We start from the raw sequence: 72089 nt of genomic DNA, 5'->3' as shown, positions 1-72089 counted from the left end.
AGACACAGAGATGGTTAAACTGTTTCCTGCACCCAGCCCCTCAGTGCTGGAGCCATGCCTACTGTCCTTCCACAGGCCTATGTCTGAGCACCTGACCAAAGGACTACCCCTGGCACCCTTTTGTATAGTCATCCAAGACCCTCCCTTGCCCTTCAGCTACTCAGGGATCTGGGCCACTTTAATTGTGGGTCTGCCTCATTCCTCCTGCTGAGTGAGAGACAAAATCAAGAGACACCCAGTCCCAGGGAGTCAGTAGGAAGAAGAGTCCTTCTTGTTTTCCTTCACTCTGACTTAGTAGGCAAAACCATGCCTTACCACCAGGGTTTCACTTAATTACTGCCACTTTAATTGTGTAATGATCTAGTACTCAGCATGTTTATGGGATGGGAAAGAAATCGAGAGTCTGCTTGAGCCCCCTTTGTGAAGTTGGCTTTTCTTTTGACAACTTTTTGAGGAGTTTTGGAGAGGAGACCAACCCAAATGCCTTCTGACCTGGGAGGACAAATCACTTTAAAACTCCAAGCTCCTGCTGTCCAATGGAATGACTAAAGATAAATGGCCCAGGACTATCTTTTCATATAGATGTAGAGGAGAAGAAAGAAATTCTTCCATCCTTGAGCTTTTACCTGGGGATCAAACAGTTTAGTCTCAGCTAAATTCCATAAGATCCTATGCAAATATGTGTTGCAGTCACTGGCTCTTTCTTGGCATTTGAGCCAGTGTGGGATCCTTTCCTCTCCAGACCTCCTGGTTCTATGGTGTGACAATCTGGGCAAGGTTACAGAGGAGGCAGGTGAGAAGGACCAGCAGTGTAGTGAGTGCAGACAGCAGATGCATCCAGTCCTCCTGGCTGTGACCTCTCTGATGCAGCTCTTGGTCATATTCCCTAGGGGCTAAAATGACCGCTTTGTCAATTACCATGCCACCAAGACATAACTGGCTCCAGCCTAAGTATCACACTTAAGATGCCTGCAATCAACGTACAGTTATTCAAGGGCTGTTTTTGCAGGTTTGGTATGATAAGGTCTTGCTGGAAGACCTGTGGCCTGGAAGTCAGGATGCTTAGGTTTTAGTCATGGATCTGCCACTGTGAAAATGTGGGCAATCACTGACTTTCTGAATGTCAGTTTTCTTGTCTATAAAATAAGAGTTGTACTCATTGACTTCTATGATTATTTCCTGCCTTAACTTGCTTTTTAATTTCACAATTGCAGAGCCCTCCAAGCCTCTACCAGAAAGTGTGTATCTGGGAAAGGTGGAACTCAGAATAGCCAGCTGTATTAGTTTGCAGTAGCTACCATAACAAAGTTCTATGAACTGGGTGGCTTAAACAACAGAAATTTATCCTCATAAGTTCTGGAGGCCGAAGTCCAAGATCAAGCTGTCTGCAGAGTTGGTTCCTCCTGAGGCCTTTGAAGGAGAACCTGTTCTGCACCTGTCTCCTTGCTTCTGGTGGTTTCCTAGCAGTCACTGGCAATCCTTGGCTTGTAGATGCACCACCCTGACCTCCTACTTCATCTTCACATGATGGTCTATAACACCAGTCATAATGCTTGGTTAAAAATTTCTGCATGGAAGATGTGAAGAAGTGGACTAAAATAGGTTTTTGAATTTTTTTCAGTTAGGGGATACCTTTCTCTTACTTTAATGGAATATTTGGAGTTGAGTTTATCAGGTATTATCAGGTTTGAGATGTAGTGTCCCTTCAAATGGTTCTAAGGAAACATGACAGAACTACCTCAGACAAAAATTGGAAATTAAAAAAATCATTTCAGAAATGAAGATTAAACTATTTTGAATACAAAAACAAACACATATAGTTCATTTTTTAAAAGATTAAAAGGAAAAATTTACAAGTTAAAAGAAATGAAGAGATAGTATTTGAGAGAAAATAAAAAAGAAGATATATAAAGAAGATCAAACAAATGTATAATAGGAGTTCCTGAAAAAGGGAACCAATCAATGGAAAAGAACAAATGCTAAAAACTATAATTTGAGAAGATCTACTTTAGAAAATAAACCTCAAAACTACATCTTGAAAGGATAAATATGTATTGGGGGAAAATGACACAGAATAGACTTCACTGAGATATATTCTTATAAAATTATTGGAATTTAAAAACAAAATCTTTCAGATATTCATATAAAAGGACTAAGCCATTTCTTAGAGAAAGAATTAAATTACTTTCACTTTTAGACAATGGTTTATGTCAAGAAAAGACATGAACCAAAATCTGTATATCTAATCAAACTGACATTCAGTTGTGAAGACTTCATGCAAATTATTTTTAAAATGCAAGAATTCAGGAAATGTTACTTCAAAGACCTTTCCTGAAGAATGCACTAGAGAACAAGTTCCAGACAACAAAGTGATGGAGAGACATTGACATAAATATTAGTGGCAAGCATTAAATATCTGTCTGTCTTTGGAGCTAAATCTAAATAAAAATTATAAAGCTATGTGTGTTAAGTATGGCATGTGATGGCTATGTATTTAGATAGTTCAGCTTTCAGAAACTTGGGGAAGAATAGAGTGAGTATATGAAAAATAGATTAAGACCCAATTGCCTTATAGGTATTGCCTGGGAGTAAAACAATATTACTTCAAATTAGATGCTGAAAGAAGGAAGAGGACGAGAGAGAGAAACATTTACTAGGTAATTTCAGTATCGCTTATGGTAGAAACCAGTATACAATAGTAAAAAATGAGAGCTCTGAAAGTAATAAGGTATTAGTATAAAAGTAATGCTTAGGACAAAAATATAAACCTTCCTAAATATCAAAAGATATATCCATAAACATATTTTGTTATATTAATGAAAAAACATAACAATGCAGGAATAAACTATAACAATTTTTAAATGACTATGCTTGGAGGATGAACAAATAGGGTAGAGTGGATAAAGACAGTAATTATTCTTTGAATATACCTTGTTTTGTAAATTTTACTTTGGAACCACATAAATGTTTTACATAATTATAAAGTAAAATTAATTCATAAAAACGGATAGTAAAATTAAACCCCACTGATTGTCCACATGGAAGCAAACCCACTTTTGAGACTGACTCTAAGATATAGTAATTTGACTCTGCCCTCAGTGGGATAAACCCTAAGGACAGAAAGAACTGAAAAATATCATAAACTATTCCCAATAATCATATTGTGGGAAGTAATATTGGTATTCTGAGTGTGCTATGTGTGAAAGGTGGGATAAGGCAAAATAAAAATTTTGATGGTATTATTGAGAAACAGGACTTTTTGACAAGGGACAAAGGAGATTAAATAAAATCAGTGAAATTGGTGGCAATAAGGTGAAGTAAAAATGTGATATTTTAAGTATTAGTATGAATTCATGATTTATTTTTGCATTAAAAAAGTTCCTAGAGTCCCAACTCCTGGAACTGTGGAACAAGCTCTCTAAAATTCTGCTTCATCTATAAAAGCAGTGAGAACAAAAACTGTCAAAATAAACTTTATCAGAACTTTAGAAATTAAAGGCTTGTAACAATTTGAGGAGTGTTTATTCAAGAAAAATGACTGAATTTTGGTAAGACACTGTGAGTTTTATGACATTTAACTTGCCCTAATCCCATTCCCTAACCCCTGCTCCATGAGTTGCAACATGATCTCTCAACTGTGATAAAAGTGAAGACTAGCAGCTTTGCAGGTACTAGAGGAGGCAGAATACATTTGGAACTCCCCCAAAACCCACTTCCAGAGAATTGTCATTATTTGATCTGTCTGGAAACTTGCTGGAAAGTGCCATTCTCAGACCATGTCTTCATTTGACTTGACTCAGCTCACTCTGTGTGAATAACCCTATCTTCAGGGTATTTGTTGGAAATGATCAATGACAATTATTTAACAATCCGGTTGCCCTCAGTAGCATTGCTAGTTAGCACTAATAAAAAGCTGGTCAAAACATAAAAGAAAAAAACTGGCGAATGAGATCTCCATAGGGGCTTTGAAAAAGCTCTGGAATATTCCATGGAATATAGAAAGCGATGTGCTTTTGCAGGCTATTATAGGTATAATGGCCTGCAAGATCAGAGAAGGCCCTACTATCACCTCTTGAGGCTTCTCACTGGAAGGAATGAAGGCAAAGGTAGAGCTGGAGAATGTCTGCTGGAGCATTGAGATGTGTCCCAACACACACAGAGTTTTAGGAAAAGAATAGGAGACCTATTGTCTCAGGTATGAATAAATTTCTGTTGTCTCAGGTATGAATAAATTTCTATCCAATTGGAAGACTACTAAGTGAATAAGAGACTTCAGTGGCCACACATGACAAAGAATACAAATCTTACAGAATTAGTCCAGAAAAATCACTGAATAGGCACATATCACCAACAATGACAATAAACAGCAACAACAAAAAAGCCCTGGGTGGGATGGGAGGATCTAATTTCCAGAATTGCCACATTATATTATTTAAAATGTCTTTCAACAACAACAAAATTACAAGACATGCAAAGAAACAGAGTTCTTTAATTTGTTTACCTTTAAAAAGGCCTAAAACAATGGTAAGTAGCACTAGGCACCCATAGTGCCAAACTGTAAATACAACTTCTTGCATAAATAAATAGAAAAATAAAAATAAGACTTTTTGGAGAAATGGTTGATCCCAGGTTTGGGGAAGGAAATATACAAGATGAACGTGACTCATGTTATATACCAGAAAGAAAAAAAGCAGTGTCATGTCAAAAGGACTCAGAAGGTACTTGAAGAGACTCCAGCTGACCAACGATGGAACCATTTGAGCATTCTATAAAGGGTAATAATTACAATAGATCAAAAATCACTAAACATGCTTAAATCTATCTTAGTTTGGGTGTTCCCCCTAAGCAGCACATGAAACAAAGAATTGGTTACTGGTATTTTATTTCAGAAGTCATCTGGTTCTGAGCTTTTCTTTGTTGGGAGGTCTTTTTGATTACTGCTTCAATCTCTGTGCTGGTAATAGATCTATTCAGATTTTCTATTTCTTCATGATTCTTGATAGGTGTATGTTTCAGGAATATATCCATTTCTTCTTAGTTGTCCAATTTGTTGGTGTATAACTGTTCATAGTAGTCTCTTGTGATCCTTTGTATACCTGTGGTATCAGTTGTAATGCCTCTCCCATTGCTGAATTTGAGTCCTCTCTCCCTTGGTGAGTCTAAGGTGTGTCTATTTTGTGTATCTTTTCATAAAAACAGTTCTTGCTTTCATTGATCTTTTCTATTGTATTTTTAGTCTCTATTTTATTTCCATTCTGATCTTTGTTATTTCCTTCCTTGTATTTTGTTCTTTTTCTTGTTCCCTAAGGTGTAAAGTTGTTTGAGATCTTGTTCTTAATGTACGCATTTATCACTATGAACTTCCCTCTTAGAACTGCTTTTGCTGCATCCTGTAAATTTTGATATGTTGCATTTCCATTTTCTTTGGTCTCAAGATATTTTTTGATTTCTCTTTATTTTTTGACTCACTGGTTGTTCAGCAGCATGTTGCTTAATCTCCAAAGTATTTGTGGATAGTCCAGTTTTCTTCTTGTAACTGATTTCTAGTTTCATACTATTGTAGTTTTGGAAAAAATGCTTGGTAGGATTTCAGTCTTCTTGAATGTATTAGGGTTTGTTTTATGCCCTAACATATGATCTGTCCTAGAGAATGTTCCATGTACACTTCCAATAGACTTTCAAGAATTAGTAGAGAATTGAGGAAATTTGTACACTAACTAGATAATTGATATTAAAAATATATTTTTAGGCATGAGGAAATTTACTGTAAATAATGAAATTTGAGTTTCATTTAGAATGGAGAGTGAAAATGAATCCCTTCTCATTTTCGATATTTTATCATAGGAATCAGTTCATTGACAATGTTAAAAATGTTTGGAATAGATGCTACTGCCCCTTATGAAGAAATCTGCTTACGGATAGATCAATTACTTATACGTCAAAAATTTTTGAAAAGGAGCTAGCTATGAATACAGACATATCAATCTTTAGATCTGTGATAAGCTGAGAAAACATAAAAGGAACCAATGATTGAACTATAAAATGGTATTTTTTCCCCATTACTGTGAAAAACAGAGAAAGGATGAAAAACTCATTCCTTTTAGTTTACTGAAAATCAAGACAAAAATACTGGTTCAAGTGATTTGAAAGGGCCTGATTTGTTCTTTTTGAAGGAAGTCAAGCAAGTGACACCTTTAAACAGGGGAAGCGAGGCAGTCTCTTCCCCCGTGGGACAGTTAATGTTATGCTAACTGTCCTTTGAGCAAAGGTGTGAATTCATATGAATAGAATAACTGAGATTTTTTTTCTAAAGTACTAACTACTTTTCTCAAAGTACTAATAAATTTCTTAGAGTTAAAGTGTCAAGTATACTCCATTATTTTATATATCCATATATATATTCTGTACATCTCTGTACTCTCTCCACATATCCTTAAACCAATGGCTATAGAAAAGTCTTAAAAGTGAGACTGGATCACGATGCATGCTGAAGTGCCACCTGGGCAGTTAGATGGCTTAGCATGTTACAGTCTAGGAAGAACACATTCTAATCAAAGGAATTTGCCTTGTATCAATTAGGCAGAGCCGCCTTTCCCAGGGGGTGAGTGCAGAATGCTCCAAATGCACAGCCTAGGCTAGTTGCTCCGTTTCCCATGATACCATGTACACCAGAAAACCTCTGATGACAGCTGAAGGGGGTCATGGAAGGGACCTAATCTCCAGTTTTCCTAATGGTTTGCTCTCAGGCTGGCTTGTTGCACATTTGTTAGGGTGCTCTTACCTCCCTCTTTGTATTCTTTGCTCTCATTCCTCCCACAGCCTCACTGGCTCAGGTGGCAGGTCTGGTTTGCTGGTGGGCAGTTTGGATTGCCTGCTCTTTTTCCCCGCACCTGAAAAGCTCTGCATATGTGATTTCTCAGCCCTTATCCCAAAGCTGCGGGCAGTCAGCTGCTTGAGACGTCATCTTGGTGAGGATGATACAGTCCTCCCTGGTGCATACTGCTTCCTAAGGTCAACAGCCTAAGTCAGTCGGAAGGAATTAAAAATAGCTGAAAATGCTGTAGCTAGTCATTCCCAAGTAGCTGGGCCATATGAGGAACCATGAGAGAATCATGAGACCTGATGTACAGCTCCAAGGATTGGAGCCTTGTGTGATTTTGGCAGCAGAAGAGCAATATATGGACACACAGTCACACACACTCATGCACACTAGATACTGCACGCATACTGTGTGTCGGTGACTGTGCACTGCAGAACCTCATGGAAAAATAAAGTGCTAGTTGTATATCTAGAGGATGACTGAATAGTGGTTTCGTGGAGGGACCTTGCAGGAGGAAGTCTTAATAATGCCAGGTCTGGAGAGAGATGCCGTCTGTGGACGGACACAAGGGAAAAGGGTAAGAGGGAAGGGCGCCTCTCCGGGGCTGGTGCTGTGTAGCTGGGAAGATGAGTGCGGTAGCCTCTGGAGTTGCACAGCCCTGGCAGATCTCACCTTCTTCCTTACTAGCTGTGTGACCGTAGGCATATTACTTTCTGTCTGTGCTCATTAGTTTTTTCACTTCTAAAGTGGGAATGATGCCTACTGTAGAGAGTTGTTGAAGGGGTGAAGGAAGGTCATTCGTGCAGAAAACCCAACATCCCTTGCAGAGCTGGCAAGCACAATGTTCCCATCTTTCCCATCCAGTCGGTCTGTCTTTACACAGGAAATGGCACAGTGAGAAGGTCAGTTGGCTCGTTACATTCCTGAAGCTCCTCTGGTTATGTGGTTAGAGCCCTTAAGTTTGGCTCCAGAGCCCACTTGCCGTTCAGCTCCCGGGAAAGCTGTGACCTTGTGAATACAAGACCAGGTGGAGGACGCTGTCTTGGGGTCAGTTTAGGTCAGTGTTTTTCAGCTGCAGGTCGTGACCACTAGTGGCTCAAGAATCAGCTCTGTGGGTTAGAAGCAACATTAAAAAAGAAAAGAGTAGACGAGAATAGAAGCAAACAGAACCGATGAGGCACTAAGTAGGTCTGTGACATGCGTGTGGGTGGCTGGGCTGCCGGGTGAAATGTGTTTCTTACTTAAGGTTGTGGTCAAGAAGTAAAAACAAGCAAGCAAAAATCATCATCTGGAGGATCAGAGATTTGTTTAGGATCTGAGTACCATGGGAGTTGAGGGCTTTTGAATGTGGAATTCCTGCTGAAGTCTTCATACCACTCACAGTAGTTTTGGGGGTCTGTTGGGGAAATTATTTAATGTGACCTTTCTGGATAAAGTGGATGGAAATGCTAGCCTGGAATTCCCCATAAGTACAGATGAATGAGGGCTACCTGTTGACCAGTTCCCTTTCTGTGCCTTAAAAAGTGCTAGTGTTGGTTCAGGGTAAGGAGGACCTGGGTGATATGGAGGCAGTGAGGCAGGTGGGGAGTGGGGTGTAGCTGGACCATGGGGGGGTTGTGTGAGGTACAAGTGAGAGTTGTAGGGTTATGAGGCTTCTTTCGCTTAACCTGTAATCCTTGAATGTCTGCTGGGGACCAGGCCCTCACTTAGGCCTTAGGAATGCAGTTCAGTAGGTCAGGCATTGTTCTTGCCCTCACAGAGCATCTGGTGGTGGAAACAGAGAAGGACCTGCCAAAGAAGTTTACCCAGTGAGTCACAGTTTTGGCTTATCAAGGTTTAAGGTGTCTCTGGGCATAATATAGGATTGAAATAGCTTACTACTTGTGGTACATATATTGGCTATTTTGTTCTTTGTTCCTAGTTTCAAAGCTAGCTGAGAGGTAGAGGAATGAGGCATTTGTGTGTGTATGTGTGTGCACACACATCCATATAGGTATACACACATATGTATCCATACACATACACAATGATGCTAACTTAAGTTGCTTTTTAAATTAACTTGGTCCTCAGTTTTTTCAATGAAAAAAGCTCACCCACCTCCAACAGTTGGAAAAACTCATTTCCAGAGGAGTCTTGGGCACCCCATTCTCTTAAGAGGCCAGCACTTGTAATTCCATTTACCAAAGATGCTTGTCATCTCTTTTTTTTTTAAGAATACAAATTATACTTTAATTGAATACAGTCCTTACTCTTGGGATTATACACATGTCCATATATACCAACCTATTTTGTGCTCTTGTCATTTCTTGCCCCTTGTAGAAAATACAGATAACAGAAAAGTATGTACCTGTAACTCTTATATACAGGGAAATTGTTGGTAAAAGCCTCCTTAGTTTATTTTTCCAAGTTATCGTGTGTGAGGAGAGGAACGGCCATGTTTTGACATGTTAATAGATTTGCAGAGCCCGGAAATGATATGAACTATGTCCTTTTCCCAGAGTTAAGTCATTCTCTGCTTCCTGTAAGAAAAATACCGTGACCTTTCTTTCCTCCCTCAGGCAGGCTAGGATGACGCCAAGCTGTATAAAGCTCACAGAACCATTCTGGCTTCACTTTGCCTTGCTCCTTAAGCAGAAGGGAGGCCACTGCTGACAAAAGTTTAGAATGGAGGTGATGTGGCTTATAAAGTACTTTGGCATGAGGTCCTGAACCAGTATTGTGAAGGGTTTTATATATAGTGGTTTCCCACCCGCAATGATGTGCGTTGAAGAATTCTCTGGTGGTTTATTCAGACAACACAGGCCCTTTCCGTTGCCATATCCTGGCATGTATCCGACATTCAGTAGTAAATGTATGTGGTTCAGAAAAGCCCCTCAGCTAGTTCTCATCCTGTTCCTCTCCTACCCCACCTACTGATACCAAGGGTAATGCCCAACACGCTGCTCAAAGGGACCAAGAACGCATGTGACAAACACACACGCCTTGTGTACTGGGAGCAAGAGCGTCCAGAAAAAGAATCGTCAGCAGGCAGTTTCTCAGAATGCATCTTTCCTGTCCTTCCCTGTCCTCTGGCATTCTTAAATGTGGTTTCCTGGACATCACCGCATCTGAGAGGAGGCAGAGAGCTCTTTGCCTGGGGAACACAGTATCCCAAAAGCTGGGTAAATAAAGCTACAAGCACAGGGCCGGAATGTTCTGTGCTCTTGTTGGCACTGTGCTGGAGCCCAGTGACACAATGTTGTCTCAGCCTGCTTGACCAGGAACCCTGAGCAAATGAATCATCTGATTTTAAGGAAAATGGCAATTTTCAGCAAATTGCTAATTTAAAAAGTATTTTCATCTCCTTTGCATGTTATATTTTAGATATGTCTCTTGTAAACAGCGAACAGTTGGATTAAAAACCCTAACCATTTCAACTGTTTCTAAGTATGTGTGTATTGGCTATGTGTATGTATTAGTCACTATGTTTTATATATAATGTATCTTTATTTTTTGCTATTTGTCCCTCTTGTTTTCTTCTCGGATTCTTGGCTTCACCTTGAAAAATTTTAACCTTTTCCTGTCAACTTGGTAGTAACATACTTTGTCCCTATTCCTATTAGTTCAACATACATACTTGCCAAAGCCTGAAATTAGTTAAGTTTAACCTCCTCTTGACAATTCAAGTGCCTTAGAACATGTTTCATTCTGTTTATCTTGCTCCTGACTTAGGCTATAGCTGTAGATTTTAAGATTTGTTTCGTTTAAATCCCTAAGACATCATTATTGTTTCATATAGTCAGTTTTGTTTGCTCATACACACACACATGTACTACTTTGATAGCTCTTTATTCTTTCATCTTTGAGAATTTCCTTTATGAAGGTATGTTAGAGCAAACTTTCTGTGTGTATACAGTGGTCTGAAAATATCTCTATATAACCCTCATTCTTGGAAAATACTTTTAGTGGAATAGGGTTCTTTGTTGGCAATTATTTTGTTTTAGGACATTGCATTGTTTTCTGGCTTCCAGCTTCCATTGTTGAGGTTCAGTTGTCAGTGTCTTTCCTTAGAATTCGATCCTTTTTTTTTCTGGCTACTTTTAAGATACTTTCATTGCTATTGTTGATTTGGAGTTTCACTGTATCTGGGTGTGGATTTTTAAATTTACCTTGCTTGGGATTCACCAAGCTCCTTAATCTTTAGGATGTTGCATCTTCAAGTTCAGGTAAGTCCTGAGCACTTTTATTTTGGAACACAGCCTCTACCCCATTTTCTCTTTCCTCTGCCTCTATGGCTCTGATTAGACACATAGGGTAGGTAGGCCCTTTCATGTTTCCATGTTGCTTTTGACTTTGTCCATGTTTTGTGCTGGATTCTGAAAAATTCCTTCTGACCTGTCTCCCCTTTGGTTCCTTCTACCCGTCTAATCTGATTGTGTCTGTATTTTTTATTTCTCTTAAGTATTTATCCCTTTTTCAAATCCATTAGGTCATTAAAAATTTTTCCTATTCCTTGCAGGTATTTTCAAGCCATTTTCTTTTCTAAAAACATGGTAAGTGTATTTTGTAATGTCTCACAATTTCCATACCTGAACCTTGTATGGGTCTTTTTTCCGCCACTCTCATTCCTGGTATCTTGTTTTCTTGTGTGATTAGTTATTTTGACTGTGAGTTGCTCATTTCCCTTAGAAAATTATTTGGGGAGTTCTTACAGGCTTAGGATGAAAGAACATCATTTTAGAAAGGATTTACATTCTGTTAGGCATTTAGGAACTCTACTGGTCTGGTTTACTCTAAATGTATAGCTTGAGGCTTTTGTAACATGTAAGGGGTGAGATTTGGACTGCAAATGTAGGTAGCTTGCAATGGCTTCTTAGAAGAGATTTTTCTGAACTCGGTCTGCCCAGAGCTTTCCTTGCAGTGCCCTAGCTGCATGTTGATGGGTTTACTACTGGTTCATCTTCAAACTGAGTTGTAGCTCTTTGCAGGGCTTGCTTTATAGTGGGAGTGTCTTTGATTTCATGTCCTGTCAGGTGCTAAAGACTGAAGTTCATAATCCCCAGGTTTGGTAAATGCAGGACAAAAGCTTGGTTCTATGTTTGGTTCTCCCCCAACGGTCCCATATTCACTTGGATTTTGGCCTAGTAAGTTATTACTGTCCTATTAGTTTAATACTTAAAATAAGTTACACAATTAGTTTTTGCCATTTTCAGTGGGAAGATGATCATGATAACAGCCTGCACTCACTGCTGGAAACAGAATCTTGTAGTTACAAAAATACAAATAATGGTTTTGTCAGATGTTTGGTGTTGCTGGTTCACACAGGAGATTCCTGATTTTCTTCTTGATGGCCCCATATCACATGGTCAGATTTCTGAATTTTATGTCCTAAGCTTGATTTCCATCTAAAAAAGGCATTTAAAATAACCACCCATTTTGGAATCTGCATCAGTGAAGTCTGTAGAAACATTACAAAGGAGACAGCAGGCCTAAGATGGAGTCCCTTGTGCTAAACCCCAACCCGCAAACCAAGAATGCCTAACGTAACTGCAGTTCCCATCCCCAGGAATGTAACCTTTAACCAGTCAACCTAGATTTTCCTGGTCAGCACTAGTGAGGCAATCTGCTCAATCTTCCATTTCTCTTAGAAGGATAACTTTGCCTGAAACAATGCATTCTTTGGTAATACTTTCCTCTCTGACTTTACACCTTTTCCCTTTCTACAGCTTGGCGGTACTCCTACTGCTAAATGGGACGTTGTCCAACTCATGAACCATTGAAAAAAGCCAACCTCATCTTTAAACACAGTTGAATTTTTATTTCACAATGCCTTGAGAGTTGAAATAAAATGGTATTTATTTACTTTTCATTGTTCCAAAGCAATTTAAGGTGATTAACATTAAAATCCCAAAGAGCACCACTCTAAGTTGAGAGAAAGAAGGGCATTTGGTAGAGCGAGCATCCTGAATTCTGATTTCTGCTCTGCATTTTATCTAGAGTACTCATGTGGAGTCTGTGGAATAGACTTGCTACATGCAAAATAAACTGTTTTATTTGCAAATGAGAACTTTTCTAGGAATAGTTTTCAGCAAATTCTCAGAAGTCTAAGACCCAAAGAGAATTATGAAGTAGTGAACTTTATACAAGGTAACCTTACACAAATAATTTATCCTCTTTGTACCTTATTTTCCTAATCTATATTTTGATGAAACACCTTACTTCAGTTTACTGTTGAGACTTTTCAAAGACAGTAATAAGTGAACATGCTTTGAAAAAGCTATCCATTAAAAAAAAAGTTTAGTAAATATGTTTAACACTTATAAAATGTTTAGGGTATTAGCATTACAGAGAATACCAAGATACTATTGAAGTGGTTATCTTAATGACATTCAATCAACAAACATGTGAATGTCTACTGTGTGTTGAATGCAGGAGATACAGATGAATAAAACACCATCCTCTACTGCCTTGTACAGGCTATAGATCCACGGGTTTTAAGCTATTTTAGAAATACACTCAATAATGGAGGCCAGAAGAATGGCATGTGGTGTGGGAATGGCAGAGAAGTGAGTCACTGAATGCTTCTTGGAGGTGTTATTGCCTAATCACCTAAAATGAGCTGGCTAAAGCTAGGCATTCCTGGCTAAGGAGTCAGCATAAGCAAAAGTGAAGAAACTGGAGAAAGTGGTGTAATGTGGGTATGTGTGCGTAAGTTGTAAGGTAGAGCAAGTTGGTACTGCGAGCATACGAAATAAAAAAGCAACACATGAGGCTATCTGCATAGCATGGGACAGATCAAGGAGGATTTAATGGATTAGGCTGGTTTCTGAGCATTAACCTATAGGCTAGAGAGAGCACCAAATGCTTTGAGCAGGGGACTGGAACTGAGGTAGGGCAGGGACATGTGACAAGCATCAATTAATTTTTCTTGCCTATGATGAAAATGCCAAGATATAAAAAGGCTAGTAGTAACAGCAGGGACTCCATCTTAAGACTAACATTCTATTTTAAAAACTAGGCAGTTAGGAGGTAAGATTCCTAATATATTTTATGGTAATCAGCCAATAACCTACCCTATCTTAAGGCAGGGCAGGCAGTCCTAAATGATATGTCTCCACTGCTTGAGGGTAACCACTGTCTCAAGGAACAGGACCAAGATATTCCTTGTGTGAAGTTTATCTGACAGATTACCTAGAGGGACAGACTATGTATGATGACATGTCTCTCACCAAAGACAAACATCATGAAACCACATGCCTAGCCTATGCCCCCCTGGCCCTTTCCCCATTCTTGAAAACCTTAAAAGACAAGAATCCTAAGCTTTAAGCGGCCTCCAGAAGGTTGCCTGCACTTCCCTTTCCTTGATCTTAGACTTCTTGCTGCTCAACTTAGTGCAGTAAGCGTCTTTGTTACTTTGCTATTTTATTGTTTTCTAGACTTAAGCACAAGTCTTTACTCTCTCTGTCCTACTTCAGACAAGTAGGGAAGGTCTACTGAGATCTCTGATTTGGGGTTGCAAGTTACCATCGCCTGGGGATGGGAACTGCAGCTATACGATCTTGCTCTTTAGTAGCCTGCCCAAAAATCTCTGAGTTGTCAGAACATAATCTCATTCCATCCAGTGCTCTACGGCCCCCCCAAACCCTCCGGTGGTAGGGGCTTAGTTCCCATGCCATGCAGATTCAAGGAGACACTGGACACCAGGTGACCCTGGCTTCAGTTGGCAAGGGATCTACCCTATGCTGAGCTGGGGTTCAATGAGCTTCTCTTTCCTCCCTCTTCTCCCTTGCTCTCTACTGCCAGCATGGCTGCTGCCATTCATCGCTACTCTCACTTCCTTACCAATACTCGTCTGACCTGTTCAAGAATTCTTTCTTGATCAGTCAAGAACCCTCCCCCATCCAGGTTGAGGTTTCACCTAGTGTGCAGGCAGAGACTTCCCCAGATGCAGTTGCTATCTGACAATAGAACTATTAGACTTTGTTAGAATCCTTGATAGCACAGTGGAAAGGAGAGGGGGCTGCGATAAACTAGTTATTGTATTGTTTCAGGAAGAGATTTACAAGTCTGAAATGGAAGTTGGAAAGTAGATACTATTTAGTAGATAATCAACAGGATTGTGGTTGATTATGTGTGTGGGATAATGGAGAAGGAAGTCTCACTTTGTAGGTTGGTTGAACCCCCCCCAAATGAGGTGGAGAATCAAGTATATGGTAAGTTTGGACTTGCTGCAATTGCATAGGTATCTAGTGGAAACACATCAAAGATGAGAGAGAAATTTATCAGTCTAGGCTGGAGATATAAGTGCCTGGAGCCTTTAGTAGGCAACAGCCAAGCCCATGTGAACTGCTGGGATCAGCCAATATGAATAGGGAGATAAATGGGACATGGTAACATTTTTAAAGGCACGTGTGTGAAGAAGAGCCTCAGAGGGAGGGGGGGGGGGACCCAAAATGTTACAACATGGAAGGTAAATACTTTTGAAGAATGAATTATGAGCAATGGCAAATACAGGGGAGATCCTCTGGTAAGATAGAATTAAATGTATTCATTTGGCAATTCATTGAGAGTTTCTGTTTTGTTTAAGAGGGCTGAGAACCACATGGGAGATGAACAGGAAGTGATGCAGTGAAAGGAGTGGAAAGGGACACAGCTTGATAAGTCTGTGTATAAATGGGAGGGAGATTAGAGCTGGTATTACCAAGGGATTTTTTTTTTAAGGATGGGAGAAACCAGAACTTGCTTGTTTATTGGCTGAGGAGTAAGGAATAGAAAGGAAGAGGTTGAAGATAAGAGCTTTTTTCCCCCCAGGCTGGAAATCTGGTAGAAATCTTCAGGCTGCACAGGAAAACCCAATCAGAAATAAATTTGTAGCCAATTCATCAGAAGAGCTCATAAACACCAGAACTAACCCAACTTAATCACAACTACACAGTGTCTTTCCATAAACAACTCATTAACCAATTATAGAATAAATTTTAAAAAATGAAGTGGGTCAGGCTAACTATTTTAGTTGAATTTTGTGGCCAAAGAGTGATGCTTCTCTCTGGGATGGATATAACCAGTGTAAAGCAAAATTGTATTTTTTTCTGCAGAGATTAGATGCAGATGCTATCAAATGGTAGAAAAGGCAATTGGCAGCTTACACTACTCACCAAAAGAGCAGCCATGAGCCCGCAAAATGATAGATGCCTCAGGTCTGCAGTGAATACCAATTAAGTCACCAAGAGCCCTGTATGTATACCAACCAAGTGAGCGGTCAAGTCAGCCCATGTGATAGCATGCAGGCAAAGCTCCTGATCATCAAAGATCCATTTCCATGTTAGTTAAAAAAATTTTGATGAAGTTGATAATTCTAATGATTCTAAAATTCCTTTCAAGAATGTAGTTTTCTTTGCTGGAATAACCTAAATAAATAGTTTAGTAAGTTTTAATGGAATGAAGACCCATGAACCAAATAAAGGTAGAGTCGTCTTGGGAACAGATAACAGAGAAACTTTTGACTGAAATAAAATGATAATTTAAAATGAAGCAGGAAAACCTGAATTCATTAGAGGTTGACTGTGATTTTAATTGGCTGCAGAATCCCTTTGCTGGTCTCTTCAAACAATAAACAAAATGTAAACTTTAAAACATTCAAAACAAACAATACTTCAAAAATGTATTTAAAGGTTTGAACATTTGGGCCTGTGTCAGTGAAAGGGATGTTTGCAGCAAGCTAATAAAACCAGTAAATTTGTGATCTAGATTATTCCTTTCCTCTGTCCATTCATTAAGTCAACAAATACCGTTTGAGTGCCTGGTAGTGGACATCAAACCCTTGGCAGTACACAAAAGCATTTCTGGTCAGTTTGTATGCATCCACGTGCTTGGTTTCTTCCAAGAGGCTGAGCTTGAGCTCCTCTTACAGGCTTGCCTAGGTCAGTGGTCTACACTGCTTGATCTCTTAGAGGCTCACACCCCTCCTTGTTGCTACCTCCTGGTCCTTTCCCTTCATTCACAAACACTTCAGCACCTGATTTAGCTTTCCTCTCCACTGTTACCTTGTCATCTTCCTGGATGATCTTAATGTCTACCTGTCCAACCCACTTGTCCTCTCAGGTTTCTTATTCTTGTTTTTGTCTACAATCATCTTCTTTACTCCATTTAGTCACTCAAGGTCACACCTTAGACTACACTGCATCACAGTGCTCAGATCACTAATCCAAGCATCCTTGCCTTGGACTAGCATTTTCTGTTCTTCCAAACCTGCTTGGTCAACAACTCCCCATACATCAGAGCTGTGATCAGACTGTCCATTCAGCTATCTTTCCAATGCTTTTTAAATTTGCATCCTTACCTAGCCAGTTTGGATACTGTAGGACCACTATTTTAGCAACTTAGTTATTACAATTATTATCCAATTAGCATCCCTTTATGAAACTTACCTGGCAAAACCTGGAGCAACTCCATTTTCTCTGTACCCAGGCATCAGTGTGCCATTGGGGATGGTGGGGGGACACAAAAGGCAGATTTTCCCTGTAAGTTATCAATCACCAAATTGATACAAGCTGGGTCCTCCACATTGTTCTACAGTCCTGCTTTACCTCTGGTCACTTTATTCTCCACAATAACTATTTTAAAGCCTCCATTTTCAAAACTCCAATCCCATATTGTCTCTGACTTCACAGAGAAAACCAAAGCCTGTGTATGTACCTACTCCTTCTTTTTGTAGAATAAAAGCATCCCTTCGATCTAAACTCCAGTCCCTTCACCAGCACTTTGGACCCCACCCTCTTCTGCCTTATTATGACCCAGCACCGTCACTGATCCCTTTTGGCTCTTCAACTTCTGCCTCTTTCCTGTATCCTTTACAGAGATAAAATGGCAGTTAAGAAGGGAAAGGAAGACACGTTATTGCCTCAACCTTTCTTAACATCTAAAATTCAGAGTTGTCCAAGGTAGCTTCTGACATCTGCCTCCTCCACACAACCTGGAGAGGAATGCCTCTAAAATACCAGTTATTTCCAGGTGATTAAATCCAATCAATGCTTTTAATCCCTCAGTTCTTGCTCTTTCAGCAGCCTTCCACACCTGGGCAGAAAAACTCCCTTTGGCTTTCACGACTTTACTCCTCATGGTTTACCTTCCATCTCTTCAGCTACTGCCAGTCTCCTTTGCTCACCTTTGGCCATGTTATGTAAGAGTTTCTGTGGCTTTGCCCTGGGTCCTCTTTTCTTTATACTCTATAGCAGAGATTGGCACATGTTTTTAAAGGACCAAATAGTAAATTATTTTAAGACTTTGAAGGCCGTACTGAATTCTGCCGTTGTAGCATGAAAGCAGCTATAGACAATAATCAAATAATTGGGCATGGCTGTATTCCAATAAAACTTCACTGACAGAAACATGGTGGGCTGAATTTGGCTTAGAGTTTACCAGGCCATATTCTACACTCTCCCTAAAGAGTACCCTCTTTTCTACCTCCAGCCATCATCTGCACAACAAATTCACCTCTTGAGACCCTTCTGTCCCCAAATCTGTATATCCAACTGCCTGATATCCACATGTAAATATCTCAAAGGCACCTCAGATCTTACCCTAGGAATTATGCCCTTCTCCCTGAATCTGCTCTCTCTCCAGTATTCTTAGTAAGAGGCACTGCCGTTCAGATAACTGCACAAGACAGAAAACAGAGGAGTTAACCTTGATGCCTCTTCCTCTCTCATTCTTTGGTTCATTGAACTGGAGAATGCTAAGTTTGGTAATGCCATTATTTGAAGCACACAGTCAAATTTAACATTTTGCTAATAGAGCTAAAGCTTTATTTCCATGTTTATTACATGTTTATCTTTGATGTATACATATTAGAATTGCATTAACATACAACTTGGGAGAAAAGCTGGACATTCTCCACTGAATGGGTTAAAAAGAATGTAGAACTATAAAATATTTGTTTAAGTGTGGATTCTAATTGTGGCAAACAGAACAATTAACTACCTTGCCATTTTTCTCTTTCTAGTTTTCCAAGATGGAGTTCATTATCTTTTTCATAACAGTTTATTTCAGGAAAGGAAATTAGGGATAATCATGAAAACCATTTTACTTTAACTATGGAGTACAAATAAAGAGTCTTAACACAGAACTCGTATCTCCTATTTAAAACACATATACTTCATGATATTATGAATTGAGAGATTAACTGAGGTCAGCTGTAAATCTAGTGACTTATGCAAACCCTGCATGCCATCTGCTTTTGTCTGGAAGACTTACGCTGATTTAAGGGTGACAGCAGAGTTCTATTTGACATGTGTTAACCATTTGCTACTCAGAAAGGGGATGGCCAAATACTAAGTGCTTAGTGATGGAAATTCAGGGTTAATGAGTTCCAAGTGGCTAAGAGCTAACAGAAAGCATCTTTCCACAACCCCCTTTCCCATTGTACAGCCATGTCCAAATTTACAGACTTTTAGCATTAATAAAGCTCCTCTAGATACTCTGAAACTGCTTAAATTCACAGTACACAAAGAATATTGTCTGTAGAATTCCAATGTTTAAACAAAATCAAAATTATGGATGCTTATCAAAGTTGTTATTAATATAGTTTCTTTTAATTCTTTATAAGCTCCTTAGCACATATTGTGAAGAGGCGTGTTCTTGTTAATACTAATAGTCTTTACTTAGATATATTTAAAAGAAAATCAATTACTTTTCACCAGGGATTACAGGATCAAAACGTACTAAAAGTGAATAACGCTTATGGTTTTCATGAAACAACTGTTTAGAATCTGCAAAAACATTTTTTAATGATGCTTATAAAAGATATTTAATAAAGGCAGCTCAACTCTAGATTATTCTACTGATAAATACTTTCTCGTGTAACTGTTTAGGACAGATGAGTTATGGCTTTTCAATTTTAAAAATTTCACATTTATTGTCATGTTAAACCTTTTCTAAATCAATCTTTCACTATCAGATTCTTAAATGAGAAAAGAACAGACAAAAGAGACAAACTCCCTATCAACTTAGCCTCCCCCTTCCCTGGAAATCAACATTTTTCTTAAAATTCAAGGCACACTCCTTTTCTTAGAACAGGGGCTGGCAAACTTTCTGTAAAGGGCCAGATAATAAACATTTCAGGCTGTGTGGGCCATACGGCCACTATCAGTACTCTGTTTCTATGGTTGTCCTGAGAAAGCAGCCATATACACAAAAAGTTTTTACAAAAAAAAGAAAAGACCAGTCTGAATTTGGCCTGTGGGCCACTGTTGGCCATCCCCCATCTTAGAATAACAGACCTAAATATAATAGAATCATCTAAAAACAAAAACTTAGTCTCTAGTCGTATGTGATGACTGACTCAGAATTTAGCAGTTAATCACTCCAGAATGTTTTGATGTTGAACACTCTGAACTCAGCTAACTTCTGCTTTTGGTTAAGATTCTCTACTCAAACTTGTATCATCATCCTTTTCACTGGGGATAATTTATCTTAATTTAAGAACTTGAGTATTTAGTGAGGGATTCAATTTAAAATTAATAAATAATGTCCATACAATTTAATATTCAATTTAATTTTTAAAAAACTTAATGAAAAATATAACAGAATCAAAACATTTAAAATAAGCACACTCACTACCCATTCCAGTAATTCATTTAAGTCATATCAACTATAGAATAGGAAAAATAAATTCAGAAGTGTAATTACTTTAAAATACGCTACTTCCACTTATGTCAGTATTTTACACTTATGTATACATTCTATAGTGGAAGCAGAAATTCTCTCTAAAAACATCTTCTCCTTAAAATCTTGAGGTGCATATTAGAGCCACCACAGGCAATATCTGACATACAAAAACTGCAGTTTCAGGCCTTTTAAATTTGGCTTTTCACTGGTACAATACAATGACCAATGTATATCATCACTGTACAGTGCCTAGACATTCCAGTAAGAACCATTATTTTCTTTAATGTAGAATGATTAATACATTTTCTACAAGGGGCAGTGAGGTTAGTAATTCTATAGGGTATGTCCCGACATAATTTCCAAATTGTACAATGACACAAACAACTTTAAGGCCATGTTTTATTTGCTGATTAATGGACACAAGGCAATGTAATTTATTTTCAAGTGTTTTCTTGAAAGTCTGTACTCATAAAAATCAGGAAAAGTTGGAAAGACTGTTAAATCACTTAAACTTTGTATCTTACACAATCTTATTTGTACAAAAATACAAGTTAAATATAAACATAAAGCAATGATAATTTTATGCAAATCTGTTTTATGTGATCTTCAGTTATATATAAAAGTTTCTTGGTTTGATTATTTGTGAAAATATCAATACCAGATTGAATTACTATCTATTGGCAAAGAGCCCTAAAAAGCTTACTTTACCATTAATCTTTTACATGGTTAACTGCATTTCCTATTTTGAGGTCACCTAAACACTGGAAAAAAAGAAAGAAAAGGGCAGTATGTCCATAAACCAACAAATAATTTGGCTGTCATGTATCATAAAACACAACTCCCACACACCTGTACAATAAACATTATGCATTACATACACACATGGGTGTATGTGTGTGCATGCATGTAAACGCATACACAAGCACGTACCCACAGCCAGTCATAAAACAAAGCCTAATGACGGGCTACTTCCAGTTCGATACTCAGCTTTGCATTTTTTCTTACTTCATCAAATGAATAATTTTTTGTCACCTTCCCATTCTTGAAAACAGTATGGAGAAGATCCTGTACAAATATAACAATACTAAAATTTAGTGGTTATATTAGATTATCAAGCAAAATTATGTAATGCTGTGATGAATTCGACTAATACAGAAGTGTTGATGGTATCCTAATTAGGAAATGATTTTGCATACAAAGAATGCTGGTGGAGCAAGAAGACAGCAAGGCACTATCTAAAGTGGCTCTGCAGGAATAGTAATGATCTAAATATTACATTATTAAAATAGTTTTCCTTAAAGGACAAACATAAACGCCTAGCTTACTCTTTTTTTCATGTGGGAGATGCCTGCTGTTTGGTCACTCAGGAGAACTGTGCTGTGGCTGATAATCATGACAGTGCAGCACAAAAGGCTGCCAGACTTCCTGGCTCCTAGCCAACAGACTCAGCACTGATTACACTTATCAACCCTGGAATTTAATAAATTTGCTAGTCACTGAGTTTTGGCCTTAAAAACAACCCCTAAAAAAATAAGAAATCAAACTCAAAACAGGAACAAAAACCAGTACTGATTTCTTGACTAATGAAGTGACCGACTTAAAAGATTGTATATTGAAGTCACTGACCAATGTAGTCCATTTGACCCATGCAAGGGTAACACGGATAAGCTGAGAATGAGGACTATTCTCTCTCAGGTCTGGAACTACCCATCTCACTAGGGATATTATCTGCCTCTAATTTCTCTCTGAAAAATCCACTGAAGTAGTAATTCACTGTGCCTAAATTTTCCATCTAGTCTGAAGATTAAGGTGTGTGACATTTTCTTTCATAAAGTTAAACATACTATATCAAGGAATGGTGGTTCCTATTCTTAATCAAAATGCCTAGGTAATTATAAATTCATTACTGCCTCAAAAATTCTTTAGTAGCATTCACATACTCATTAAATCAATGCCTTTTTCTTAGTCATAGTTAGGGCTATGTCTAAAGTGACTTTACTCTTTCTGGGATAAACTAATTGAGCAGTTTTGGTAGGTATTAAGAGTTAAATGAAGGCTACTCAAAGAACTCCCTAACAGGCTATATAAAGGGATCTAATTCCAAAGGTTTGCTTAAGAATTTGTTTATGTTTTCCTGTTAATGAAAACTATATTTCATTCTGGTTCAAAGTAACATAAGCAGAATATATGATATGGTATAAAGAATCTAAAGTAATGCATTCGTGTTTATGCTTAGTGTAAACTTTCTTCCTAGAATATTAACATTCACCAGTAGTTATCCCTCTACAAATGAGGGTTTTTCCCCCCCAATCCAGTGGCTTAAAAAAACAGGCATTTGTAATTTTTGAGTTTATAAATATGTGTACTTTGTAGTTAAAGACCATTAGATCATATGGATTACTTTAACAGTTTTGATAAATTTTTCAAGTTTGGTTGATTTAAACCAGAAAACTTGGTCAAGTCTAGGTTTCACCATTTCTAGGCTATGCAACCTGAATCAAGTCATGCTGTTTTCACATCTCACAGTAAGGGAACATAATTTGCCTTTGTTAGCCCATAGAGTTGCTACATCAACCAAATGAGACCAATGAAAATCATCTAACTGGATTATTAACTTTAAAAAACTGGAATTATTTTAAACAACATCTTAGAATTTGGATGGCCCTTCTTTTATCTATTATTGTAATTACCACAGTTTTACTCTAACATAAATAGCTACGAGAAGCCTAAGAGCAGCATCCTTTAGATATTCTTAGCCATTCTTCAGAGATCACTCCTCTGCTGCTGATCACTATGTGTAAAAACTTATTTTAAATATTTATAACATTAACAACAAGTAAATAACATAAAAGCATCCTTTCTTAATTTGGAGAGCAAACCTACTGTTAAAAAAAAAAATCAACATAGATACATACTGGACCATATTCCTCTAGGTCTCCTTTTCCTTCTTCAATTGTAACAAAATTCCCTGCTGGTGTCCTATGTAAAGATAATCGGCCTTTTTTGGACCTTTTGTTGGGATCAGCAACTGGGTCCTTAAAGACATTAACCTGGAATCCAAGTAAGAGAATCAGAGAAACAGAAGACTATCAAAAATGTTCACTCCCATTTTTTAAAAAAAGCTTATACATGATTTATATATAAATTTTAAATAAAGCACTTTATAGATATAACTAAACCAATTCACATCTGGCTCTTAGAAATGTTTAGCCTGTTTTGGAGGACAGAATTTCCTGTTATGTACAAAACCCAAATTTGGATATCCCTTCAGAATACCCAATACTCCATTTTAACATGTGACCCTTAAGGTATCTCCCTTTATGTTATGAATTGCCTTTAAACTGATCTAAGTATAGTACATACATCCAAATGGGGGGTAGGGGATCAATGCCAGTTTCTCTTATGTAATCCAAGGCAAGGGAACTAGGATTTTACTAAGATAAAGGCTTTTCCTTTTGTTAATTTTCACTATATTACCTGGTGCTGTCAGAAGCAAAGAAGACCTAGAGAACCTGAAGAGAGCAGAATGTTTGTTTCAGGATCAGAAAGCTGGGAGGCAAAACATAATAGAAGCAACTAGTGATGGTTATGGGAGGAGAAACAGATGAGTCAATCCCAGAACTCTCCAAAGACAGATGGAGGTGAAGTAAGCCAGGAACCAACCCAGGTGTTCTCAGGAGGCCTTAGTTATCTCCAATCCTGACCCTCCGATTCATAGACTCTCAAGAGCCTAAGAGCTGGGGGGATTGTTATTTAGCTGCCTACCAGCTTGGATTCCCCTGTTGTAAGGCTATTAATCAACTCCAAACTCATAACCCACCTTCCTAAAACACTGTTTGACAGTGTTTACAATACGTGCTTATCTTTAATATATGATGGTTAGGTTAGCTGACATCCCTGTTCAAGGATGGTCAACTGTTTAATTCAAAACATTTATATTTATGTATATTTAATATACTAATATATGCAGTAAACAATATAATAATATACAGTATATTTAATATACTAAAGCAGTGGGAAATGACTGGCCTATATTCTCCCCCCCCTAGATTATCTCTCATTTTTCCTTTTTTGAGTCTTCTTTTTACTGCAACATGTTATTACACCTAATATTTTTCTTTCCTTGTTTCTGAGTCAGTTAGTGATACCTGACAACATATTAGTAGCTCCATCAGGATCATATTATCTTTTGACTATTGCAGTAACTGCATTCTACCTAGATTCACAAAGAAGGTACCAAACAAGTTGAACGACATACCCCAAGGCCATTGGTTACAACATAACTACACTTGAAGGAACAATTCAAGAGATCTCTTGTGAACTTCTGTAGCAAACCACCACCAGAACCAAAGGCAATATTTTCAAGACTCCATTTGTTTTGCTTCATGCCTTCTACAATCTAGAAGATAAAAAAATAAGATGCAAAAACTAAGTAATCTGCAAAAAGAAGAAGGTAATTTTCTATGAGTTGTACTGATGAATAAACCATCCTAGAGTTGTTTAATAACAGTAAATAATGAGTTAAGAATAAGGCCTACACAAAGTTATAGTCCACATTTTCTCTTTTAAAAGATGTACCCAACCCCAAAAGGAGCTCGAGGTGTAAGTGTGGAAAGAGGGGATTTCAGTCAAAGTCCTGAATTTGTGGTGTTGTCATGATTGTGGTTAGGATTGGGGGAATGAAAGAAATGAGAGGAAGTGAGAAAAAACAGGCTATAAATAACTAAGGTTAGTTGAGTAAACTTCCCTCTCACTGACATTATTGCCCCAATGCCAGCAGCACAAGCAATGTGGCCTAGTAGTTGAGACCCAAACTACTAGCCTCCAGGATGGCTCTAATCATCACTAACTCTCAATATATGTCATTACATGTCATACGCAATGGCGCATTTAATAATCAAAAGATGTTGGTGGCACAACAATGTAAAATACTCTCTCCTATGTAATAGCTGAGCACTGGCAGAGTCATTTTACTCTGGGCTGGTGCTCCAGTGCCATAAGCAAAATTATGAACAGACAGGGTGTTAACATTTATCATTTAATCATTTTTGTGAGAGTGACTTTAAGCCAGCTAGAAAGACCTATATGAACATACAGTTCTGGTAGCTAAGATTTCAAGAGACACATAATTTGAAAGTTACATTAATTTATTAAGCTACATTGTTATCCATGTAATTTGTGTTTCTTTTCACTAAGTAGAATTCATTTACCTAGCTCATCTGTCTTCTTCTTTAACATATTCAATCATTTTTATGATAGATGGTGGCAAAAGAAATTTGGTAACCATTCCTTTAATTTCATGAGAATAGTCAAAAGGACTAATTGTAAACAGAACTTTCAGAAGTGATTAGAAAACCATAATCAGGTTTGGTAACTTTGTGATTCATTAACACAATTCACCATATACTCCCAAATACTAAGAGTCTCAAACTGACTTTCTATTTTCAACATTCCAAGGTAAAAATATACGAGCTCCAAGAACTTTCATCTTTAATAAACTCATGTTTAGAAATGCAGCTTGTTTTTTAAATCCCAACCATCTAATTCTCTTGCTGTGAGAAATCAAGATGGAAAGATACACAATTTAGTGCTCCCTTAGGCTGTACATAATAGTGTCTCATGTATTTATTATTATACTTGAACCCCAAAGTACCCAAGAGCCCTGAATGCAAATATACTTTTCATTGAAGTAACTGTGAACAAAGTATAACTTTAATAGTGACAAAAACCTTACAAAATACTATAAAATTAATGCATGTCCCAAAAGAGTGAATTTCAAAATGGAAGAAGTGCACAGCGAACAATAGAAAACTGAAGGAAAAGAAAGGGGAACAGATGGAGGGTGAGGTGGTTTGGATAAAATATAGAGAAAACAAGTGTCAGAACTTCACCTGATTTGAGTTAATTTTTCTGTTATTAAAATGACTTATACATATCAGAAGGAAATCTGACTAGACATACATTGACAAAATATCACTCTTAGACACCACTATTCATTTTCGTATTTTGTATCCTAGGGATGAGGGATGTACCTTAACTGAGAAGAGTCAAATTATGCTATTAATATTTAAGTATTTTTTTTCATCACAACCATACATTTGAATTATGTACTATAATCCACAAGTGCTTTCACAATGTATAGATCAAAAACATTTATTTGTTCCTATCATTAAGATTTAAATAAAACCAATGTCTTCTAACAAGTCTCAGAATCAAATTTTTGAGGATTGGGGAAAATTTTGTAGAAAGGTAGAGAAAAGGGTTCCAGGAAAAGAATAGTAGGACAGCTAAAGGGTAAGAAAAATGTTTAAGGTATGTGGGACTTAACTTGAAAAGAAATTTTCTTGCCAATTTTGAGAATTCGATACCATTTTAATGTCATTAACAAACAACTCAAAGGGGGAGGTTTCAATGATAATCAAGATGACTGAATCCCTAACTGAGATACAAACACAAAGATAGACACTTCTGTGTTTTGTCCAACACAAAGAGATTTTGCCTCTTTTCCTAGATAGGCATATTCATTTTGGTACACAAAAACCTAGAGTGGGGTTACACTATAAATTTCCTGATGTGTCACAGGAAAGACTTATTGTGAATAGCTGACAGTCCAAGAGTGAGAATGACAGTCCACGAGATAATTCAATTGTTTGAAAATGAACAGATTTCCCATTTTGTAAAATTAGGGCATCTAATTTAGTCTGTGTGTAAAGCAAAATTGCTATATGAATTCTTTCTTCTGCTTTTAAAAACTTCCTTGACCCACCTCTACTACGAATAATGTAGGTATTACCCTTTTGGTAAACTAACACATCTGCATTAACACAAACTTCATTCTCTGACCATTCTGTTTAAGGTTTCACCAATGCCAGTATCTATCTGTCTCAATATTGAACTTCTTGTTCACGGAGTTAAAAAAAAAAAAAACAACCCTCAAATTTTGGGCCGATTGTCAACTTTAAAAATGCACATACATCCTTAAAATTTATTTTAAAAAACAAAAAGAAAGTGGAACAGCTTTGGGTTTTAAAGGCAAGTTCAAATACCTGATTGAATAACCCAACTTCAAGAGCAACAAGCTGATGGATTTTCTGAAATTGGTACAGCACCCTGCCCTTGTTTCTTCATCTGAAAGGGGATTGATTAAGTTGTGTGAAGGTACCTGCTACACTTCCTAAAATGTAGGGGTGGGTAGTAGTTCTTAACTGATACCAAGGGAAAAAAAAAAACCTTTAATTCAGTCAAGCTAAGGAGATGATAGCAATTAAATATTCCAGCTGAATTTCTATACTCTGGTCCTCCTCCTCCTCACTGCAGACTTTTCTTCTATTCCTTCCTTCCTTTTCACATGAAAGCCCCTCATGTTCCAAAACCAAATGTCTTAGAAGAGTATGGGGGGAGTTTCCAATTTTTCTAGTAAGGCAGTTAGGAAGAGTTGACAGAAGAAACCTCATTTTGTTATTGCAAGCGATCTACTCAGACACCTCATTTTGGTTTCTAAATGTGTATCAACACAGAAATACTTTTTGTTATTCACAATAATTCTTACTTTTAAACACATCTTTAGAAAACAAACTTTTCTAATTTGGGTACTGACCCTTACTCTAACCACACCACAGTCTTTCAAACAGAAAAATCTTGGGCAACTTGTGTTATACAGTAGATACCATCTGAGACTGGTATACATTAAAATGTCAGTGGTTATAAGAGTAGACAGTCTACATTTATGTTATCAGTGATACCCTTAATTTTTATGGAATATATATATTAGTTAAAATGAAATTATAGCTCTTTAGAAGCTCATCTGGGAAACAAAAAAGGTTAAAGTTTTAAGAAAATATCATGTACTATTTGGCTAAATGTAACAATAACAGTGATGAGTCAATGCTTTAATTAGAAGAGGTGGCCAACCACTCTATAATCTTAGAAAAAGCACATATTAATACTATTCAAGTCTCACACTGTTAAAGCATAGCTATTCTAATAAAACTGAGACCTATTTGAGCAGTGTCAAGAGTTTTTGTTTCATATACAAGGAATATTCCTTCACTGGCATTTTTTTGTTTCATAGTGACACTTCTTCAGGCTCATCATTCAGGGTGGTCCACGAGAACCGGGAGCAGTAAGTGTGGTCTGCCTGGTGCTTCTACACTTTAAGTTACTATTGTTTATAAACTTTAGGCAATTAACAGAAAGGACATACATAATTTTAAACACGAAAAGAATCACAAATGTACTTAAATTATTAATGTGTTGTTTATCAAACTAGTAAAATGGAGCTTAATTATAAGGACTGCCTTACTGGAACTTTAAATATAAAACACATACCTCTTGTAAGGTATTAATATCTACTCCATCTCCTTGAATAATTCTAAGATAAGGAGGCAGCAACTTGTAGCCCTCTGAGTTCTCAGTAACAGGGAACTTCTTACCTAAAATATCCAAAACCTGTATGGAAAAATACATACCCAACACAAAATAACCAAAACAGAAAAAAGTGTAAAAGCTTTCCAAAGTTAAAAAAACATTAAAAATTAATCTTATTACTTAAAAACTTTATAACAAAAGAGGCAACCGTTTTAAGCCTTCTAAAATTTAGCCTCAATTGTTTGATTATGTTAGAAACAAGCATGCTATCTTCTATCAAGTCAATCAACAAGCTTTTCCCTTATATCTTTCAAATTACACAGATTTGGAAAAAATCTTTAACATTAATAGATTAAAAGAGTAAATATACTATTTTTAAGGATCATTTAACAAACTTATGAGTACACTTATGATTTAGATTTATTCTGCATGTGCCAATAATTTGTGGTTTTTTGGTTTTAATTATCTAACTCAAATATAACTCCATTTTAATTACAAGTTCAGAGTAATTATGATACGCAACGCTGGAAATGAAGCATATATAACTCATAGTTTTCCTGAAGTTCTCTTCACTTAAACATGACACACAAGTTTTAAAAGCCAAACTGCATAATATGCAAATCATCCCACTCATTATTAATAACTAAAAGTTTTACCTCAGCTGAAATACCTAAATCCTGATTTAAAATTTCTCAGAAAACTTGCTAAGAGATACAGGACCTACTGGACATATTTCCCCCCACAACAATCACTCGTTTTTCCTAAATAAATGTATTTAAAGATTTGAGTAATGAGAAAATTCCATACTGAGACTCAGTTTATTCAAAATTAGGTCTGTTCAATTTTATTAGGCAAGAGGAAAAACAAACCTATTAAGTTTGTTAAAACCAAATCTGTTAATATTTCAGGTTATGAAAAGAACTTCATATTGGCCTATTAGTTAATAGAACAGAAGACCTCCTTGATTCTATATCTCCCTTTCTTAAGGTGTAGTTTATTGCACTTATTAGTGTTTTTCAAAGAAAGCAAACTAAGTCCCAACCACTGAAAAAAGTAACCATGCTACACTGAGGATCAAAAAAAATCTCTGAAGAATCACTACTCGAATTATTTTTATTCCTCATCACATTGTACATACCTCTTTTACACTAAAAACTTCAAAGGTATAAAAATGATTTGTGATAAAACAAACCAACCACAAACTTGGAACCAAATCACAGAATTGGTTAAAATGGCAATGTTATTAATTTTGGAGGTAAGCAGAAAAAGTACCGGTACTTAACTGTCCATTTAACAGTTTTTAAATAACTGTAATTCTGGGTATCATTTCTCTGTTATTAATGTGTGACCTTGGGCAAATCTATTACTCTCTCTGGGCTGCAACTCCACAATAAGGGAAGTGGTCTAGACCATTCTGAAATAGGTGTGCATGAATGAAATTACAAGTAGCACTGATGCAGCTTGTCTACAGGTGTTTTAATAATCATGTTATGTATTAAAATTTACCTTTAATACAGTGTCAAGAGGATTTCCAGAATCAGGTCTGATTATTAGTGGTGCCGCTGTACTTCTTGATAGTATTAAATGTCTTAGATCTTCACCCCATATTTTCTCACAGGCATTAAAAATGTCGTAGCTATCGCTGACCACAGATACAGGCACTGATGAAAACTGTGTTACTACATGTTCAAAAGCATCTTTTTCATGGTCTTTCCCCCAAGCTGTTACGGTACTAGTAAACAAAATGAAAAAACAGATTTACTTAGGCTGACACATTAGCTGTTTCTAAATTGTATCTCATGTTTGCTGTCAACACTGCAGAGAAGGTGACTGATTTAGTTTAAAGAAAGCACACTATAAGGTTTGCTGAATGTTTGGACCAAACCTCCCCTTGGACAATTTTTTTAAAGACTAGAATAGAAGCAATCTTACTCCTCTTCAATAGTTATTTGAGCTCTAAAGTCATATTCAACCAACTATAAACCAGCTTTTTTTGGTGGGGGCGGGGGGTGGGTTATTTCTGCAGCTACCCACTTAAGTCAGTGAGCTAAAGAATGCCAGGGCATCAGAACACAGACATACTCCTCTATTTTGCTAGGCAATCCAAGAACTTGGATCCTTTCTGTGAATTTTTAAAACCATATACCAATAATGGCAGGGACATATACCTTCTCTTTTTTACCTTTTGAAATGTTACACATTAAGGCAATTAGGCAGTTATTTATATTATACCATACATACACATAGTCAACTCTTTACCTGATGAATCTTTAAATGGCCATTAATAGTCATTTATTTCATTTATAGATTATCCACTACTAATTAATATATGCCCATGGAATAAGAATTTTAATATTTAATTTTAGCAAAACATAATTAAGATGGGAAGCACAGTGTTGAGAGCTTCTATTAGGCAAGGATGGTTATAGTGATTTTTACAGTGTCCTCAATAATAGTTCATCTTAATAGATTAATAATATATAAAGAGTACTTTTTGGTTATATAAATCATTAAAAAAATTCTTCAATAGAATTTAATAATAAATTTGAAAATTGTTACTGTTTCCTCATGTCAAGCAACTTTCCTCCTCCCTATTTCTAGTCTTTGCCTTGACCCCATTTCCTATGTTAAATAATGGAAAAATAATCTAAACTCAGACTACCTAGTCATTAATTTTTTTTCAAATGAAATATATGTATGTTAATGACATGTAATAATAATTTTGAAATTAAATGTTCATCATTGACAGAGAAATTTAATTGGTGGTACTGTAAAATAAATAAAATCTATATAATTTTTCCTTTTTCATAGATCCTTCAATAATGATCACTGTTGTTTCTTGATATGACATACCATTTGATATTTGTTTAAATCATATTCACACACCAAGAACAGACACTCAAAATGCTTAAAGGTAAAACCTTAGACCTGGCACTCTAGTAGATGAAGTTTCCAGTATTTCTTTTTTCTATCTCAAGTGGATAGTTCCTATATGAATTTTCCCTCTCTTCCTTTCAATATGTCCCTCCTCACACACTTTTTTTTTATTAAGTATCACTGATATACAATCTTATGCTCAGAGTTCACATGAGCAACATTGTTTCTACACTCCCATTATCAAGTCACCACCATGTACCACATTACAGTCACTGTCCATCAGCATAGTAAGATGCTACAGTCACTTGTCTTCTCTGTGCGATACTGCCTTCCCTGTGCCCCCCCTCTACACTATGTGTACTAATCATAATGCCCCGTAATCCTCTTATCCCTCCCTTCCTAGCCACCCTCCCCAGTCCCTTTCCCTTTGGTAACTGTTAGTCCATTCTTGGGTTCTGTGAGTCTGCTGCTGTTTTGTTCCTTCAGTTTTTGCTTTGTTGTTATACACCACTTATGAGTGAAATCATTTGGTACTCGTCTTTCTCCGCTTGGCTTATTTCACTGAGCATAATACCCTTTAGTTCCATCCATGTTGTTGCACATGGTAAGATTTGTTTTCTTCGTATGGCTGAATAATATTCCATTGTGTATATGTACCACCTCTTCTTTATCCATTAATCTACTGATGGACACTTAGGTTCTTTCCATTTCTTGGCTATTGTAAATAGTGCTGTGATGAACATAGGGGTGCATCTGTCTTTTTCAAACTGGGCTGCTGCATTCTTAGGGTAAATTCCTAAAAGTGGAATTCCTGGGTCAAATGGAATTTCATTTTTAGTTTTTTGAGGAACCTCCATATTGCTTTCCACAATGGTTGAACTAGTTTACATTCCCACTAGCAGTGTAGGAGGGCTCCCCTTTCTCCACATCCTCGCCAGCATTTGCTGTTGTTTTCTTTTGGATGTTGGCCATCCTATCTGGTGTGAGGTGATATCTCATTGTGGTTATAATTTTCATTTTTCTCATGATTAGCATGTGAAGCATCTTTTCATGTGCCTGTTGGCCATATGAATTTCTTCTTTGGAGAAGTATTTATTCAGATCCTTTTCCCATTTTTTAATCAGGTTATTTGCTTTTTGGTTGTTGAGGTGCATGAGCTTTTGATATATTTTGGATGTCAACCCCTTATTGGATATGGCATTTATGAATATATTCCACTATACTGTAGATGCCTTTTTGTTCTATTGGTGTCCTTTGCTGTACAGAAGCTTTTTAGTTTGATATAGTCCTACTAGTTCATTTTTGCTTTTGTTTCCCTTGCCCAAGGAGATATGTTCATGAAAAAGTTGCTCATGTTTATATTCAAGAATTTTGCCTATGTTTTCTTCTGAGAGTTTTATGGTTTCATGACTTACATTCAGGCCTTTGATCCATTTTGAGTTTACTTTTGTGTATGGAGTCAGACAGTAAACCAGTTTTATTCTCTTACATGTAGCCGTCCAACTTTGCCAATACCAGCTGTAGGAGGCTATCATTTCCCCATTGTAAATCCATGGCTCCTTTAGCATATATTAATTGGCCATATATGTGTGGGTTCATATCTGGGCTCTCTATTTTGCTCCATTGATCTATGGGTCTGTTCTTGTGCCAGTACCAAATTGTCTTGATTACAGCGGCTTTGTAGTAGAGCTTGAAGTTGGGGACCATAATCCCCCCCGCTTTACTCTTCCTTCTCAGAATTGCTTTGGCTATTTGGGGTCTTTGGTGTTTCCATATGAATTTTTGAACTATTTGTTCCAGTTCATTGAAGAATGCTGTTGGTAATTTGATAGGGATTGCATCGAATCTGTATATTGCTTTGGGCATGATGGCCATTTTGATGATATTAATTCTTCCTAGCCAAGAGCATGGGATGAGTTTCCATTTGTTAGTGTACTCTTTAATTTCTCTTAAGAGTGTCTTATAGTTTTCAAGGTATAGGTCTTTCACTTCCTTTGTTAGGTTTTTTATTCTTTCTGATGCAATTGTGAATGGAATTGTTTTTCTGATTTCTCTGTTAGTTCATTGCTAGTGTATAGAAAAGCCACAGATTTCTGTGTGTTAATTTTGTATCCTGCAACTTTGCTGAATTCTGATATTAGTTCTAGTAGTTTTGGAGTGAAGTCTTTAGGGTTTTTTTATGTACAATATTATGTTATCTGCAAATAGTGACAGTTTAACTTCTTCTTTACCAATCTGGACTCCTTGTATTTCTGTTTTGTCTAATTGCCATGGCTAGGACCTCCAGTACTATGTTGAATAACAGTGGGAAGAGTGGGCATCCCTGTCTTGTTCCTGATCTCAGAGGAAAAGCTTTCAGCTTCTTGCTGTTCAGTATGATGTTGGTGTGGGTTTATCATATATGGCCTTTATTATGTTGAGGTACTTCCCCTCTATGCCCATTTTGTTGAGAGTTTTTATCATGAATGGATGTTGAATTTTGTCTAATACTTTTTCAGCATCTATGGAGATGATCTTGTGGTTTTTGTCCTTTTTGTTGATGTGGTGGATGATGTTGATGGATTTTCGAATGTTGTACCATCCTTGCGTCCCTGGGATGAATCCCACTTGGTCATGGTGTATGATCCTCTTGATGTATTTTTGTGTTCAGTTTGCTAATATTTTGTTGAGTATTTTTGCATCTACGTTCATCAGGGATACTGGTCTGTAGTTTTCTTTTTTTGTGGGGTCTTTGCCTGGTTTTGGTATTAGGGTGATGTTGGCTTCATAGAATGAGTTTGGGAGTATTCCCTCCTCTCCTATTTTTTGGAAAACTTAAAGGAGAATGGGTATTATGTCTTCCCTGTATGTATGGTAAAATTCCAAGGTAAATCTATCTGGTCCGGGGGTTTTGTTCTTTGGTAGTTTTTTGATTACCGCTTCAATTTCGTTGCTGGTAATTGGTCTGTTTAGATTTTCTGTTTCTTCCTTGATCAATCTTGTAAGGTTTTATTTTTCTAGGAAGTTGTCCATTTCTTCTAGGTTTCCCAGCTTGTTAGCATATAGGTTTTCATAGTATTCTCTAATAATTCTTTGTATTTCTGTGGGGTCCGTCATGATGTTTCCTTTCTCATTTCTGATTCTGTTGATGTGTGTTGACTCTCTTTTCCTCTTAATAAGTCTGGCTAGAGGCTTATCTATTTTGTTTATTTTCTCGAAGAACCAGCTCTTGGTTTCATTGATTTTTTTCTACTGTTTTATTCTGCTCAATTTTATTTATTTCTTCTTTGATCTTTATTATGTCCTTCCTTCTGCTGACTTTAGGCCTCATTGGTTCTTCTTTTTCCAGTTTCAATAATTGTGATGTTAGACTATTCATTTGGGATTGTTCTTCCTTCTTCAAGTGTGCCTGGATTGCTATATAGCTATATACTTTCCTCTTAAAACTGCTTTTGCTGCATACCACAGAAGTTGGAGCTTTGTGTTGTTGCTGTCATGTTTCCATATATTGTTTGATATCTATTTTAATTTGGTCGTTGGTCCACTGATTATTTAGGAGCATGTTGTTAAGCCTCCATGTGTTTGTGAGCCTTTTTGCTTTCTTTGTACAATTTATATCTAGTTTTACACCTTTGTGGTCTGAAAAGTTGGTTGGTAGTATTCAATCTTTTGGAATTTACTGAGGCTCTTTTTGTGGCCTAGTATGTGATCTATTCTGGAGAATGTTCCATGTGCACTTGAGAAGTATGTGTATCCTGTTGCTTTTGGATGTAGAGTTCTATAGATGTCTATTAGGTCCATCTGTTCTAGTGTGTTGTTCAGTGCCTCTGTGTCCTTACTTATTTTCTGTCTGGTGGATCTATCCATTGGAGTGAGTAGTGTGTTGAAGTCTCCCAAAATGAATGCATTGCATTCTATTTCCTCCTTTAATTCTGTTAGTATTTGTTTCATATATGCTGGTGCTCCTGTATTGGGTGCATATATATTTATAATGGTTATATCCTCTTGTTGGACTAAGCCCTTTATCATTATGTAGTGTCCTTCTTTATCTCTTGTTACTTTCTTTGTTTTGAAGTCTATTTTGTCTGATACAAGTACTGCAACACCTGCTTTTTTCTCCCTGTTGTTTGCATGAAATATCTTTTTCCATCTCTTGACTTTTAGTCTGTGCATGTCTTTGGGTTTGAGGTGAGTCTCTTGTAAGCAACATATAGATGGGTCTTGCTTTTTTATCCATTCTATTACTCTGTCTTTTGATTGGTGCATTCAAAATCATCTAGGGTGATTATTGAAAGATACGTACTTACTGCCATTGCAGGCTTAGGTTTGTGGTTATCAAAGGTTCAAGGTTAGCTTCTTTACTATCTTACTGTCTAACTTAACTTGCTTATTGAGCTATTATAATACTGTCTGTTTACCAAAGGTTCAAGGTTAGCTTCTTTACTATCTTACTGTCTAACTTAACTCGCTTATTGAGCTATTATAACACTATCTGATGTTTCTTTATCTCTCTCCCTTCTTATTCCTCCTCCTTCATTCTTTATATGTTGGTTGTTTTATTCTGTGCTCTTTTGTGTTTCCTTTGACTGCTTTTGTGAGTAGTTGATTTTATTTTTTGCCTTTAGTATTTGGTTAGTCTGCTTTCTTTGCTGTGATTTTATTTTCTCTGTTGACATCTATTTAGCTTTAGGAGTGCTCCCATTTAGTGCAGTCCCTCTAAAATACCCTGTAGAAGTGGTTTGTGGGAGGGAAATTCCCTCAACTTTTGCTTGTCTGGGAATTGTTTAATTCCTCCTTCATATTTAAATGATAATCGTGCTGGATACAGTATCCTTGGTTCAAGGTCCTTCTGTTTCATTGCATTGAATATATCATGCCATTCTCTTCTGGCCTGTAAGGTTTCTGTTGAGAAGTCCGATGATAGTCTGATGGGTTTTCCTTTGTAGGTGACCTTTTTCCTCTCTCTAGCTGCCTTTAAAACTGTCCTTGTCCTTGCTCTTTGCCATTTTAATGATTATGTGTCTTGATGTCCTCCTTGGGTCCCTTCTGTTAGGAGTTTTGTGTGCTTCTGTGGTCTGAGCGACTATTTCCTCCCCCAGTTTGGGGAAGTTTTCACCAATTATTTCTTCAAATACACTTTCTATCCCTTTTTCTCTCTCTTCTTCTTCTGGAACCCCTATATGCATTAGGTTTTTAAAAGATATATATACATCTAAGTCCAAAATAAAAATACAATACTTCTAGAACCTTTATCTGTGATGACACCCTTGTTTTCCCACTTTCACTATTCCTGAGTGTGAAAGTATTCAATAAGGCCCTTCCAGTAACAGCAATGCTCGTAAACATTAGCTGCTTCTACTCTTTTCAAAGCCCCAACTCAGATCATCAAAATCTAGCAATTTCGTCTCTCAAGCCATTGCTTGTGTTTATCTACTTCTTTCCATTCAGTCACTTAGTTCTGAACTTGGTAATATCTCAAAACTGTTCAGTAGCTTCCTATAAAGTCTAACTTGTTTCTTTTTTTTCAATTCATGATCTCCCATCAAAATAACCTTCCTAAAATACTTCTCTGATGACATCACTTCTTTGCTCAAAAACTTCAATGCCCACTTCCACTGAAAAATGGAATTAGGATAACCTAGCATGATGTGCAGTTAGAATTCAATGTCAAAATCAATTTGGGGGCCTTTACTAATCTGTCCACCCTATATTCTCTGTAAAATCTGTTTCAGCCTTTATTCCCTATACATATTCACACTCTCATTCTTGTTCTTTCAGGGAAATGCTTGACATATGGTAGGCATGCATTAAATATTTACTCAGAGAACGAATGATCCCCAATTGTCTGTCTTTACATTTTACCATTCATTCAAGAAGTCAAGACTTCACATACCACCTACATACGTCTTTCTTGGTCCTGCCAGTGGAATATCATCCTTCCTTTCCTTCCCTTGTACCACTAGAATACTTCATAGCTCTTTTAAAGTGCTTCATCAATAAAGCAAAATGTTACTAGTGTATTGTTTATACTGAAGATATAAGTTTTTCCATATCTTTATGTTCCTGTAGCGCCCAGTAGATTGCCTTGCATAAAAGCTCAGTTTTATACAACTCACCGATGGCTCTTGTACCCTGCAATATTCAAATATGAACCTAAACCTTCCCAAACTGATTATAGTAAATAATTTTTGGTATAAGAACCAGAAGTAAGGTTTGGCATTCATTTATGAAACTCCACTAACTTTTAAAGTTAACTCTAGGACCAGAGCAGCAGCAGCCTGGATTATAACTGTCTGCTAGTTTAACTTGAGATGGCTTAGTGTTATCAGATAAGGAAGCATAACAAGAAACTGAATTCTACTCCTTCCATCAAAGGGCTCATTCGCTCTTCTACACTTGAAAGTACTGGGTCCAGGTGACAATTTCCAAGGCAAAGACAGGTGAGGTCATGTAGAAGAGCAGGGAAAGGTAAAGTGACCAGGTTTTACAGTGAGTACTTCTAGACTTAACAAATAAAACCTATCTGCATATGGCAATAGAACAGTTAAAAAAGTCTTTAAAATAAAACCTATATGGCAATGTAAGAGCTGAAAAAAGCTCTTAATTTTTTTTTTTAGTATGGTTACAAGTTCTCTACTTTCCTGATATTTATTTTTTTTTTTTTTTTTTTTTTTTTTTTTTTTTTTTTTTTTTTAATAATTATTTTTTATTGAAGGGTAGTTGACACACAGTATTACATTACATGAGTTTCAAGTGTACAACACAGTGGTAGAACATTTATATACATAATTCTAGGTTCCAGCTATCACCCTACCAGGCTGTTACAATATCTTGACTATATTCCTTATGCTATACATTACATCCCGGTTACTAATTTATTTTACCATTGGAAGTCTGTCCTTTTTTTTTTTTTTTTTTTTTTTTTTTTTTTTTTTGTGAGGGCATCTCTCATATTTATTGATCAAATGGTTGTTAACGACAATAAAATTCTGTATGGGGGAGTCAATGCTCAATGCACAATCATTATTCCACCCCAAGCCTAATTTTTGTCAGTCTCCAATCTTCTGAAGCATAACAAACAAGTTTTTACATGTAGAACAAATTCTTACATAATGAATAAGTTACATAGTGAACAGTACAAGGGCAGTCATCACATAAACTTTCGGTTTTGCTCATGCATTATGAACTATAAACAGTCAGTTCAAATATGAATACTCATTTGGTTTTTATACTTGATTTATATGTGGATACCACATTTCTCTCTTTATTATTATTATTTTTAATAAAATGCTGAAGTGGTAGGTAGATACAAGATAAAGGTAGAAAACATAGTTTAGTGTTGTAAGAGAGCACATGTAGATGATCAGGTGTGTGCCTGTAGACTATGTGTTAATCCAAGCTAGACCAGGGCAATAAAACATCCACGTATGCAGAAGATTTCTCTCAGAACGGGGGGGTGAGGTTCTAAGCCTCACCTCTGTTGATCCCCAATTTCTCACCTGATGGCCCCCCTGCGACTGTGCCTGTCTTAGGTTGTTCCTCCCTTGAGGAATCTTACCCGTCTCTGGCTAACCAGTCATCTTCCGGGGCCATACAGGGAAATGTGAAGTTGGTAAGTGAGAGAGAAGCCTTATTGTTTGAAAAGGTTAGCTTTTTACTTCTTTGCATATTAATGCCCTGTGGCTTCTATGCCCAGCATTTGTCTTGAGGTATCTTTACCACTTGGAAGAATTATGATACTCGGTAAATTTGATATGAGGCACGAATTCTATTTAAGGGTTGTAATTAGGAAGGAAGAAGAAAAGCTATAGAAGTAGCAGGCGGAAGAAAACATGGGAAGATTGATTATTTCTTTGATATATCTTCTTGTAGAGTAACTTCAGCATGTATAGGTTTTAAGCTACTACTTAAATTGCACACACACATTAACATAATAGGAGTATAGTTACATAACCAAAGCATATCTGTAATTACCAGCCATCTGCAGTGAAACCAAGAAAACCAGTTAGGCACCTTAGGCATTTGTGAAAACTTATCTATGATATGGTGGATATTGTCCAAATGAACTTGAACAGTCTGAGAGAAATCAGACAAATTAAAACAACCCATTCCTGGGGACTGTTCACATGCCATATGTTCTTTTAACAATAAATAGTTTGTAGTTGTAAGACTTTGGAGCGCTACAATTTGCACTTCTCCAAATTCTTGGTTGAGTTCCAACAGTATAGATCCAGTCCAATTTTGTTGTTTTACTGTATGCACAGGCCAGCTTAGATATCTCCTTCCTCATTCCCATGGCAGGTCCAGGAACTGGTGGGATGAGTGCATCTACAGCTGTAGCAGTGCGTGGATCTTTGTTGGGGTTTTTTGATGATCATCTTCTGGCATGAGTCTTCCAGAGGGTGCAGATGTTGGAAGTTCTTTTTCATATCGTATCTTAGTTCATTTTCGGGGTAGCCCAATTAGGCTTTGATCCTCTGTATAAACACAAACAGACCCTTTGCCTACACTTTTATATGCCCTTTATACCCTTGTGTAGAACTCGTTGGAGGTTACCACACAGGAACTGCCCTTTTTTTTTTTTTTTTTTTTTTTTTTTTTTTTTTTTTGCTATCACTAATCTACACTTACATGACGAATATTATGTTTACTAGGCTCTCCTCTATACCAGGTCTCCCTATAAACCCCTTTACAGTCACTGTCCATCAGCATAGCAAAAAGTTGTAGAATCACTACTTGCCTTCTCTGTGTTGTACAGCCCTCCCTTTTCTCCTACCCCCCCATGCATGTTAATCTTAATAACCCCCTACTTCTCCCACCCTTATCCCTCCCTACCCACCCATCCTCCCCAGTCCCTTTCCCTTTGGTACCTGTTAGTCCATTCTTGAGTTCTGTGATTCTGCTGCTGTTTTGTTCCTTCAGTTTTTCCTTTGTTCTTATATTCCACAGATAAGTGAAATCATTTGGTATTTCTCTTTCTCCGCTTGGCTTGTTTCACTGAGCATAATACCCTCCAGCTCCATCCATGTTGCTGCAAATGATTGGATTTGCCCTTTTCTTATAGCTGAGTAGTATTCCATTGTGTATATGTACCACATCTTCTTTATCCATTCATCTATTGATGGACATTTAGGTTGCTTCCAATTCTTGGCTATTGTAAATAGTGCTGCAATAAACATAGGGGTGCATCTGTCTTTCTCAAACTTGATTGCTGCATTCTTAGGGTAAATTCCTAGGAGTGGAATTCCTGGGTCAAATGGTAAGTCTGTTTTGAGCATTTTGATGTACCTCCATACTGCTTTCCACAATGGTTGAACTAACTTACATTCCCACCAGCAGTGTAGGAGGGTTCCCCTTTCTCCACAGCCTCGCCAACATTTGTTGTTGTTTGTCTTTTGGATGGCAGCCATCCTTACTGGTGTGAGGTGATACCTCATTGTAGTTTTAATTTGCATTTCTCTGATAATTAGCGATGTGGAGCATCTTTTCATGTGTCTGTTGGCCATCTGTATTTCTTTTTTGGAGAACTGTCTGTTCAGTTCCTCTGCCCATTTTTTAATTGGGTTATTTGTTTTTTGTTTGTTGAGGCGTGAGAGCTCCTTATATATTCTGGACGTCAAGCCTTTATCGGATGTGTCATTTTCAAATATATTCTCCCATACTGTAGGGATCCTTCTTGTTCTATTGATGGTGTCTTTTGCTGTACAGAAGCTTTTCAGCTTAATATAGTCCCACTTACTCATTTTTGCTGTTGTTTTCCTTGCCCGGGGAGATATGTTCAAGAAGAGGTCACTCATGTTTATGTCTAAGAGGTTTTCGCCTATGTTTTCTTCCAAGAGTTTAATGGTTTCATGGCTTACATTCAGGTCTTTGATCCATTTTGAGTTTACTTTTGTATATGGGGTTAGACAATGGTCCAGTTTCATTCTCCTACATGTAGCTGTCCAGTTTTGCCAGCACCACCTGTTGAAGAGACTGTCATTTCGCCATTGTATGTCCATGGCTCCTTTATCAAATATTAATTGACCATATATGTCTGGGTTAATGTCTGGATTCTCTAGTCTGTTCCATTGGTCTGTGGCTCTGCTCTTGTGCCAGTACCAAATTGTCTTGATTACTATGGCTTTATAGTAGAGCTTGAAGTTGGGGAGTGAGATCCCCCCTACTTTATTCTTCTTTCTCAGGATTGCTTTGGCTATTCGGGGTCTTTGGTGTTTCCATATGAATTTTTGAATTATTTGTTCCAGTTCATTGAAGAATGTTGCTGGTAGTTTCATAGGGATTGCATCAAATCTGTATATTGCTTTGGGCAGGATGGCCATTTTAACGATATTAATTCTTCCTAGCCACGAGCATGGGATGAGTTTCCATCTGTTAGTGTCCCCTTTAATTTCTCTTAAGAGTGACTTGTAGTTTTCAGAGTATAAGTCTTTCACTTCTTTGGTTAGGTTTATTCCTAGGTATTTTATTTTTTTTGATGCAATTGTGAATGGAGTTGTTTTCCTGATTTCTCTCTCTGTTGGTTCATTGTTAGTATATAGGAAAGCCACAGATTTCTGTGTGTTGATTTTGTATCCTGCAACTTTGCTGTATTCCGATATCAGTTCTAGTAGTTTTGGGGTGGAGTCTTTAGGGTTTTTTATGTACAGTATCATGTCATCTGCAAATAGTGACAGTTTAACTTCTTCTTTACCAATCTGGATTCCTTGTATTTCTTTATTTTGTCTGATTGCCGTGGCTAGGACCTCCAGTACTATGTTAAATAACAGTGGAGAGAGTGGGCATCCCTGTCTAGTTCCCGATCTCAGAGGAAATGCTTTCAGCTTCTCGCTGTTCAATATAATGTTGGCTGTGGGTTTATCATAGATGGCCTTTATTATGTTGAGGTACTTGCCCTCTATTCCCATTTTGCTGAGAGTTTTTAACATGAATGGATGTTGAACTTTATCAAATGCTTTTTCAGCATCTATTGAGATGATCATGTGGTTTTTGTCTTTCTTTTTGTTGATGTGGTGGATGATGTTGATGGACTTTCGAATGTTGTACCATCCTTGCATCCCTGGGATGAATCCCACTTGGTCATGGTGTATGATCCTTTTGATGTATTTTTGAATTCGGTTTGCTAATATTTTGTTGAGTATTTTTGCATCTACGTTCATCAGGGATATTGGTCTGTAGTTTTCTTTTTTGGTGGGGTCTTTGCCTGGTTTTGGTATTAGGGTGATGTTAGCTTCATAGAATGAGTTTGGGAGTATCCCCTCCTCCTCTATTTTTTGGAAGACTTTAAGGAGAATGGGTATTATGTCTTCCCTGTATGTCTGATAAAATTCCGAGGTAAATCCATCTGGCCCGGGGGTTTTGTTCTTTGGTAGTTTTTTGATTACCTCTTCAATTTCGTTGCTGGTAATTGGTCTGTTTAGATTTTCTGTTTCTTCCTGGGTCAATCTTGGAAGGTTATATTTTTCTAGGAAGTTGTCCATTTCTCCTAGGTTTCCCAGCTTGTTAGCATATAGGTTTTCATAGTATTCTCCAATAATTCTTTGCATTTCCGTGGGGTCCGTCGTGATTTTTCCTTTCTCGTTTCTGATACTGTTGATTTGTGTTGACTCTCTTTTCTTCTTAATAAGTCTGGCTAGAGGCTTATCTATTTTGTTTATTTTCTCGAAGAACCAGCTCTTGGTTTCATTGATTTTTGCAATTGTTTTATTCTTCTCAATTTTATTTATTTCTTCTCTGATCTTTATTATGTCCCTCCTTCTGCTGACCTTAGGCCTCATCTGTTCTTCTTTTTCCAATTTTGATAATTGTGACATTAGACCATTCATTTGGGATTGCTCTTCCTTTTTTAAATATGCTTGGATTGCTATATACTTTCCTCTTAAGACTGCTTTTGCTGTGTCCCACAGAAGTTGGGGCTTAGTGTTGTTGTTGTCATTTGTTTCCATATATTGCTGGATCTCCATTTTGATTTGGTCATTGATCCATTGATTATTTAGGAGCGTGTTGTTAAGCCTCCATGTGTTCGTGAGCCTCTTTGCTTTCTTTGTACAGTTTATTTCTAGTTTTATGCCTTTGTGGTCTGAAAAGTTGGTTGGTAGGATTTCAATCTTTTGGAATTTTCTGAGGCTCTTTTTGTGGCCTAGTATGTGGTCTATTCTGGAGAATGTTCCATGTGCACTTGAGAAGAATGTATATCCCGCTGCTTTTGGATGTAGAGTTCTATAGATGTCTATTAGGTCCATCTGCTCTACTGTGTTGTTCAGTGCTTCCGTGTCCTTACTTATTTTCTGCCCAGTGGATCTATCCTTTGGGGTGAGTGGTGTGTTGAAGTCTCCTAGAATGAATGCATTGCAGTCTATATCCCCCTTTAGTTCTGTTAGTATTTGTTTCACATATGCTGGTGCTCCTGTGTTGGGTGCATATATATTTAGAATGGTTATATCCTCTTGTTTGACTGAGCCCTTTATCATTATGTAGTGTCCTTCTTTATCTCTTGTTACTTTCTTTGTTTTGAAGTCTATTTTGTCTGATATTAGTACTGCAACCCCTGCTTTCTTCTCACTGTTGTTTGCTTGAAGTATGTTTTTCCATCCCTTGACTTTTAGTCTGTACATGTCTTTGGGTTTGAGGTGAGTTTCTTGTAAGCAGCATATAGATGGGTCTTGCTTTTTTATCCATTCTGTTACTCTGTGTCTTTTGATTGGTGCATTCAACCCATTAACATTTAGGGTGACTATTGAAAGATATGTACTTATTGCCATTGCAGGCTTTAAATTCGTGGTTACCAAAGGTTCAAGGTTAGCCTCTTTAGTATCTTACTGCCTAACTTAGCTCGCTTATTGAGCTGTTATATACACTGTCTGGAGATTCTTTTCTTCTCTCCCTTCTTGTTCCTCCTCCTCGATTCTTCATATGTTGGGTGTTTTGTGCTGTGCTCTTTCTAGGAGTGCTCCCATCTAGAGCAGTCCCTGTAAGATGTTCTGTAGAGGTGGTTTGTGGAAAGCAAATTCCCTCAGCTTTTGTTTGTCTGGGAATTGTTTAATCCCACCGTCATATTTGAATGATAGTCGTGCTGGATACAGTATCCTTGGTTCAAGGCCCTTCTGTTTCATTGTATTAAATATATCATGCCATTCTCTTCTGGCCTGTAGGGTTTCTGTTGAGAAATCTGACGTTAGCCTGATGGGTTTCCCTTTATAGGTGACCTTTTTCTCTCTAGCTGCCTTTAACACTCTTTCCTTGTCCTTGATCTTTGCCATTTTAATTATTATGTGTCTTGGTGTTGCCCTTCTTGGATCCTTTCTGTTGGGGGTTCTGTGTATTTCCGTGGTCTGTTTGATTACTTCCTCCCCCAGTGTGGGGAAGTTTTCAGCAATTATTTCTTCTAAGATACTTTCCATCTCTTTGCCTCTCTCTTCTTCTTCTGGGACCCCTATAATACGGATATTGCTCCTTTTAGATTGGTCACACAGTTCTCTTAATATTGTTTCATTCCTGGAGATCCTTTTGTCTCTCTCTATGTCAGCTTCCATGCGTTCCTGTTCTCTGATTTCAATTCCATCAATGGCCTCTTGCATTCTATCCATTCTGCTTATAAACCCTTCCAGAGTTTGTTTCATTTCTGCGATCTCCTTTCTGGCATCTGTGATCTCTTTCCGGACTTCATCCCATTTTTCTTGCGTATTTCTCTGCATCTCTGTCAGCATGTTTATGATTCTTATTTTGAATTCTTTGTCAGGAAGACTGGTTAGGTCTGTCTCCTTCTCTGGTGTTGTCTCTGTGATCTTTGTCTGCCTGTAGCTTTGCCTTTTCATGGTGATAGGAATAGTCTGCAGAACTGGGACGAGTGACGGCTGGAAGGACTTCCTTTCTTGTTGGTTTGTAGCCCTCCTCTCCTGGGAGAACAGCGGCCTCTAGTGGCTTGTGCTGCGCAGCTGCGCGCAGACAGGGTTTCTGCTTCCTGCCCGGCTGCTATGGAGTTAATCTCCGCTGTTGCTGTGGGCGTGGCCTGGCTCGGGCAGCTACTCCAAAATGGTGGAGTCGCGTTGGAGCAGGAGCTGCTGGGAGGCTATTTATCTCCGTAAGGGGCCTCCCTGCTCCCTGCAGCCCAGGGGTTAGGGTGCCCAGAGGTCCCGGATTCCCTACCTCTGGATTAAGTGGCCTGCCCTGCCCCTTTAAGACTTCCAAAAAGCACCCGCCAAAACAAAACAACGACCACAGAAAAAAAAACAAGAAAAAAAAAAATTTTTTTTAATTAAAAAAAAAAAAAAAAATTTTTATTTAAAAAAAAAAAAAGGTGGTCGTTCGTTTTTCTTTATTCTCCGGTGCCAGCCTCAGGCCTCTGCTCACCGGTCTTTCTGCCCTGTTTCCCTAATATTGGGGTCCCTGTCCCTTTAAGGCTTCCAAACAGCGCTCGCCAAAACAAAGCAACAAAAAAGCCAAAAAAAAAAAATTGGTCGCGCGCTTTTCTTATGTCCTCTGTCTCCCAGCCTCCAGTGCCTGCTCACTGTTCTTACTGCCCTGTTTTCCCAGTATCGAGGGCCCTACACTCTGGCCCGGATGGCTGGGGCTGGGTGTTCGGCAGCCCTGGGCTCCGTCTCCCTCCCGCTCTGCCTGCTCTTCTCCCGCCGGGAGCTGGGGGGAGGGGCGCTCGGCTCCCGCGGGGCCGGGGCTTGTATCTTACCCCCTTCGCGAGGCGCTGGGTTCTCTCAGGTGTGGATGTGGTCTGGATATTGTCCTGTGTCCTCTGGTCTTTATTCTAGGAAGGGTTGTCTTTGTTATATTTTCATAGATATATGTTGTTTTGGGAGGAGATTTCCGCTGCTCTACTCACGCCGCCATCTTCCGCCCCCCCTGATATTTATTTTTATACAAAGTGTGAATACTGAATTTGTACTGCCTAAATTCTTAAGATGTACCATAGTATCTGGCTCCACAGTTAAATAAAACATCACTGAAGTACAAGCACAGGAGTGAAAAAACTTAGTAGTTTTACAAAACAAATGTTTAGATAACAGGAGGAAGAAGATAGAATTTTACCTGTGTTCTGCCGCTGGAACAGAATAACCTGCAATAGGATCTTTTGTTCCATAGTATTTTTTAATTAAAGCAATTCCTGCTACTGTGTCTGTGCCTTTGAAGTTAACCAAGTGAGCAGACCCTCCTATGCCAGCAGTCTGGAAAATAAATCATAAACCAAAATCCAAAATAGAAAAAGACCCATACTTGAGGTATAAAGCATAGCTCCCAAAGGAATTGTCTTTGAGAGATATTTAATTATTATAAGAAATAATAGTTCTTATGACAAAGATTGTTTTCTTAAATATTTAAGGATTTAATGTTACCTACTCAAAAAGAAACCTATTTAATAGTGACCCACCCCCATTTCCCATCCCTCTCTTTCCCTTACTCTGCCTTGTGCTTCTCTGTAGTATTATCTGATATCTGCTATATTTATTATGTCTGTATGCCCATCCACCCAATGTATAAAGGTTAGGGACATTTGTTGAAGGCGCTATTATACATACTTTGAACAAAGGCTGACACGTAATAGGTACTTAACATGAATCTGTTGACTGAATCTCTGGAATTTCAAAATGTGGCCTATTTAGAACCAAACTCAAGTCCAGAAAGTTCCCAAAAAGTTTATAATGGCAATCTAACTAACAATCTGCATTTCATTAAATGAGGTTCACCTCAGTTTCTTACCTCTTGAGAAGAGACTCCTCTGTAGCCAAAGTCATGTAACTTGAATTCCAGACCATCTAAGTTACCAGAGGTTTCTAACAAATATTTGGCCAATATTTTCTTCTGTTCTCTAGAATTTGTGGCCACTGTGATTGGATACCAGGACTGAACAAGAATAGTCTGAATAATAAAATTAACCATAAGTATTAGTACATAAAATACTGAGTTCTTTCAGAGGAAAATTCTAGCTTTCTCTGGAGGTATGTCCTGGACTTCCATACTACTGGGAATACCATTAGACAATTCAACTGTACAGCAGTTCAAGTTAAGAGTTTTGCATCCCCAAGCTGTTATGATAATAGAAAACAAAATGAAAATACAGCAGATCTATTACCTGTTCCTGAATCATATCTCGCCTTTAGTATACTTTGCAGAGAAGGCAAATGATTTAGCTTTATGAATGCACATCTTTTCTTTTCAGCAGCAAGAAAGTTTTGTTCTATTTTTTCATTGGAAGAGAAGGTTAACTTTAGCCCAATATGCTCCTTCCTCAACCTCTTCATAAGCCTGAGACAGCTCTGAAGAACCCTCAGTCTTCTGAAACATGTTCTGAAATCTGACTTGAGGACTAAGGTTTTTTTCTAGCACCAATATTGAAATTGATAAAACAATTCAATAATTATAGTGGGTTTTAAAATACAGTGTATGGCTAAAATTAAGAGTCAAAGAATGTTATTAAGAACTTCAGACATACACTGGGAGAGGGTATTGGAAGGAATACTATTTAGTACTATTATTTAAAATGTTTAAAATCAAAGATTGCCTGAAGAACACCTTCAAGTTTGTAAATAACAGGTTTTCTGAAGTTGGTAACATTTATCATAAACAAGGGTAAACTTGTGTTGGGAATGGATAAGAGTAGAATTAACCTTCTCTAATCCCACAAAAACCCACCAAGGATTCAAAGTTACTATGAAGAAGTCTCTTCTGGAGACCTTGTATTTAGAGTAAACACAATTTTTTATAAAACAGGGTCTATCAGAAACTACAATAAGGGATTGTGTAAGACAATTAATTTTGTGCCTTAGGATAAAAATACCTATCTAGGACTGAAATTATTTAAAATAATATGTATTAGTAGAAAAGAAGGTAAATTTGCTGTTTTGTTTCCAGTGCTAACAAACAAAAACAAGTAACTATGTACCTTTTTCCCTTCAAATTCCAATGGACATTTTTTCTTTTAACTTTATGGTGTTTTAGTCAAATACACCAAAATAATGATTATTAAAACAGGTTCTTTTTCTCTTTTTAAGGCTCACATTTTTTTACGTTCTGAAGAAATTAAAGAAAAACACACATGAAGGAAGGTAGACTGGGAACTAGAGGTCTCCATGTCGATAAATATCCACTTTATAGAAATTCAAATGGACACAAGGGAAGAGAACTTACTGACTAAACCCTCAGTCAGGAAAAAAGAAAAAAGGTGAAAAAGGTTATTGATGACAACTTCCAAAATAATATTTTTCAGTTTAGGATCTTTTGGCATTGAAGGTAGAAAGGATAGGCTAGGTGATGTGATTAAGAATTCTTCTACTCTTGTGTTTTTATTATAGCATCCCTTCAAAATATTTGCCAGTACAAACACTGTAACAATTGTACAAAACTAATAAGATCCATTCGCTTTTTTTTAAGTTCACATTAACTCAAAGTTTTAGGACACAGCAGTAAACTATTTAAAATATTTTAGATAATTGTACATTTTTCTTGAGACTGTTAGCCTATTATTAGTTGATGGCCCATGAGGAGAAATTTTAAGAGTTACATTTCCTGTCAACTTAGCAAAAATGTATTTCAAAGATATTCTTGTAACTCTAAGTTTTCTAAGTTTTTTCTAGACTTTGTAAACACCTCTCGGATAGTAAGGTGGTATTTTTATAAGTCATTTCCTAGGATATTTCCTTGTTCACATAAAATCGAAGTGAAGCTGCTGATGAAAGGAAAATAAAAAGCCTTGTAATAGAAACTAATGGTCTGTAATACCCTCCCCACCTTTGGTGCTTAGAAATTAAATAATAGACCAGCAAATTCTGAATGTATTTAGATAGAAATAGCACATGGTAGAGCCTAGGCCCTAAACTGATTATGTAAGGATGAAGAAAGCAGTTTAAAAAATGTGAACAGAATTCCTTTAGTCTAACTGGAACAGAACATTCATAAAACGTCTTAAGTTACTAAAACTACTGTTTTTCTAATTTTTTCTATGATAATATACATTCAAGATTAAAACAAGATGGAAACCAACTGAGCTTTAACAGTAATTTTAATCATGTGATTTAGATAAAATCTCAGAACATTAAATTTCACTGGTAGGAACCTTAAAGATTTAGTGCAACCGTCACTTCATAGATGAGGAAACTGAGGCCTGGAAAGGTTTAGTTTATTGTAGGAGATTACATAGTTCACCATTATTATCAATTTTTAAACTAGAATCCCAGTGGAATGGTTTTTACATCTTCAGTGAATGTTAACTAAGAATTAAAACAAAATTAAACAATTCACCTCAATCCAATTTGTAAGCCAGTAGCACTCCGGATCTGTGTTTTCCACTGTGAAGAGAACATTTCCTCGGGGAATGACAGAGCCTTCCGGAACAGCTTTTATTTCTATTGGAAGATGCCCATCGTATTTCTGGAAAAACAGTAATAAATTTATTCACTCAACAGATGATATACAGTTAGTGTTTTAATAAGGTCTTTTTAAAAATTTTATAGACGCTAAACTTCCTGTCAAATTTATTCACTCAACAGATGATATGCAGTTAGTGTTTTAATAAGGTTCTTTTTTTAATTTTAAAGATGCTAAACTTACTGTCATAGAACTACAACTGGAGATTACAGTGCTAGTAATCTAGTCAGAATAAGCTAATCCTCCCGAAAGAAAATTAGCTAAAAATGATTAACAGTTTAGGCACTGATATTAATTTTAAACTTTGTTGTCAACATGCTTCTGCTAAGAACATCTGTCACTAAAACATACGGATAATTTCAAATAGATCAAAACAAAAAAGTTGTTTATTTTCTTTCAAAAAGAAAAGGAAGAGTTTATTCCAACAGTATTCCAAGAACTCTATCCTTCTTCTAAGTAATTCATTTTCTTAAAGGCTAAAGGTTAAAAGATAAAAAAGAGGGACTGCTATTAAAGAACAAAACAGAAACAAAATAATAACAATAATGAAAAAAAGACAAGGAGAGAACAGATCTTCCTGCTAATAGAACCTTAAATAGGTTTTCTCTTTATTCAGGTAGTAGACCATTAAGTACACTTCCTAGAGCTTTGGCAATCAATATCCACGTTCAACAATTTTCTCCAAACTAGGCTGAAATGATATATTTGCCACATGGTATGTTACTAGGTATTTAATGATGCCTCCCCTTTTTTAAAGTTAAAAGCTGTAGCTAACTTTAGGAAGGCAAGTTTTAGAAATCCTCATAGTTTATTTAGATGATTTGGGACAGGTAACTAGATAATAGAAAAATCTGTTTAATGTCAAGCACTGGAAGCCCCATGGTACAGCATAAAGAATACTGCCTTTAGAAGAGCCCCAGCTTGGATTCAAAAGCAGGTAGGAGACCCTGGGCAAGTCACTCATTATCTCTAGGTATTAGACTCACTGCTTAAAAATTAGGTTAGACAAGATCATCTCTAGAGAACCTCTAAGTCCCTAATACTCTCTGAACATAAAATCGAAAGATTTATCACCTTGGCCACTGGATATTATATTAATAAGCACAGCACCTAACTTATCTATTACCATTATCTTCACAACAAACCAAATGGGGTAAGTGCAGGAATTAGCCAACAGATTTTATTGACCTTACTGAAGATATGGGAAAACTACAGCACAGAATGCTTACCAGACTTCTTCAAAGATCCATTAAGTACCAAATAGTAAAACTCAATAAAACAATATAGGCACGAAAGTTAAACTATGTCTAATTATTTTGTGTTTGGTAGTCTATGATGGAAAAGACATTCATTTTAAATAAATTCACTAACACTTAACATGGTAAGATGCCAAAAGATCCCATTCCCAACCTATCTTTGTAATAAAGAAAAACCAGTAGAGAACATTCAATTCTTATAACTCAATTCCCGTGTCTTCCAATGCCCCAAAGTTAAGTAATGGATCCAAACATGGTAGATATGAGTAGTACAGCACAACAAAGAATAAAAGTCGATTTCATGGACCTGTACCAAACCATTCTAACTCATCAGTAAGGGAAATTTAATAAAATTATTGTGTTATGACAGACTCACAGCATCTATTTTCTAAGATAATCTACAGTCAAGAAAATAGATATCCATTTTGAAATTGCCAAGTAACCATGCCCTTTCCCAATCATAGCGTATTTTCAAAGAAAGAATTAAGTCACCTTTCTGAAAAATTCTAGGTACTTAAATTATAATTCATTTATAACAAATAACTTAGACCTGCTATAGATTCTAGATACAAATGATTGGCCATGAGAAAAAAAATTAAATGTTACCCTTAACTTTTCACAAGACTCTCTAAAATAGCCATTATATTTAGGTCATAGACAGAGAAGAGTTATAATTATAGCTTAATCTCTATTCAAATTCCTTTGCAAGAAATTCTGAAATAAAAGCAAAACCAAAATAAATCAAAACATGAAACCATTTTTTACCTCAAGAATGTAGTTCCATCCCTTTTCATTAAAGACATTATCTTGGAAATGCTCTCTATACATCTCTTTGGCTTCCTGGATTTTCTCTTTGGTTACTACTTTACCTAAAAGGAGAAACATCTCCTGTTTACATTTCTAAAGTCATGAGGTGAATTGCTGAGTTATCATAGGATAAATGTCTCTAGCTATTCCATCCATCCTATGGATAAAAAATTAAGAACTGAGAGGTTAAATGACTCACCCAGAGTCAACAGCAGAACCAGAAAACGAATGTACACTTCCACTCAAAGCATAAATGTTAACTTCTTTTTGCAAAAGATTTGCAGAAATTATTACATGTATTTTTTAAAAATCACAGTAATAAATTAACTTCTAATTAGAAGATATTTTTCTATTTATATTAATTTATATATTCTACAAATTTGAGAGTAATAAGCCTTCAATACAGATGATTTTCTAGGTGAACCTTCTATTCATAAAGGTGTCTTCAGGGCTGATAATCCAGTAATTTTCATAATCACTAAATTTTTGACCCCCAAATACATGTTACTTAACTTTAACTGTAAAATGAGGATAGTAATAAGTACCTATTTTTGGGTGGTTATGAGGACTAAATGAGTTAAGACATATGACACACTTAGAATAATGTTGGCCTAAAATAGGCAATCAGTATTTTTTTGCTATAATTAACAATAAAGTAGTATTTTATAAAGTTTTTAAGCTGTAGAAGTGAAGTGTGACATCATTCTTTGGTAACTTTCTCTATATAAGGTCACTAGTAAACTCATTTAAAATATCATGGATAATCTTGCTGCAAAGAAGTGCTCTTGCTGTCCAAGTAGGTTTTCAAGAATGTAACATATCTGAACTGTTTGACATATCTGCATAAAATTTGACTTTTTCTGTATTCCATTCTGAGATTATTTTTATTTGAAAAGGTTAGAGATGAACTTCTCCAAAATGCGTAAAAACCTTGGGAATTGTTTTGCCCTACTAATACTATTATAAACCAGCCAGAAATGGACTTTCAAATAAGAAAGTACAGAAATTACTTGGTGGACTTTTCTGCTTTAAAATACATTGGAAACTAAGTGCACAGTTACAGGCAGTTTTGAAAAACAGACCTTTAAGGTAAAACTACCTGACTAACCATATTCTAATTTTAATTGCAACTGCAATTCAAGATGAGTTCCCAGGTCAATAATGATCCCTTTATGTTGAATTAATGATTTACGTCTATTAACAAACCAGATTAACCTCAGAAAACTGACATTTCTCAACGTACTCCCAAACTTAGTTTCAGAAAATCTTTCTCCTACTAAGAACACCAAACACATATACCAAATTTTAAGATGTAATGCACTCAACAAACTAAAAAATTCCAAAAGTGCTAATGTAAAATAACTAAGTAAATATAAAAGACTATTCAAAAAGTTACTTCAAATCATAGAATATAACAATATATGAAAAAAATTATGATGTTACATAAAAGCAGTGTTTTAAATGTACTAGGAAAAATAATACCTTTTAAGTACTTATTAAGAATGTACTGCAACCCATAAAATACTGTTTCATCAAATTTCACCTTCCTTATTTTGGAGTCTTCTGTCTTCTTTTCACGGCATTCAAAGTAGGAATAAACTTTGCTTGTGTTGGGTGGGTATTGTTTATAGTGAGTAACCTATGTGAAAGAGAAACACTTGAGTCAGAAAACACCAGATGAACGGAATATAAATCACACCAGAAAGGCCCTGATATTACTTAAAACCAGAGAAACTACTCTTATCTGCTATTGATCAGCTTCTTTTCTTGGCTATAAAGAAAAAAAATAAGTATTATACTTATTACAATACTTTTAATATTTCACTGTCTTCAATTACAAATGACAGAGAGTATTAAATTTTATAAACAGACTTAATTTAAGCAAGTACAAGGCCTCTTGGAATAAAAATACAAATCACTTTGACTTGGGAACAGTTTTACTACAAGGAAAAAGAGAAAAAGAAAGAACTGAAAGCAGGATTTGGTCCTGTTACTTTCTAGATGTGGTATGTTTGATAAGTCAATAGTCAATGACTTCCCATGACTCTACTTCTTTATCTGTACAATGAGGCCATGAGAATGATTCCCTTCTAAGCTTCATACTGACACTAGGAAAGCAGGAGTAGCAGTGGATGAAAGAAATCCTACCTTGTGGTTATTTTTCTCAAATTACCTCTAAATTGGAAATAAATGCCTATACAGTATAACATCAAATACTTATGCAGTTAAAATTATGAAGTATTATCACAAATTTTTCTTGCATAAATTTGGGTAAAAGTCACTGTTGAAAATTTGTTTTTGTTTTAAGGAAAAAGAGTATTCATTATAATTTGAATGCTATTATATTTTAATGTGGTTAAAACATCTTACTAATAAAAAACAAGTGGAAGAATAATATGTATTTGCTCGGTTTTAAAGAGAAGGAATAATAATGCCTTACACCTTAAGGTAGGGTGGTGAATCGGAGAGATGGTGGAATAAATCTTTGCAGAGTCAATTATATGGATAGCCACTGTGAACATAAACCACTTTTCTTGTTTAGCTCTGATTTCGATTAGGAAAAACTGATGTTTTCTTTGTCTGGCAAATCTGAATCCTAGTAGAACTGGGCTTTACTAAAGAATCTTCGTAACTTAGTACAGAAACTCTAAAATGAATATACTCTATAAAGAGAGAAAAAAAATTTACAAATGTTTATTTTTCTTTCCAACAGAAGCAACTTGGAACTCTATAAAAAATAGCAGGCTTATGCTGCTTATAGACAACTTTGAGGGTGAATCTTTTTTAATATGTGGTCTAATTGACTAAGTCAGGCAACAGAATTGGAACTTTCTGTATTGCTCAGGTACAACAGATATCTATATACTACAAGATACAGGGAAACCTCATCAAAACCTAGAAGTATATACCAGTTTCTTTAGATTAGAAAGATGCCATCACTATGTTTAAGAAGATTCAAGTAGCAGCTAAGTGAATTAATACAAATCTAGAGTAATTAAATTAGCCAATTCACTAAAATGCAAATATATATGATACCATAATAATGATTACTACTTCAACTACTTAAGAAATTGATTAGAAAAAGATACGACCACCTAAAAATGTACTCAAGATGTATATAAAAATGAAAATGTCTAATTTACAATATAAATAACTCCAATTCCTTTAGTGGGAATAAGCAATGAGGTAGCAGAAATATTCAACTATAATGAAGTAGAATTTGAATAAGTCTGGCTCACATCACACAAGTTTATAAAGTCACCTTCGTTACTAACTTTCAGTTATTCTGACCTTTCAGTTCAGATACTTAATGGTGCATCTTTAAAAATTTACTTTTTCTGTACCAAATTTAAAAGTATTAAAAGGCAAATGAATTATTGTCATCTGAGTAGACCACATCCTCAAAAGCTGAATGGAAATGTCCCTGAACTATTTAATTCCATCTTGGTCTAAAAACTATACTAAAAAGTTTCCATCGTATAAATACAGTTCCTGTTCTGGACAATAATTAAATGTTTATAATTTTAAAGCTTTACTTCAGCTGTGTTATTACGATACTTAAAACTTTTGCATAAATATTCAGAATGCCTCCTCTGAAAACAACTATCATTAAAAACACAAAATTGTTTAGGCAGCTTAATTACAAATGAAGTACGATTTCTAAAATCTTCTGTGGAGAAACTTTAGAGAACCAGTTTAGAATTTAGCTAAAGAATCTAAGCTGTCTAGGCAAACTCTCAGGCAATTATCCATGAAACACAATTTACTATTAAGTACCTCCTAACACCCAATATGTTTATGGGAGAATAAAAGAAACAAAAAATAAAATACACACACACACAAAAATACTGTCTGATTGTCTGATTTCTGCCTGGGCATCTCTAGATTTGCCTTAAGGTTGATTTGATGTCTTTCCAAGAGCTTTCCTTCCACAGTGAGATCACAGAGTTGACCACAGGCAACTACTACTACTGTGTTTCTCCAGTTATTATTATATGGATTACAGGATGTCCAGAGTGGAAGCAGGAACATCAGTGAAGAGGCCACTGCCAAACTAGATTAGGTGAGAACTGGCTTAATATCTTTGGTAAAGGAGAATTAGGCTGATAGGTTACATCTGGGGGATAGAGAGGCAAAGAAATTAAGAAAGGCACCTGGATTTTTGGCTTGAGCACCTGGGGGAATAATGGTGCCAGTATTACTGAGATGGAGAAGACCATGGAAGGAATGAGTAGGGAAATCAAGAGTTCTGTTTTAAATATGTTAACTACTACTAACAAGAAGCTTCACAGTGTTCAAAAGTAAAGTGAATTCCAGAAGGAGAGCTCTTAAGTCATTTTTTTACCACTGCTTTAATGCTTACCACTAGAGAAAATGGTTCTACAATAAATTTAAAATTATTTACAAGATGAAAACAGCAAATTCCTCATTATATCCTAGACAAACCTTACCCCTAAAAATGTTTCCTATTCTGGCATGGCCTTCCTGCAGCTAATAGAGCACCGTCAGTACATAAATGTATGTGTAGTAAACATACAAACACAGGAAAATGTAGCTCTTTTAAAAGAACTTAATTTCACAGTTAAGTGATTGATTTACTTCATGAAAAGATAAGCTTCTAAAAATTACAATCCCTGAGCTAAATATCCTTATCCTATGTATTACAGCTAAAAAGAAGTATGAGAAATACTTAAGTTTATATACTACAAAGTTGCAGAGAATCTTTCTCTTGACAGCAAAGTCTAATTTCTTCTTGGGCATCTCTAGATCTCCCTGTAAGGGAAATTTATGATTTGATGTTTTTCCAAGAACTTTCCTTCTACGATGGGATCACAAAATTGACCAAAGGCAACTGCAACTACTACTAATGTACTTTCCTAGTTTTAATTATACCTTTAACTGTTTGTTAGGAAATAATCACAAGCCAACACTTTAACAATACCATGCAGATATAAGAGCATAATACCCAAGGTCACAGAGTAAGTTATATTTATCTGCTTAATATCTAAGGGAGGGCACTCAGAAGAGGATCCACTCAGCCTTACATTGGCTGACTCTCTCAAAGCTAATGTGCTAGAAACGGTAAAAAACAGCTGATTCCTTCCCTCTTCTTTTCAATATTTAAGATTTCCCAAGCCCTGGAAAATCTTCTTTTGCTCCAGGAAATTACTCATCGTTATTTGGCTTCTGAAGCACTAACTTCAAAAAATATGGCTTAAAGATTTTTGGGTTAAATTTTGGGGAAGGGGAGAAATTGTAAAACCATATACCTCTTCCCTCAAAACCTCCTGGTATGAGTTCCTGACAACTTGTATTTTTGCCACACTTTAAAAGAGATTTCATCAACTGACAAAGAGGACACCAGCTGGCACTCTTGTTTTGCAATATATTGTAGTATATTATTGACCTAAATTAATCTTTCTTAAGTATATTCATGATTTATATGTAGGATTTTATTCCTGTTGCCCAAGTTTTCCCTGTAACTTACAATATAAAACTTACTAGAAAAACTGCATCAGAAGAATGCACAAGTAGTCTGACAAAAACTGCAACAGTATCCCAATCCTCACAGGCTCAGGCAGTCATGAAAGCCACTGTGACAATACCTAAGTGTCAGTTCAGTAGCAGTAAAAGATAAACAACTATGAAAAATAGAAACAGCTCACAGGAAGGCACTGGATAGCTAATGTCCCAGGCAGGACTAACTTGCCCAGATGATTCACATGTATCCCCAAATCTTTTCCTCAAAAAAACCCCCAAACTTTTAAGATTTGTTATTCTGCCATTAACAAGGGAGCAAAATCTTTTTAATCACAACATAAATTATATGGCCTTTTATAACTTCTCTGAAATAAACTTTCACCCATCCTGGATTATAAGAGACATCTTTTGTCTTTTGTAATACCTGATAGGTCTCCACTTAAACAAACGATGCGAATGTGCTGAGTTCTAGACGACCAGCTTACAAATGACCTTTTGGGAAGCAACCCACAACAGTTCATAAATAATGTGTGATGTGGTTTTAACTTCCAAAAGCTTAGGGATTACTTTTGTGCACCATATACTATTTTTTTCCAACTGCAGCTCAACTGACATCTTCCATTTAATCTGCTAATAGGTATAATGTTCAGAAATGTTAAAACCATTTTCTGCTGTAATTTTTTTTTTAACAATCATCTATAGAGAAGCAAGGGAAAGAAAGAATGAACAAAAACCCAGGAATTCCATTCCTAGGAATTTACCCTAAGAATGCAGGAGCCCAGTTTGAAAAAGACATATGCACCCCTATGTTTATTGCAGCACTGTTTACAATAGACAAGAAATGGAAGCAACCTAAGTGTCCATCAGTAGATGAATGGATAAAGAAGATGTGGTACATTTACACAATGGAATATTATTCAGCCATAAGAAAACAAATTCTCCCATTTGCAACAACATGGATGGAGCTACAGGGTATTATGCTCAGTGAAATAAGCCAGGCAGAGAAAGTACCAGATGATTTCACTCATCTGTGGAGTATAAGAACAAAGCAAAAACTGAAGGAACAAAACAGCAGCAGACTCACAGAACCCAAGAATGGACTAACAGTTACCAAAGGGAAAGGGACTGGGGAGGATGGGGTGGGAAGGGAGGGATAAGGGGGAAAAAGGGCATGCATTACTATTAGCACACATAATGTGGGGTGAGGGTGGGGTACAGGGAAGGCAGTATAACACAGAGAAGACAAGTAGTAATTCTATAACATCTTACTATGCTGATGGACAGTGACTGTAATAGGGTATGTGGTGGGGACTTGATAATAGAGGAAGTCTAGTAACCATAATGTTGTTCATGTAATTGTACATTAATGATACAAAAAAAAAAAGAATGTAACAGAAATGCATCTTTACATGATCCACAGTTATTTGGAAACTGATCAATGGCTATTCCAGAGATAAGTGGGAAAACAAAGAAAGACCCATACTTTATGAAAAAATCCTAAAAGCTTTTTAGCAAATCCAAATGCACCTTTCCCTTGTATGTACAATGTAAATACAACCCAGTAGCTATATTTGCTATAAGCCATTTTGAAAATACAAATGATTAATACTTAATGTTAAGTGTCCTTTTTATTTGTAACAAGCACCCAAGATGAAAACAGAAGAAACCACCACATTTACCTGTTTCTTATTATATGTAAGTATGACATTACAGAAATGAATACATATTTTATATGTTCCTGCTTTGGACCAAATTGTCCTGAACCCTCTGGAGAAAATGGGTAAAAACAAAAACACCCATATGTTGTCATGTGCTTGGACACTAACCTATGTATTTGCAAAAAAAACCTTTTTGTAATCCTTAAGACAACCAATGACCCATTCCCCAGCTTTAGGAAAAAGAAATCAACAACGAATCTAAAGCTACTAGTTCTCTACTTAAAACTGGCCAATAGTTTATAAGTGCTGTTAAGGATATGTAATAGTCTCACATAATTTCCAAATTTCATTACTTCTAACCTCAAGATTATCACTTCTGTCTCTTCTTCACCTGAGAAGATAAAAAGGTAAAAATGGAATATAGGTTGTAAGAACCCTAAAAATGTAAAAATGAAAAAGACTAAAATGTGAGTGTGGAACACACAATCTATTTTATTGTACTGCTATAAGCCATTGGTATAAAACATATTAACCTAATCAAATCACCTTAAGTGGATTTTTTGGGGAGAAAATGAAAAATTATGCAAGACAAAAATCTAAGGTTTTCTATTAGAAATGGGATAAAACATACCCGTCTGACCTGAAAAGGAACAGGAATAAACTTATGTATAATAGAAACTAAGAACTAAAGGAACTTAAAGTTTTGTTTTTAAAAGACCAATCACCCTCCATTTACATTTCCCATTTTCAATCAAATCATAATTACATTTTTAAAATTGAAAATTATTTTAAAGATTTAGTTAAGAAAAAAATATTTTAAAAATGTACTTAAGAAAAAACTACGAATGAGACCATTCTAAAATCACTATTAAAGATTCTCAATACACGATGATTGAACTGAGAACACCAGACAAGTTTTAAGGCCAAGTAAACTATACTTGATAATATGATGATTTTGCAATAGTGTGCCTTTACAGTTTAAAATTCCATTTAAAAGGTCCCTTACTGGTGCAACTTGGTTCTACTTTAAATTAATCACCCCTCTAAATGATAAGTAAACTTTTAAGCCAATTAGGAAGAACTGGACAAAATAGAATTTAAGTAAAATGAGGTTCTCCAAAATACTTTCTCAAAATGTTTAAGGAAAGAAACAAAAAGCAAAAGATCACAACAAAACCCAAAAACTGAGAGCAGTATACTTTCGCACTATATTCTAAACCCTGTTGCTCAAGGAAAAACTAAAATTTATTTTGCTCAAGTGGGGTTTCTGGTCTTTTCATCTTTTAAAGTGTCTTGGCTAACAAAACTTAGCCAAGTATAGTTCAATTTACTTCACATAATTTGGAAACTAGGAGAAATAACATTTTTCACATTCTTCTCTAATTTTCCTTTACTAGTATGAGTTCCAAATAAAATTAATGGGGCAGCTATACTTGCAAGTGCCGATAGGCATATTAACACAATGTTGCGCCACTTCTCTCTTTACAACTTCTCCAAGGTTAAAAACTACTGTTCTTTTAACTCCTCGTGTTTCACTTTCCTTTTCTCAGACATCCTGTTGTGTCCCTAATGGAATACAGGCGGACCAGCCTTTGTAACAGAGGAGCATCACCAGAAGCAAAGGAGTTTGAAACGGGAGCCCAGGGGAGTGGGACGGGGCAATCCAGAACCGCTACCAAAGGCAGGTAAGTGTCCTCCTCATCCCGGCCACAGGCAGAAGGAAGCGGCTGCTGCTCCCGCACCCGTACGAGGACTTCGGCCACCCCATCCTCGGGAAGGGACCTACCTGCCCAACAAGGGCGGGAACGCACCCAACTCAGCTCGGCGGGGAAAACCCCACTTCCCAAACCGTTTCTCCACAGGGAGCCCCGGGGGCCGTTATCTAACTGACCGGCTCCTCGAGCGAGCCCTCGCCCGGGCCCGCCCCGGCCCGGGGCCAAAAGGCCACGCTCCTGGGAAAAGCGTGCGCTCGGCCGGTGACGCCCCAGCCACACCGGCCGCGGGCCTGCAAGGCCCGCCCGAGCCCCGAGGGCCGAGCCCCGCAGCGGGCAGGCGGGAGACGCCGACTCGGCCCGCCTCAGCGCCCGCCGCACCCCCAAGCCCTGCATCTTGCAGTCCATTCCTCCACCCGCCTCCTCCCCACTGCGGCGCCACTTCACCTGCCCCGTACCCACTCCGCCGCCGCGCCCGCGCCTTCCCCAGGTCACCCCGCGCCACGACCCCGGGTCGGCCGCCCCCCGCCCCACAGCCTCCCTCGCGCTCGCCCGGACGCGCCGCACCTGCCCCCGCCCCAAGCTTTCTACCTTGTAGGAATCGGTGGCCAGGAGGATGTTGAACTCGGCCTGTGCCGCAGCATTCATCTCGGGCCGGAAAGTGGGGGCCGCGCGTAGCGGGCTGCCCAGCGCGGCTGCAAGGAAGAAAAATGAGCTTCACCGCTCTCCGTTGCTTAAGTCACCGCTTGGTGGGAGCGCGAGAGGGTGAGGAGGGAGAAACGGAGCGGAAGGAGGTGCCAGAGGAGGGGCAGCCGTGACGCGCGGCGACTCGCGCGCGCTCAGTCTAGGGACTCCCGAGGCCTCCTCACCTCCCTATTCTCGCCTCCGCCCCATCACCCAGCGGGGAACGCGATGGGCGGGGTGCGGCCGCGCGTGCGCAGCGCGCAGGGGGCGGGGCTGACGAAGAGGACGTGAGGCACGCGCTCTCCCTCCCAGGCGCCCGCTCCGGGAAGCCGGCGGCGGCGGCGGTGGCGCGTTCCAAGCTCGTGATCCGAGTGCCCGCGTGGGTTTCACTTCCCGGCAGGGGCGGCGCGGCTCCGGGAAGGGGCATTGCCAGCCTCGCCCCTCCTATGATTAACGGGTTTGCCCGCCCCGTTGGGACCTTGCCACCCTACCCAGCCCTGGCCCGTTTTCCGAGTCTTCCTGAAAGTCACGCCACCCGGTCGGGTGCCGGGGAGCCTCCCTCTTCCCGGCTCCGCGTCCCCGTCGCGTCCCCTTGACTCACCTTTGTCTCCGGCTTGGATTAAGGATCGAGCCTTTCGCGTCCATCCCTCGTCCCTCCTACTCTTCCTTACCCTCGTAAAAAAATCCGAAGCCAGGGGCCCGTTTAATCGAACGGACTGGCTGCTTTCCTCAGGCACTGCGACTGAGCTCTTGGATCCTTAGAGGGATGTTTGATTCCAGGAGAAGATAGGCGGGGAAACTCCCGGAAGGGTGGGAATTGAATTCCGTCCTCACAGATTAGGAGAACAAGACCTACTTGACACTTAATATTGCCAAGAAGTAAACAGGCCAAGTCTGACAGGGTGCAAAACTGACTTTTGTCTTAATAGTGGTTAAATCTTCGGACTCAAGTTGACAACTTCAAGTAAAGAAGTGAAATGTCGCATGACTTCACTCAAATGCACATCATCTTGCGCAGTTCTCATATGTAATTGCATTTCTCCGTAAAATTACGATTCCCATTGTCCACATGATCAATAGCTGCTTTTTTTTTTTTAATTTTAAGATTATTGCAAGATACAAGTAGCCAGGAAAAAAACAGTTTAACGAAAACTGGTACAGGAATTTTTATAGACTCCTTCAAGTTAGTGGAAGTCTTTCTTTATCTGGGGGTTCGGCGGGAAGGGGTGGGGGTGACTGAATTGAGAGGGATTCAGCACAAGAAAACGGAGACCTCTTCAATTAAAAGCAACTTCCGGTCAGTCTGTCTTGGAGTCCGTACAGATACTTGACAGTCGTCTCCATCTATAGATAGATTCAATACAGGCAAAATTCATGGTAGCAGGGAGATATCTACACACTTACCAAGGTAGTAAATGATACTAAACAGTTTAAAACAAAAGGGAATTTTTTTTTGGTTGACCCTCCCTGTGTTTACTGGGAAACATTACTTTTAAAAATATTTAAATAAGTAAATTATTTACAATTTTTTAATTTGGGGGTATTTTTGTTACATAAGCTCAAACAGTGCAATTCAAAGAAGGAAAATGAATCCTTTTGCCCTCTTAATTTGGTGTTTTCTTCATTTAAAATTTCCATAATCGACTTTACTTAGATGACAAATTCTTTTTGCTTAGCTTCCTGGAATCCATGTATGTATAACTGATCATTGTCCTATGCTTCCTTATGCAGAAAAAAAAAAGGATTTGAATTGCAAAGTGGGCTTTGGTTTTGGTAGCATTTTTTTTTTGAAAAGCAGAATGAAATTTGATCCTGCAATCTTTTTGAGTTGAATTTGCAATTTAAAGTGAAAATACTTAATATCAGTGCAAGTAAAATGTTCATATTGAACTGACATTGCTAATTAAATACAGAAACAGTCATAGGGCTTGTACATATATTAGTGACTTAAGCCCTCAGCAATCTCCAGAAGCAAAGAGGAAAATAAAGCCAAGTTATCAATAGAAAGTCACCAGTTGCCTAAGATAGATAAGGCATGTTCAATATGTAACTACATGCTTAAACAGAACCAATTTTGGATAAATCCATGTTTAGAACTATGCAATTATCACCAGATATGAAGTCAAAGTTTCATTTTGAAAATGGCCCCTTGAAAATTTAATGGTTAGCATGTAAAAAGTCTGAGAAACTGTTTCTCATAGGTTCCCACAACGTGACAATTAATAACTAATACAGAGACCCAAAAGGACCCCCTTTATCAGAAGCCCTGGATTAATCTACCATTCCTACCAAACAGCCAGTCAACGCAGGGTGAATTGGGCATCAGCAATTTGTTTACATCCCTCGGAATGCTATGAAAGGCTGGTGACTAATATATTAGTCAGGCCAGGTAGGTACTACTGTACCACTCCTGTTCCACAGACCATTCCAGACAGTCTTTGGTATACTGTTTTTCAAAGTTGCCACAGATATTTTAATCCAACCTGATTTCACCTCAGTAAAAAACACTGGAAAAGTAGGTATAGGACTTGCCCATCTGCAACTCCGGCCAGTGGGTTTACCCATCACCCTTCATAATTTCCTCCTCTAACCTTACCAAGCAGCAAAAACTGTCACAAGACAAATGTAAAAGAGAAACTTTTTAATTAAGCGTAGATCTTTTTCTTATTCAAACTTTCATGGCCCTTTGGGGACCTCCCAGAGTTCTAATTTCCTACAAGACTCCATCTATAGTAAGATAGGGGTCCTCATGGCTCTGCATTGTCAGTGCTACCCAACCTCAAGTTCTCTTTAATGACTCAGTCAGCTGAGTCAACCACCCAGAAACACACAGACAACTGAATCATCCTAACAGTGCAGAAGTAATAGAGCAACTGTAACCCACATACAGGAAACATTAGTGCACATACATGGATAGTCACAGATATTCCACTGCAAAATGTCCTTGTACACTTTCTGTAAGGTCCTTGTGGTCTGACTGCTATGCTCTCCTAACCGACTGTTTGCCTGGGTGATGCTAAGTTGCCATCTACCTGATGTTAAGCTCTCTTCAAATCTCATGTTCTGCAGGAAGTATTCCCAATCTAAGTATGTTGGATGGTCAGTCTCAAGTTTCCCATCTTAGTTAAATATTGTGTTTTTGTTTTCTATTATACCCAAACTTTTTTTTTCTAGTTCCAACCAAATAAAATGGGGAATAAAGGTAGAAAGTGAAAAGAAAAGGTTTGAATTCATCTTTAAAACTAGGTAAATATATACATGTTATGATACTATGTGTGGGGACTTGGGTATCATAATTACTGAAAAATTTTCCTCATGGTTCCTTTGAGATTCAATGGCCAAAATTAATGACAGAGAATGAGACTGTTACAAAACACTGTCAAAATCTTTAAATGCAATGTCTTCCTAAGTGAGGTTTGCTTACCATTGATGGCATATGAGATGCATATCAGTGGTACCCAGATAAGCATTTAAAATTTTCCAATAATTATGTATTATTTTTAATGGATTTTAGAAAAATACAGCTAGCCCATATAACTTGATTTTTCTTGGAATTATTAATTAGGATGAGGTCAGCATAGGTGGGCACTCAGACAGGTGAATCTTACGATTTTTCCTTGCCTTTCTTAACATATCAGCTGTTTTCATATCCTCGATGTAAGACTGGTTTTCTTGAAGCAGCTAAGCATGAAAGGGTATAAACTGTATGATTTCAGTTACATGGAACTCTTGAAAGGCAAAACCACTGTGAAAGAAAGCAGATAGATGATGTCAGGGGCTGGGGTTAAGGGGAAGCAGATTGACTACAAAGGGGCTCATATGAGGACACTTTTCAGGGTGATGGAAATGATATATGTAGTAGTGATTGTACTATTATATACATCTGTCATGCTTACAATTGGTGAATTTTGTTGTATTTTAATTATATCCTAATAAAACTGAACTTAAAAATACTGGTTTTGTTGAAATTATTTTAAAGATCCACCACCCATTCTGTTTTCTTATGTTCCATTCCCACATTTTATTGTTCCCATCTCCCTTTACATGATTTGGAGATGAGTACCATTCTACAGTCCTCAGAGAAAAGATAGTTGTTGAAGCTGCTGAACATTTATAGAACCCCAATGCCAAAAGGAGTTTCCTGTTATTTAATAGGAAGTAGAAAAAGGAATCCCAATGTGATTCAATTCAATAGCAATGTATAAACACCTGGTACACACATAGCACTGTAAAAGAAGCACTGGAGGACTTCAAGAGGAAATGTCTTATTTTTCCTGTTTTTTTTCTAAAGCGTGACTGGGATCTGGAGCAGGGTGGGGGTTGGGGAGACAAAACAATATAGGTAGTTATTTATTCTCCCCAGTAAATTCGGCCTTGGATGGTGAGAGAAATAGAAAGTTGTGTGTGGATATAACCCTTAATTGCAGGAACCATCAGGGCCTGGATAAAGATCAACCAGTGCCCCACCCACTGTCCATGGCCCTGGCTTTTTCTATACCAAGAAGGCTCTACCTCTACGTGTGAGATGTTCAATTGCAGCCTTGCATTCTTTGGTCAGTACCTCCTGCCTTTCTAAATTCACTCACTCTCCTCTTAATCTTGCTCTTGGGACCTTTGTCCATCAGGCAGCATTTGCCCACATGACTTTCCCTTCTTCCTATCTAGAACTAGCCTAGATTGCATCCGTTCCTAATCAACATCACCTCTGGCTCTTGTGTTCCCTAGCTGGTCCCCAGATCCTTACCTCTTTTTGCTATAAAACTATCTAGTGTACTGAGCCCAATAGGAAACATCTCACAACCAGGAATTTGCCATCCACAGCAGGACATGCAATGCTGTCTGGGAATCTTTTTTATTCCTGCTATTCAGTGTTCTTTCCCATTTTGCTCAGCAGTTTGAAATGTTTACCTCTCTCCTCAGACTCCATACCTCCAAATAACTCCCTCCCTCTCAGAAGATGAAGAGTTCTCTATGTCCACAAAGAAAGCCATGGCTGTCAATGGGAACTCCCTAAACCATAACAGCTAGGGAGCAGAGGTCTGTCTTATTTAGGTGTCTATGAGCCAAGTGCAGCATCAGCACATAGCAGGGGCTTAGTAAATACCGACTGCATCAATGGCAGAGCAACTTCTATCACCAAACAAGTAGGATGGGCCTCATGGCTGATTGTGCTGTTGGCCAGTCATTGTCCCTCTTGCCAGTCCTGCTTTATTGAGTTCAGGATCATGGGAGTTGCTTTAGCCATGAAATGTGCACTGAGGGGATGGGCATCACTTACCAGTAGGAGTTTGTGAGCTCATGCATCATTTGCCATCCTCTCTTTACTTCTGCCATAAAGACTGTAGTGTTCAGATAGAGGCTGATGCACATGCCAAACTCCTGAAATGTAGATAACACAGAATTAAATCAGAGCCTACTGGCACTGGACGTGTAGTGGGAGAAAAAGAGAAAGTGAGATACCATTCTTGATGTAAGCTGTGGAGATTCCATAGGTTGTCAGCACAGTGTGACCAGGTTTATCCTGACAGATAGGGGCCTCCACACGTTTCTTTTTCTCTGGGTTCAGGGAAACACATGCCCCTTGTTCTGCCCCAGGTTAATCTCTCTCAGTCTCTCAGGTCATCACCATCAGCCATCACCCCTTCTCCCTACTGAAACTTCAACCCCCCCTTTCTGCTGATTGCCTCTTGGCAGATTGTAAATCCGGGGAGAGGAAATCCTGGGGCAAAATACCTCTAAAAACCAAAATCAGTCAAATGGAGAAACAAAGTTTAAAATTCATGTATTGCTTACAAACTTCAGTCCCAGGCATTCTCTCTTTCCTGCTCCAGCAGAAGCAAAACCAGCCTCCCCTCACCTCTCAGGTACAGATAAGCCCTCAGTTGCCCAGGTAATTACCCATTGATATGGAGAAGAACTTCTCTCTACCCATGAGGATATGCAAATGCACTAAAGCTATACTTCTTTCCACCTCTGGATGCCTATTAATATGCAGATGTAGTAAAGCCAAGCGAGATATTCTGGAAATATTACACAGATATACACATTTGAATGTCTCCCATTCTAAAGAACAAAACCAAAAAGTCAAAGTCCTTTCTCAGTATCACAATCTCTCCTTTTCCAAAGCAAAAGGGGTCCACCTTACATCTCTGCTTTCTTTCCTCATCTTACCTACTTCAGTTTGTATGGGACTGACACTTTTAAGCTGGCAGACCCAATGTTTCACATATATTGGCTAGTAACACCAGAAAAAGAAAAGTTTCTTGTCTTTTCTTTCTTTACCCATTATCCCTCTTGTTTTTCCCTCTGACACCAGAGGGAGAGCATTTTCTCCAAAGGAAGTTTAAACCTATTATTCCACAGTTCTATCTACCATGGAATTTGGCCATAGGACCCAGAAGAAACCACTTGTTATCTACTTCAAAATTTATCTGGGCCTGGACTAAGTACCTCCTTCTTTCCCAATGGTGAATTGCCTCTTCACCTATAGCACCTGTTAAACAGAGGCTAGGGGACATTTTGGATTCCATCTTTGTACTGGGGTGTTAATTATACTATCCTGGGGCCCACTCTCAGTCCCAAAGAGCTTTGCCCCATTTTTCATAGGAGATCAAGAGGCTGCTCATGCAAAGGGATCCCTGTGGCCACTCTGAAATCCAGAATTCTGGAGTTGGGCACATGGACTTGATTCCCCACAGATGCTTCACACTATGAGCTGCATGTAAGGAAACTGATCTGCTCTTCAAATTCATCCAAACTCAGTAAGAATTAATATGAGCACTACCCTGAAAAGTGAGGATGTCTGTATATCCTATTTAATTAAAATAATTCCATTTAATTATAGCCCATGACTCTTGCCAAGAGTCTTTTAAAATGATCTGTTCTGCTAAACCATACCTATGATACTATAAACACTCATAGAATAAGTCATTGTTCTAGTTTTTTTTCTCCAGGTCTTACCAATCTTGTGGAATAATGCAGAGTTTGTGAAACAAACAAAATGGTTTAGATTTACAGTTTTATTTTCTTTCAAATTATCCCAGCTCCTCCCTTCCCAAGGTTTCTAAGAGACTAATTTCAATGTACTAATTACTCTTGGGTTTTGGGGTCTTTTTTCTGATGCACGGTGTTAGGCTGGAGAAAGGAAAAACAAGGACATGCAAACAGAACAGAGAGATGCCATAGGGGGAGAACAGACCAGACCCCAAAGTCCGTGCCGTATATGGAAAGGGGACAGCTCTCCCTGAATTCCATCCTGATGTGCCAACTAAGACCTGGATGTCAGCCTCCTCCCTTTTGGAAGGAAAAAAGTTTCTAGTTGACTGTTATGTCTCCTTTAGCCAATCATACCTCTCAACACCCCCCTAAGATAGTTTGCCCACTCCTCCCCCTCCTAATCCCTTATAAGTGCCCCACCTCCCTAACTGGGCTTGACTTCTCTGGCCTCTGGCAAGAAGGCCACAGAACCTCACCCGGGGGTATTTAAATAAATTACCTGGCCCTTTGTTGCCTCTCTTTGCCTGCTTATTTCGGCTAGAATTTATCTTACACACGGTAGGTCCTTCTGCAGCCACATGTCTGATAGTTGTGCTCATGTGATGGCCTTGTACTTTGTAAATTGTGATGCTGGGCAAGGGTCATGGCTCCCTAGTGATTATAGCTCTTAATACACCCTACAAAACAACTCTGGCTGTTATATAGTTCTCTCATCTCAGATACTTAGGACAACTTGCCCAGGGCCCACCTAGAGGATATTTGAATGGTACCACCCTGTTTTAAAAAAAAGTACTCCCCTCACTTCTCTCAGGATGCTTTTGGTTGCAGATAACACAGTTGCTATTAAAAGTGGTTTAAGTCATAGGGGTTTAATTTCTTCCACAACAGGAAGTCTTGAGGTAGGTTTTTCTAGGGTGGGTTCAGTAACTCAAAAATATCAAGTTTCCTGGCTCTTTCCCCCTTTTCTGCCTCTCTTATCCTCAATGTATTGAAGATGTGTCTTTGTCACACAAGTCACAGGATGACTGCCATGGCTCTAAACATCATGACCTCACACAGCACCCTGCAGAAGCAAGAGAAAGTGGGGTTTTGTTTTGAGTGCATCTCTCTTTTTATTAGATGTGAAAACCTTTCCCAGGAGCCCCCAGAAAATTTTTCTTAGGCCCTTGTGGCCAGAGTTGTAAGTATGCCCACAGGGAGGATGAAAAAGTGAGGATGCTGGCATACTCAGTTTCTGAAATGGGAGAGTACCACCAGCAAGGAAGAAGGCATTAGGAATGGCTGCTGCATGGGTCACAACAGGACTCAGGACATCACTGCCAGCTAGGAACCCAGATGCCTCAGGGGTCTCCTGTCTCAGACTGAATTCATTGTCTATCTGTATGAAGGAATCTGCCCCTAGAGTTGGCCTCTTATATCTCCTTCATTGTTAGGAGGTAATAATCTCACCATTCCAGGTAGTTCCCAAAGTCCTTTTCACAGTTTCTTCCATAGCCCAAGGCAGTCTTAATGCAAATAGAACTCATAGTGGCCTTCTTGGTACCCCAGAATCAACTACAAGATATGTAGATCTGAGTCCTATCCCTTCTCCCACCCACTCCCTGGTTTTGCTACTTTAAAGCAGCAGAAGGCCATGTTTACTCCTTATACAGGCTAAGAAAAATGTGTGTAGGCTAGCAAAACTCTTTATACTTTTTTCCAGAGCTGTCATTAATATCTCTGAGGAGCAATCGCAAAATGATGGCTTATTCTCATATATATATATTTACTCAACTATCCTCATTACTTAACAATCTTACATCATGTGCCCATTGTATCATTACACTGAATCTAACACACTATTGGTTCTCATATTGCCAATAATAGTTTTTAGTTACTGTAAGTCCAGGGAGAGGAAATCCCTCTAAAAAACAAAATCAGTCAAAGGGAGAAATAATGTTTAAAATCCGTTTATTGCTTACAAACTGCAGTTCTGGACCTTCTCTCTTTCCTGCTCCAGCAGAAGCAAAACCGGCCCTCCCCTTCACCTACAAACTGCAGTCCAAAGCCATCTCTCTCCTCTGTTCTGGAAGAAGCAAGACAGCAAGCAAGCCAGCCCCCTCCCCTTCACCTCTCAGGTTCAGACTTGCCCTCAGTTGCCTAGGTAATTACCCATTGATATGGAGATGAACTTCTCTGCAAGCGTGAGGAAAGATGCAAATGCCCTAAATCCATACTTCTCTCTGCCCTTGAGCATCTGTTGATATGCAGATGTACTAAAGCCCGGGGAGACATTCTGGAAATATTACAATTTTACCCACAGTTACTGTCTAGATACTTTTAAGTGTGTTAATGCTTAGACTTAAAGTTAGGGTGAGCTTCTGTTCAACAAATTGTCATCACTATCAACCCAAAGCATTTATTAAGCACTTAATTCCGTGTAGAACTATTTTTAACTGGTATATAAACAAAACAATGCAACACCCTTTGCCTAGAGGCTTAATATTAAACATATGAAAAGTAATGGACAGAATTAAATATTCATTATTTTCACTGACAAAAAGGGAGGCCAAACTCAGGTTGGGCTCAAAGAGACCTCAGAAAGACCATTATTCAATTCTGTTAATGTTTCATGAGCTCAAGATCTTGTTGGACTTAATAGGGATTGATACAATAAAATCTCTTCCTTCGTAACAGTCTTAATGTGGAAACCCAAGAATTAGTTTTTCCTCCAGAAAGGACTTCTCAAGTCTGATCAGAAACAGCATCTTAGCCTTGCTCTGCTGACATCTCACCTTGAGCCTCTGCTCGCTTGCTGCCTCCCGGAGCCCAGGCTACAGAAGTTGCGGCTCCCTTTGGTGTGATGGTCCCTATGAAGGCAGAGAAGCATGGGACAAGCTGAACCTCTTTTAAAGCCATGCGTCTTGTTAGAACAACATTCCACATAAAATCTGGTATTACAATGCAGTTAGACTTAGTGGCTATAATAGAAACCAAAAACAATGTCCTAAATGAGATATAAATTTACCTCCTTCTCTGAGAATAAGCAGTACAGAGATTATGTAATGGTTCAGGAATCCATGTGATTTTGCTTCTTGCTTAACCAGCCCCGATGAGAGGCTTTGATCTTGAGGTCTAAATTGGCTGCTCCAACTCTGGTCACTAACTTTGCCTCAATATGGCTCCTGTATGTGGGACAGACTATAAAGGGAAGTGAATAAGTGTGTGGAAACCAGCTAAGGGACCATGTAGTCCATATGAGAGATAACAGTGGCTTGGACTAAGATGGCAGAAGTGGAAAGAGAAAGAAATGGGCAGATTTGAGATACTGGAAGTAGAGGTAACAGGACATGTTGAGAAATAATGAGACAGGGACGGCGGGTGTAGTCAGAGTAGGGTGAGGGCCTGGGTGGGGGGGAAGCAAGGCGGAATACTTACAGTCAGAGCAATGTAACAA

At 37.7% G+C, this 72089-nt stretch overlaps 1 protein-coding gene across 2 annotated transcripts; it reads right to left on the bottom strand.

Moving 5' to 3' along the window:
• Nucleotides 1–20330: 20330 nt before the first annotated feature.
• NAMPT (nicotinamide phosphoribosyltransferase) lies at nt 20331–62413 on the bottom strand. Of its 2 annotated transcripts, XM_036892491.2 has the most exons (12): nt 62259–62413; nt 61565–61668; nt 53605–53761; nt 52081–52184; nt 49934–50062; nt 47396–47554; nt 46727–46863; nt 30338–30563; nt 28793–28912; nt 24723–24863; nt 23380–23514; nt 20331–21529 (listed from the first exon to the last, which is right to left on the bottom strand). In XM_036892491.2, the coding sequence occupies exons 2-12, from the start codon at nt 61619–61621 to the stop codon at nt 21419–21421; spliced, it is 1476 nt and encodes a 491-aa protein (XP_036748386.1). In that variant the 5' UTR covers nt 61622–61668; nt 62259–62413; the 3' UTR covers nt 20331–21418. The 2 variants fall into 2 exon arrangements, with proteins under 2 accessions (XP_036748386.1, XP_036748389.1); XM_036892494.2 differs by lacking the exon at nt 61565–61668 and having other exon boundaries at nt 62259–62384.
• Between the last annotated feature and the right edge of the window lie 9676 nt (nt 62414–72089).

The sequence above is a fragment of the Manis pentadactyla genome, chromosome 7 (assembly GCF_030020395.1).
Source record: "Manis pentadactyla isolate mManPen7 chromosome 7, mManPen7.hap1, whole genome shotgun sequence".
NCBI classification, from domain to species: Eukaryota; Metazoa; Chordata; class Mammalia; order Pholidota; family Manidae; genus Manis; species Manis pentadactyla.
This window is presented reverse-complemented; position numbering and strand designations above follow the sequence as displayed.

Bases quoted from the DNA above. Each gene is read 5' to 3' on its own strand.
- NAMPT (XM_036892491.2), bottom strand. From the start codon at position 61,621: ATGAATGCTGCGGCACAGGCCGAGTTCAACATCCTCCTGGCCACCGAT. The intron at 46,864-47,395 runs GTAAGAAACTGA...TTTATTTTCCAG, and splicing joins GAGGAGTCTCTTCTCAAGAG to ACTGCTGGCATAGGAGGGTC. The intron at 28,913-30,337 runs GTAAATTTTAAT...TTTTCCATACAG, and splicing joins CTCTTGACACTGTATTAAAG to GTTTTGGATATTTTAGGTAA.